At 34.7% G+C, this 72,089-nt stretch overlaps 6 non-coding genes across 6 annotated transcripts; 4 read left to right on the top strand and 2 right to left on the bottom strand.

The window, feature by feature from the left end:
- Window positions 1-5,178: 5,178 nt before the first annotated feature.
- Window positions 5,179-5,297, top strand: LOC149417723 (5S ribosomal RNA). The gene has a single exon (XR_016303223.1). It is a non-coding gene; the product is annotated as a 5S ribosomal RNA (ribosomal RNA).
- A 322-nt stretch (window positions 5,298-5,619) lies between these two features.
- On the top strand, window positions 5,620-5,738 carry LOC149417722 (5S ribosomal RNA). The gene has a single exon (XR_016303222.1). It is a non-coding gene; the product is annotated as a 5S ribosomal RNA (ribosomal RNA).
- Window positions 5,739-19,797: 14,059 nt separating this feature from the next.
- Window positions 19,798-19,916, top strand: LOC149417721 (5S ribosomal RNA). Its single transcript, XR_016303212.1, has one exon. It is a non-coding gene; the product is annotated as a 5S ribosomal RNA (ribosomal RNA).
- A 323-nt stretch (window positions 19,917-20,239) lies between these two features.
- LOC149417720 (5S ribosomal RNA) lies at window positions 20,240-20,358 on the top strand. The gene has a single exon (XR_016303176.1). It is a non-coding gene; the product is annotated as a 5S ribosomal RNA (ribosomal RNA).
- Window positions 20,359-21,087: 729 nt separating this feature from the next.
- Window positions 21,088-21,206, bottom strand: LOC149417719 (5S ribosomal RNA). The gene has a single exon (XR_016303175.1). It is a non-coding gene; the product is annotated as a 5S ribosomal RNA (ribosomal RNA).
- Window positions 21,207-21,529: 323 nt separating this feature from the next.
- LOC149417718 (5S ribosomal RNA) lies at window positions 21,530-21,648 on the bottom strand. The gene has a single exon (XR_016303201.1). It is a non-coding gene; the product is annotated as a 5S ribosomal RNA (ribosomal RNA).
- Window positions 21,649-72,089: the final 50,441 nt, after the last annotated feature.

The following is a 72,089-nucleotide window of genomic DNA, read 5'->3' as shown; positions in this document are numbered from 1 at the left end:
AAACTCGCCAAGCCGTCCTCAAGAAGATTTTACTACCAGAACGTCAGAGATTTAAGGACAAAGCTGAACGAATTTAGGATAAACGCCCCAATTATTTCGCACGATGTCATTGCTCTTACGGAAACCTGGCTAGAACCGTCAATCCACTCAGAGGAGCTTCGTCTTCCCTATCATCAGGTCTACCGGTTTGACAGAAATATCAACACCAGTTCCAGATCAAGATATGGAGGCGTCTTCATAGCAGTCAACAACAAAATATCCTTAAAAGTTTTGAAAACCAAAAATTGTGATGTCGAACAAATTTTCATTACGGTAAACGATAAAAATCTAAATTTTATTATTGGTTGCGTGTACATTCCTCCATCAGCTAATTTATCCATATATAAAAATCATATCGAACTTTTAAAATCAAAAAAGTATCATCATCAAAAAGTCATCCTTCTGACACTCATAATCTAATTATACATAATTGTCTGCTAAATTGTAATTGCCACCCCTTGGAAAGTGTAGATTGTATCATGTATCTAGGTGTAAAGATTGATAAATTTTTAAGATGGAATGACCATATCGATATGTTAACAAAAAATATCAGGAGACTTAGGTAATTTATTTTTAATTAAAGAACTGCGACACATATTGGACAAAAAGAAATTAAAAACTGTCTATTTTGCCTTAGTCCAATCTCGACTTTCTTTTTACGTAGTATGCTGGGGATCATGTCTAAGGTCCAATGTTGAATCACTAAATATTACTCAAAAATTGATCCTTAAAGTAATGTACAAAAAAAATTCTGTTATCCATCCAACCTACTTTATAAGGAATGTAATGTTATGTCTATAAAACAGCTTTATATCACTCAAATACTTTGTCGATTTTTTATCAATATTAAATTTGCTGAAAAAACACAACAAATGCGGACAACTAGAATTGATTTTTATGGACGATAATTTCAGACTTGGGTTCGAACTTTGGAAGTTAATTTTTCAAGCTCTATGGGAACAAACGGGCTGAAATTTCGGAATAGCGATGAAAGTCGTTTTCCATTTATGGACGATAATTTCAGACTTGGGTTCGAACTTTGGAAGTTAATTTTTCAAGCTCTATGGGAACAAACGGGCTGAAATTTCGGAATAGCGATGAAAGTCGTTTTCCAAATCGAATTCAGTCACAAAATCTCCATAAAGTCGTATTTTTAGAAAAATCATATTTTTAAGGACGCTAATTTCAGACTTGGGTTCGGAATTTGTAAGCAGTTGACTCCACACAACAAAATAACAATAATTACGACGAGTAATATGTAACTGACCTTTTACTTGGTAGAAGTAATTATGATTCCGTTTTAATGTTAAAGAATGGTCTTCCAATTTACAGTAATCAATTATCTTTTGTGCAATTCCCTCTTCTGGAGACATATTTGCCATACTATAAGGGCATTTAATTTCAATTATAGAATCCTCACCGATAAGGCCATCCGGACTTGCCGCTAAAAAGTTTTTGGTTTTATCGATAAATAGCCCACAAGCGGATACCTGCAAACTTGTTTTTTTGAAAATTGCTCTATTGCTAGGCTTTCATTTTCTTTTCCATAATTTGTGGCCATAGTTCCTTTGAATTGTGAGTACAGTAAAGAGTTTAATACTCCCGTAACTGAAGTTTTTTGCCGAAGCTTATATATTTTTCCAAAGTTAGACGCCGTTATCCGCTTATGTCTTTCAATTGCCGACAGATTGTTATTGCTTTGGCCTACCGTATTCCGTTCAAGCTCTTCCTTATTCGTTGAAGATAATTCTTTGAGAAATTCCTCTTTTTTCGTTTCAAATATTTCAGGTGGCATATCTGGTTCTAATTCCAATTGACCATAATTTTCATCGGGCCCTGTAACTTTTTTTCTTTTTTCTTTCGTATTTTCACTATACTTTTGTTTTTTTTTTCGACACATTTGTGTATTCTCCTTCGAACGTCGTTTTCTCTCTATAAAATGCTTCGTGTATTTGCCGGGACTGTGGCCTTGGATTTTCTTTTGTATTCTTGAATGGGTTGCCAATTCACTATTCCACGAAGCTACTGCTCCAAAACATCTTGCTTGGTAAGATCCTCTTGTAGTAAAATTTACCCTTTTTCCACCTATAAATTTGGCGATAACGTTGTTGAATTGCTCCACAGTGTTATTTGTCACGTCAATAATAAGACTTTCTGCATTTGCTATTAGAGACAATAAGAATTGTTGGATATCAGTCCATATTCCACAATCTCGAAGATCGCTTACTAAATTTGGATCATCAGTATACTTCTCCGGCTTGCAATAGTACGATGCACAATTTTTATGATCACCAAACACATGATTTGCGGTATTTTTTATGTCCATTTTCAAATTTTTTATTTTATCACTTTGTACTGTGTTTTCTTGCTCTTTCCTGTAATTTACTGCTCCAACTACAGCTCTTCTCATGCGTAAAACGTTTGCTTCAACCTTTTTCCTTATATGAACTGGTACAAAGCCTTTAGCGTTGTCGGTTTTTTTTCCAAGTGCTTTCATTTTGTTGCAAAAATTGCGGAGTAAGTGATTTTTGCACTCTATTTTTTGTACTATAAGGTTAGGACCATATGGCATTTGTTGCATTATTTTTTTCATGATGCTGGAGTCGCCATCACCAACTAGTTTGTTAAATTTCAATCCATGCATTTCCATGCTTCTCGAGAACCCTTCTGCTATAATGTGGGCTTCCATGGCATTAGCACTGTCACGCCAGTTTATGAAGCACCTGTGCTCAGAAGCAACTATGTGTAGTTTAGTAGCTCTAGCACATATGCAGCAGTATGAGTTTCGCACTCCCAGAAATAAAATCTTTTTATTTCGTAGTCCAACTATGCACCCTGCGCCAGATGAGGAGCTAAATCCACTTTTGTACGACCTCTTTGCCCAGGAGCCATCTGCAACCACCGTTATCAAAGGATAGCCACCCTCGTCTACGTCACCGTTTAAAATGGCTAGCCTTTTTTCTTCTTCACCAGCTGCGATCATTTTTTCTAAGGAACATTCTTCAATTGTTGGCGCTAAACATTGTTCTATGTTCGTGTAAGTCTTACAATCCATATTTGGCATATTTAAAACCCCACAAATTTCATTCCATTGTGAATACCCATTTCCTGTACACATCACTCCTTCGACGACAGCAGTATTTATAGACATTTTCCGTTTCGGGTCTTCGGAGTGTACGTATTCTATTTTCTTGCACATTTTGCACTCAAAAACATACTGGCTTAGAAGACCATTTCGTCGTTCCTTCACAAATTTTAGATCGGAAAATGTGCAGTTGGTGTGTTCGTGCTTTATATTTGATATCTCCGAAAACAAATATTTTATATCCACAATTCTGCGACCTTCGAAATTATGGGTTTCATCAATATGGTCTGGTTCTATCACCAAATCATCAAGCGTTGTTGATGATGATGAACTTGCGTTTTCGTCTATATTTGGAGCAAATGATTCATCCATGGAAGTTTCATGCATTAGTGAAGATGTAGTTAAGTTTCCAAAAGTAGTATCGATGACATCCATATCCCTGTAAATGCAAATGATTTATTTATTTAAATTTGTCCATCCCATTTTCCCGTTATACATGCTACATAATACACGGCTCTCATCGCATAAATCTTTAGATTTTTCTCGTAAGTCGCTCACGTAAGAGAGTTATGGCAAAATTATCAATGTAAACGATACCCATTGGTAATTTTGCCATAACTCTCTTATGTGAGCAACTTACGGGAAAAAAAAACTTTACGTACGCAAAGGTAACCTTAAGAAGGTTCAGTAGTAAGAGTAACAGGAAAGCGATATTTCGACTTACCTAGATGTCGAACGTGGTGCAACATGAATCAGTCGTTTGATACTAATAATCGGTTTTTTTCGTCTAGTAGATAAAAACAAACGCGCTCTGTTTCCATTTCTTTTACCCATTATTTATCTGTAAGAAAAAAAAATTTGAGTTGAAGGTAGGTAATATAGTAGTCAATTTTATGTAACTCAATTTCTAAATACACATATATTATGCTACGTATATATTTGCGAATAGTGGCGTGCACAGAATTTGAAAACTGAAATTTCGGAAAAAAAATAATTTTCAGCTACGACAACATCATTAATGTCGTATTTTCAATCTTAGGATTCTAGCCCACTGAAAAATCAGTGCACGCCACTCTTTGCGGACAGAGACGCGAGCCGAACCACGAATTATGGTAAAGGTACGAAGCAACCGCAAGCGGCGCAGCGTTTCGGGCAGTTTGCTTTTGCTTCGTTCCTTTCCCATAATCCGTTGTTCGGCTGGCGTGTGTATACGCAGCCTAAGACGTAGAATAATATTTATTATAGGTTACTAGATATGTTAACAAATGTACCGACTTGCACTAATGCACTTTACGCATACAGTCAAAACTGATGAATTTACGTTATTCAGGGAGAGCCAAAAAACAACAACATTTTTAGCGATATTTATATGTTTAATTAAAAAAGGAAATTGTGTTGTAATATTGAGTTTTCACTATAGCAGGTTTTGACTGTATATAGAAAATACATAGTTTTAAATGTATATACGCAAATACATAGAAAACTTTATAACTGCTTACATACATAGGGTTATTTTATTTTATTTTATTTGGGAAACAAACAGTTATACAAATTTATTTTAATACAAATCATTTTTACCAAGTTGCATGAACCAGTAAAGTTTCCACAGAAGATTTTATATATTGGTAGAAAAACATATGAATATAAATAATAAAATACAATATAAATACTAACTAGTAGAAAAAAAAATGGGTGTGTCAAGCCTACGCAAGACAGAAGTGAAACTTCTAGTATTCTTCTCTCTCTCTCTTTTCATTTCATTCTCTCTTTTTTTCTGTCTATTGACATATTTATAAGTAGCATGTGATAAAAAAAATTAAAAGTTATAAAAAAAGAAAAAAAAAATTAGTTAAAGCGGGGATCGAACCTCGGTTCTTCACGACCACAGTCGTGCGCTCTGCCTGTAGACAGCGAAGATGAGTTAGGAGAGTGAGTTAAACTAGGTATATAATATTTACACCTTGCTAATGTTTTCAGTATTATTAGGGCTTTTTTATACTAATTTTCATATATTTATTGGCAGGTAGAGTAGAAATTAATATTGTTTAGCGTTTGCCAACGACCATACCATGTTGAACACACCGGTTCTCGTCCGATCACCGAAGTTAAGCAACATTGGGCGCGGTCAGTACTTGGATGGGTGACCGCTTGGGAACACCGCGTGCCGTTGGCCTATTTTTTATTTTAATTTCATGTTTTTTTTATTTTTTTATCATTACTATAATTAATAATATCATAAAATTCTTTAACTTTTCAAGTATGCTACAGGCCTAAAATATTACTTAGTGGATTGATATTATGGTCAACCATTGAAAAAAAAAATTCCTACAAACTTATTAATGTAATTACGATCTTTTTCAAGCGCGTATGTAATGATTATTTTTATCAACCTCGCACACACCTTGCTAATTTTTTCAATATTATTAGGGCTTTTTTATACTAATTTTCATATATTTATTGGCAGGTAGAATAGAAATTAATATTGTTTAACTTTTGCCAACGACCATACCATTTTGAACACACCGGTTCTCGTCCGATCACCGAAGTTAAGCAACATTGGGCGCGGTCAGTACTTGGATGGGTGACCGCTTGGGAACACCGCGTGCCGTTGGCCCATTTTTTATTTTAATTTTATGTTTTTTTTCATTTTTTTATCGTTAACATCATAAAAAATTTTATATCATTCTTTAACTTTTCAATTATGCTACAGGCCTAAAATATTACTTAGTGGATTGATATTATGGTCAACCATTAAAAAAAAAAAATTCCTTAAAAACAAAAAAATAATATTCCATGGCCGAGAATCGAACTCGGATCAACTGCTTCGAAAGCAACTATGCTGACCATTACACCACCAACGCCAGTTGTCGAGATGAGCTAAGAAGCATTTATATTTTACTTCAAAACTTTTACTACATCAAATGAACTTTAATCGGTCCCGCATTTTCGTTTCGGTCATGAGTTGGTTTTACTCCTCGAAATTGCATGACGCGCGTAAAGAAGTTTCACTTCAAAAAAATTCCTTAAAAACAAAAAAATAATATTCCATGGCCGAGAATCGAACTCGGATCAACTGCTTCGAAAGCAACTATGCTGACCATTACACCACCAACGCCAGTTGTCGAGATGAGCTAAGAAGCATTTATATTTTACTTCAAAACTTTTACTACATCAAATGAACTTTAATCGGTCCCGCATTTTCGTTTCGGTCATGAGTTGGTTTTACTCCTCGAAATTGCATGACGCGCGTAAAGAAGTTTCACTTCAAAAGAAAATCTCTAAAAAAATAAAAAGATTACAGATTCAACCCATACAAAAACAATACACACACTAACACTACTAAGTTTCCCGCAACGATCGAACGCTACTCTCTTAGGAATGCTATGAATCCTGCGAGGCTCGTGTTAAACACATCGATATTTGTGCATAATCTATTAAAGGTGCTACAGCTTCTTCTTATAAATACATTTTCAAGATAATTAGTATTGCTCTTAGGAATATAAAATGTGTCCGGAGATCGAGTTACTCTTAATGGACATCTGAAATGAATATTTTGTAAAAGGTATGGGCTATCAATAAAATAGTGGATTATCTTATATAGCATTACTAGGTCTCTGATATCTCGGCGTTGATCAAGAGTTTTAAGGTTCATGGACACATAGTTTTCATCATTTCGCATGCGATAAGAGACATATTTGCTAAAATAATTCGTCGGTATGGCGGTAACCCACATTTATTGAAAATTATTTTAGTAGGTTGCGTTTATGAATAGTTTAGTAGGTATCTACTCACCATATGTCCTATATGTGTAAATCGTGAGAAATGACCAAACAGATTTCAATATTCAAGGGGGTTTCAGGGTCAAAATTCGAAGGTCTGTATTTGAGGTAGAATAGTTTCCAGTAAAAAGGCTAGTCAAAAACAGTAGAGTGATGCAGCCAGCGAAAAATAAAAACACTATACAATCACAAAGTACGTGATGTACCTACTGCGCCTATGCTGCCGTTTTATAAAAAAATATGGTATGAATCTCCCGATATTACTAAACCAAAACAGCGTGCATCTTACTTTACTAATAGTAACAAGATGAATGAACTATGAGCGCAGAAGATATCTATTATATAGGAATACGCACGCTCAAGTCACGACGCGTATTGACTTATCTGTTGCAGCAGGCAGCAACCTGTATACACGCACGCACAAGTCTCATTGACTTGTGCGTGTGCAGAAGATGAGCTCGGAGCAGGCAGTCACATGTATATACCTACGCACAAGTTGCGATGTGACTGAGATGATGAGTCAACAGCAGGCGCTCTAGTTGCGAGTTGCGACATGACTTTTTTATGTGTGCAGCAACCTGTATACACGCACCCACAAGTCTCATTTACTTGTGCGTGTGCAAAAGATGAGCTCGGAGCAGGCAGTCACATGTATATAACTACGCACAAGTCGCGATGTGACTGAGGTGATGAGCGAACAGCAGGCGCTCTAGTTGCGAGTTGCGACGTGACTTTTTTATGTGAATACCGCACAAGAGTCCAAACTTCTCCCGTCTGGAGCCAGTGAGACTGTGGATTCCCCGATTGGCGACTTAATTGGACTAGTATTACAAAACCCTGTAAGCTGATAGCTGATTTGGCCGTAACTAAGTCGCCGCGTGTATCATTATTTCTCCAGACAATTATTTTATATTATATTTAATTAATATTCTTTTTAATGAATATTATTTTTAATATTGTGAAACAACATAAATTAATTAAAATCAATTTACTTGCGCACGCCGTGATTTGAATCCGAGACCTCCAGACTCGAGGTCGAGAGCCTTACCCTTCAACCACGGAGGCAAAATAAATGTACCTACGTACATATTTGTAGTAAGTAATAATAATAATAAAGTTAAGTACAATACAATATTAAATAATGTAGACCTCGCTATTTTATTACGAATATGTACCTAGGCACCTACTTAATTTTTGGAATAAATGAATAACAGTAAATGAAATAATAAGAACTGATCGCGATAATATGACGCGAAGTCGCTATCGGGCGCGGCGCGACGATTCGTGCTTGCACCTGCAGCCACGCACACACACGCATTGGGGTTCACCAATACACCGATAGCGCTTTTGCTGTCCCCGCTGAGATGAACGAAATAGAAATAATTTTTACAAATACCTATCGTTAAAATTTCTCGGCGCTCCTGCGCGCCCTTAAGTATACCAATTCCTTAGTTAAATTTAAAAAATTTATTTAGATTTTTGTATTGACAGACAATTGTCTTAATATTTTTTCATCCTTGTCCTTTCTTAAATAATAAGATTTTATAAAAGTCTGATTTACTAAAAACTGAATGTCACCCTATCTGTCTTTATTATCTACTTTGCTTTTTCTTTTGAATAATGATTAGTTATGGTTCAAATATTGTTACAATATACTGTCAAATTACCCATCTGGTAACACATCTAATATTTCTTTTTTTATTTAATTTTGAAATATTTTGTGTTTGTATGTAGAATTAATTTATGTTTGTGATTACTCTTATGTTTGCTTCACTATAATGTAAATTGTTAACCTCGATACAGGCTCAGTCCTAGTGAGGTTGATTTTTATGAGAAAAAAAAGTGTTTTATGTATAGTGAGATGCAATAAATAAATTAATTAAATTAAAACATAAATACATAATTTTTGGAGATTATAATCTTCCAAGTTGTAATTTCAACTGTACTGATTCCCAATCAGTTACAATATGCGAAAGAGAAATCATTGATGTGTCAATATTTCTGAATCTCACCCAATTTAATAATATACATGGGTCATTCCGCCGTTTTGTTCAAATCGCATGTTCTTGCAAAAAAGTCATATGAAAAATAATGTTTTTCAAGAAAGTTTTATTGGAAAATGTAGTTATTTAAAAAAGGAAAAAGTAGTATTTACCGGATTAGGCATTTGTTACTTAATAACTTTATGGTATACAAAAAACATGCTAAAATCTCATTACCTTCCCCGTTTAAATGAGGGACCGGTAAATTGATCAATAAATAAGAACATTTTACACTAGTAAAATCACTACATTCATTAATCGACCTGAATTTACAACTAATTTTGCATATTTATTGGTGTTTAATTTATTTTTAAAGTTACTGTATCATAGAAAGAATTGAGATTTTGTTTTTGTCCAGAAAAAATCGCTGTCGTCTTCCGCCAAAGCGGTAATTAAAATTGTGACCGTGTTTGTCACTGTTCGTCAGCTGTACCCTACCCCGCGCCTCCGTTACTAATCAGTGTACCGCTATATCTGGACGGGGGAGGACGTGCGTCGCTGAATAAAGAAATATTTGCGATCTCCGTGCTCGAAAACGACTTTGTCACCGACCAGGCATCATTACCTTCCAGCATTTTTTTAAGTAAGTACATGTTTTAAAAATTCGAATCATGAACCTATAAACTATAATTAGTCGGACTATTTTTTATTGAAACATAAAGATTTGTAATGTCATTATTAAGCGAGTTATTAAGGAAAGATTGTCAAAACCTCATTACCCTCCGTCTCATTACCTTCCGTATCGTAAAATTTTTTGCCGGATGGTAATTTAGAGGTGTGGAGGGTAATGATAAATTTGTAAGGGTTATTTTTACGTGCATCTGGGACCATGTTTGGGTGTTCATAAAAGTTAATATTATCAATAAAAGCAGTTTCTTGCGTTCTAGCGTCTGACAATTTCAGTTTTGGTGAAATACATATTTTCGTTTTATCTATTTACTGATATGGAAAAACAATCTGTTAAAATTTACCCTGCGAATTTTTATTTGAAAATCGATTTTTTTATTCAATGATATAATTACGGAGAATTTAATAACAGCACAAACATTAACTACTATGAGTGGACAATAGAAAAACAAACCTACAGGGGAAAGGATGGAATCCAGAAAATGAAAACCATAACAACTAAAAAGAAGCTCGAGGACAACCCTCGTAAAATAATCGAAAAGTTAGATGCCACCATGGATGTTTTCTTAAAACACACACGAAACATCGTAATGCAGTACTCCGCTATCAGAGAATTGAAAGATAATCTGACAGACACGGAGGTTCTCATACATGTTGATTTTAGCGAGAACTATTGGTTGAAATATCATGAAGAAATTCAGTCCTTTCATTTTGGTGGCAGCCGAGGACAAGTCTCTCTTCATACAGGAGTACTTTACTATGTAGACAGCCAGACGGGTCTTCCTTCAACCAAATCATTTTGCACGATGAGTCGGTGCCTCAATCATGATGCTTCAGCTATATGGGCACATCTAGTACCTGTTCTGAATATGGCGCAGGATTTGGTTCCATCGCTTGCAACGATTCACTTCTTATCTGATTCGCCATCTAGTCAATATAGGAACCGCTACATTTTCTATATGATAACGAAGTTAATAGATCAAGTTCCTAATATCGAGAGGGTCACATGGAACTACCAAGAGGCGGGACATGGTAAGGGGGCCCCAGATGGCATCGGAGCGGTTGTGAAGAGATCTGCAGACAACTACGTGAAATTTGGCGGAGACATCGGTTCCTTTGAAGAGTTTGCTGAAGTTGTCCGTCAAAATGTTCAAAACGTCGATTTGACTGTCATTGCAGAAGACGAAATATATCGGAATAAATTTCCAGAAAAACTTCCCGGATTTAAAGGAACAATCAAAGTACATCAGGTGATTTGGTCTTCGTCGTTGCCATACAGTGTTGTTTTAAGAAGCCTCAGCTGTTTCAGTTGCCAACACAGCAATCTGTTATGTAAGCACAGCAAACATCTGGGAGTACTGAATGTAGAAAATGACGAAGCCTGTATAGATGTCACAGTTGACATGAATATTGAAGACTTAAGCCTACAAATTGACTCGCCTACTATTTTCAATAATATTGATGACAATATGCTATTGAGCGAATTCGACGGCTCCATGTTTTTGGACGATACTATTGCTTCAACGCCAGAGCCTGCTAAAACTATAGAAAAGAAATGTAAAGTGAAAATACTCTCAAACGTCCCGTTCGACTATCAGCATTATTCCCTTTATAAAAATAGTACGCAAGAATTCAATCCTTTCGATCAATGTGAGTTCGAGAAGTTCATCCGATCCCTAAGAGTAGAATATCCTGATTTCGATGAATCAAAACAGCAGTCCCCCAAAACTGTGGAACTCCCACACATGGACATTGACGAGGAAACCAACAAAGAGGATAAGGAGGCGCCATTCAAATACTACTTAGATGACTGGATAATGGTTCAATATAAAATAACTAACACGACACATCATTTAATTGGGAAAATTATTGGAAAACATGAGTACACACTAGAGTACAAAGTAATTTTTTTGAAAAAAGCTCAAGGGAATTCCAAAAAATTTGTCTGGCCAACAATTAGTGACGACGATTTCATTTTGGAATCACAAATTCTTCAGCGCTTGCAAGATCCAGATGAGAATGAAAGAGGACAATTCACTTTCAAAAATTTGCCGAACTTTGATTTGAAATAGTTTTCCAGCAAAAACTTTCACAAGAATGATCTCAAGTTCCTTAAATATTATGTTCCTATTTAGATGTAAGACCTTTATCTTGTACTTATTAGTTACATATGTTGTGTTTGTTTTAAGTATCTCTGATTTTATTTTAAACTGCATTTCAATTGACTTCTGATTTTTTCTTATTTTTAATTATTATTTTTATTATTTCTATTTTTCAAATATTACAATGTTTGCTTAGGAATGTGAAAATTTTGTATTTCTTGTGTACAAACCTACTTATAAAACGTAATTATAAAGAATTTGACTATTCCTTATAATTTCTGGGTAAGTAGTATAATAGGAAAATTTTAGTTGTGTTGGGTTTGATGTTCCAGCTGCCTTTTCTTAATTTGTATTTTGATATTTTTTTCCATTATTTTTTAACAATTCATACAGATATTGCAAAAGCATAAGTAAGCAGAACTGATTACGTATGAAAAAATGTATTTCTTGTCTCCAATGTTCAAAAGTCTGAATAAAGCATTTAGTTTTTCACTATAATAGGTTTTTCTTCTTTTTCCTAATCCGCTCACCACGTCAAATGATACTTAGCATGATTTGAAATCTATTTTATTATTCAATTTCTATTCAAATTTCATTATTCACAGACATTTTAAGAACCTTAAACATGTTCACTACCATCTATTAATATTTCATTACCAAACTTCATTACCATCCAAATTTTTAAATTACCATCCAACAGTTTTTCATTACCATCCACACCTTCATTACCTTCCATCAATTTTCTTCGAATCCAAGTGTCGCACAAAGGTGCCCTTTTCACTTTTATACATCTGATAGGTACGGGAACCCATTTCTATAAAAATATATAGTAAAAAGGCAAAAAAAAAAAAATCCGCGGAAACAGGCAAATTTGAACGAAACGGCGGAATGACCCACATAATTCGATTAATCGCCTCCTGGATATTGTTTTTATAAATGAAGAGGACATAATATTTAGTAAAGAATTAGAGTCTATCTTCCCCATTCATAATCACCATCCTCCACTGTCAGTAATTATTCCAAACAATGTTAAAAAATATATTAAATTCTCAAGTTCTAATTCTAATTTCAAAAATGCCAATTACAATGATATTAATGACCATCTCAGCAAGGTAGATTGGACTTTTCTCAAGGATAAAAATATGATCTATAATACAAAATCATTTTATTTAAAAATAAATGTCATTATCATAGACTGTTTACCCTTAGTTAAATTCAAAGAATCAAAGCATCCCAAATGGTTTAACAAGGAATTAATTCAATTAATAGCTAAAAAAAAAGTTTCTCATAAAAAGTATAAAGAAGTGAGATCCCTACCAAATTATATTAAGTTCAGTAAAATAAGAAATGATTGCAAAAATATTTCAAAAATTTGTTACAACAATTATATAAATAAGGTCGAAATGTCAATTAATGAAACTAAACGAAACTAAATGAACCGAAACTAATGAAATTAAACTTAAAACAATTTTGGAATTACGCAAAGTCTATGAAAAATGATGATATTAGCGTACCCTCTAATATGTGTTAAGAAAGTAAAAGAGCCAACGACTTCCAAAACGTAGCTCACCTATTTACCGATTTCTTCAAAAGAGTTTATGTCCGTGACTCAATATTAATCAACGATTACTCGCCTAATTTTTCTCAGGTCATTACTTAAATTTAACTAATGTAATAATTGAATATAACGATATACTGACTCAGCTAAAACAATTGGAGAGCGGAGGTCCTGGTAATATTCCACCTATCTTCTTGAAGAATTGCGCCACTGCTCTTGCATATCCACTACATTTTCTTTTCAACCAGTCATTTACAAACAGGACACTTTCTTGAAAAATGGAAATACAGCTTCCCCAATATTTAAAAAAGAGATAAAAATGAGGTGAGCGATTATAGACCGATCTGCCTTTTATCAACTATTCCAAAATTATTTGAGAAACTTCTTTTGAATAAAATAATTCACTGTATCAAGCCAGTAATTTCACCTAACCAACATTGTTTCACTTCAAGAAAATCTACTTTGTCCAATTTTTAAATTTACCAAAACTAAATATTCTAATAGATATCCAATTTCTACAAAAATGAGTAACCGATCTAGATCACGTGGTAACTTAGAAATTCCTAAATGTAATACTAGTGCTTGTCAACACCATTATACATATCAAGGTATAAAATTGTTAAATGCCCTTCCGGATAAAATTTAAACTGAAAAAAATTACAAAACTTTCAAATCACAAATCAAACAACTTTTAGATAAACCCAACGGTAATCACAAGTTTTAATTTCATTGTTTTAATACATTTTTCAAATTATTGTTTATATGAACTCATTTGTAATTTTTATTGATTAAATTTTCCTAAATTCACGTTATGAATGTAGGAAAATTGATAAATGATTAATAAAAAAAAATATATAAAATCAAAATTTAATATTTAAAAAAAAATACATATCCTCTAAAGTTATATTATCCGCTTCCTAATATGTGCTAATATGCGTTTATTGTTGTTGCATTTTATTAAGTACCCATTTCATACAAGATTGCCAGCTCGGTCTTTGAACAATTTACTACCAGTACTGTACCTACCTACTATTATTTCGTACCTAATAAGTACATTTTTATTTTTATATCTTATTTTTTCTAAGTTTAATAAGTATTATATTATTTTAGTTGTATTTTTTATTTCTTAGTTTGTAATTAAATTTCTTATTTTCTTAATTATATAGTGTTATCAAATTTATCATCTAGTTTTATAGCTATTTGTTAATTTTTAGCTTTTTTTAATATTAACTCCACACAGGAGGCCCTGAAGAAAATAATTTACCTCAGGGCCTATGTCATCTTTGGGGATGCTGTGTCGAGGGTCTTTTTGTGGAGAGGAAGGAGTGAACATGGGTCTTGAAGAGTCCCATGTTGTAGGAGGGAGGAAACACAGAGGCCGGCAGTTCGTTCCACAGCCGAGCTGTTGAACTTAAAAACGAATCGTAGAAACGACCCGTTCTCATGTGACAAATGTCAACCGTGTACAAATGTTGGGCGCGCGTTTGGCGTGTATCCCGACTACGCACCGGTGCCAAAGGGATCAATGACGCTAGTTCCTCAGAGCATCTTCCATTGTAACACCGATAGAACAAGGACAGCATACCTACCTGACGCCTGTGCTCTAAAGATTGCAGTCCGTTTGTTAAGATTGGGGAATCTATCAAACGGACCGCCCGTTTTTGCACAGGGTCTTTTTTCTCAAAGGGTTTTTTTCAGGTATTTAGGGGCTCCGGACCACAGATGGCTGCCAAATTCGACAGTAAGGCGCACTTGCGATTTGTACAGGGTCAGCAGTTGTGTGCTATTAAAGTATCTGCGGGCCTTGTACAGTACGCCCAGCTTCTGAGAGGCCAGCTTTACTATGGCTTCGATGGAGCCAGAGTAAAGATTATGAATATATTATAAATATTTATTAAAATATTTAAAGAAAGATTATGTTTGCCAAACAATGTACATGTTTATATGTTTATAAAACTATTAGCACACACGAAGATGTGAGCTCACTTAAGATTAATAAATAAAATAAAACCCCCGTACCTGAGCTGGTAACTTATAGTTACACCAAGCATATCAATGGAAGGCCTGTTCGGAAGATTTTTTCCGTTGAAGGAGACTAGATTATCATTTAGATCCCCTTTAGACGTAATCAGACAGGATTGGGTCTTTGAAACATTAAATTCGACGAGATTATTTTTACCCCAGGAAGAAATACTCTCAAGATAACCGTCCATTCTCTGCTTCAAAGCCCTCCGAGCCGTTGGAGTTTGTGTGGCCTTTGGGGGCCTGTCAAACAAAAAGCTATCATGAACTGTACTGTCATCCGCGTAGCAATGAATCGGTGCACATGTCAAAAGGTCATTGATGTGCAACAAAAACAAAGTCGGAGACAGAACCGTTCCCTGTGGGACGCCAGCATTTAAAGAGTGTGAGGAAGAGGTGAAACCGTCAGCAACTGCCTGAATCGACCTATCCCTTAAAAAGTCAGCAATCCACGTACACAGGGATGCGGGAAGTCCGTAAGAAAGCGATTTGTTGACAAGTCCTCGGTGCCAAACCCGGTCAAAGGCCTTGGATATGTCTAGTGCGACCGTTTGGGTCTCACCGTGACGTTCCAGGCACCGCCCCCAAACATGCGACACATACGCGAGAAGATCACCGCACGAGCGGTTCCGCCGGAATCCGTATTGACGGTAGTTGATAATTTTGTTCTTCTCGAGGTATGTGAGCAGTTTGTCGTTGATCACACGTTCCATCACTTTGGACAGAACTGATGTGATTGCTATGGGGCGGTAGTTGGCAGGGTTGGAGCGGTCACCTTTCTTGGGAATAGGGTGAATGACCGCTTTTTTCCAACCAGAGGGCACAGTGCCACACTTCAGGGACAGACTTTTTGAAGAACTTTGTCAAAACTGGAACTATTTCCGCAGCACACCTCTGCAATACCAGGGCAGGTATTCCATCAGGTCCACTAGCTTTGTTAACATCGAGCCCCCGTATAACGTGGAGTACATCCCGATGCCGGATCCTCATCTTTTTCATATAGAAGCCGCAGTGAGGAACCGACGGCGGAACAGCACCTCCGTCATCGAGGGTCGAGTTTTCCGCAAACATTTTCCCTAATAAGTTAGCCTTTTCAGTGGCGGTGTTTGCTAGTAAGCCGTCAGGTCTGGTAAGAGGTGGCAAATTGGATTTGCAAAAATACCGACCTATTGAGCCCGCAAGCGACCAGAATGCTCTGCTGCCATGCGGGCAGGCAGCCAGCTTTTTGCTGATCTGCAGGTCGTGTTCGAATTTTGACCTAATGATTCTCTTGCATTCCTTTGCCGATTTGTTGTATGCTGATCTGCTTTCGGGCGTTCAAGATGTGTTGTAGGCTCGGTAAGCCGCGTTTTTTTGTCGAACTGATTCGGAGCAAAGAGCTACAAACTGCTTTTGGAGCTACATCAACTAGTGAAATTTTACAACCTATAAACCATAATGACTCACAACACTCCCCAACTCAAACACGAGAAATAATTTCTCAATTGAGTTGGGCAATTTTTTGTTAAAAATTTCTAATTTTTTCGCAATCAGCCTCGAAATATCTACATTTGTAAATTATTGTAATGTGTTTGTGTATTCAATAAAAAAAAAAAACATGTCTAAGAAGTTACAAGTTAATTCAGTCTATATTAATTTTAGCAAAGCATTCGACAAAGTTAATCACGATCTGTTGTTAAAAAAGCTTTATTAATTAGGAATAGCAGGGTATTTATACACGTGGTTTAACAGTTATTTAAGTAACAGGCAATTGGCAGTTAAAATTTATGGCTTTATTTCTAATAAATTTACTGCTACCAGCGTTGTCCCTCAAGGGTCACATTTGGGACCAAATTAATTTTTGATATTTGTGAACAATGTGCTGACTTAATAGCTAAACGATTTCGAAGTTTTAATGTTTGCGGACGATATGAAGATATACAAAGCTATAAAAAATATGATTGACTGTCAAACATTGTCAAATAATTTTTTTAAGCTATTTGTTTGGTGCCAAGAGAACTATCTACAACTAAATATAAAAAAAATGTCTAATTATGAGATTTCATGCAATAAAAAATCCAATTATTTATGATTACTCCATCAATGGTGTAGTTCTAACCGCTATAACCGAGGAGAATGATTTAGGTGTAAACTTTGACCAAAAACTGAATTTTATAAATCATATTGAAAATACATCAAATAAAGCTTTGAAAATGTAGGGGGTTTGTTAAAAGAATTTGCAGCCAATTTAAAAATTTTCAAACTTATAAAAAATTGTATATGTCATTGGTTAGGAGTCAAATTGAGTACAACTCGACAGTGTGGGCACCTAGTTACGCTAGTCATTCACTCACGATAGAAAGAATTTAAAAAAAAATCTTAAGTTTTATTCATTTCAGAATGTTTATTACAAGGGAATGTGTCAACTATGATAATCTACTATGTCAACTCAAATTGTTAAAATTATCTGAACGTAGAATAGTTAATGACCTAAAATGTTTACATAAAATCATAAATTCAATAATTGACAGCCATGAACTATCATACTTGATTTATTAACATATACCTTGCAAACCAACATCGAGGCATTATCTACCGTTCTATTGTGATAACTCCAACACAGAATCTCAATTCTATACCCCCGTTCGCCGTATAAAATTTTTGGGTAGTGACTATAAAGATGTTCTTGATATATTCAACACATCATTCACCAAATATAAACAAGTCATTACCCAAATTATTTAAGAAAGAAGAATAAAAAATATAATATAATTTAACTATAGAAACTACGTAGCTCTGTTTATCTTACCAAAGTTTTGTAATTTTCCTAGAATTATATTTTTCCATCTTGCTTGGTGGAGTGTCTAGTTTCCACTTTACTTCGTTGCGACATTGTTTTTTGTTTAAGAGGTTGTTTATTATTATGGCTTATATTTTCTTTTTGTTTTGTTTTTTAATTTTACTTTGTAAAAAAATAAGAAAATAACATGTAAAAGCCCAGCCGGGGGTGAATTTATAAATAAATAAAATGTCTGATGAAAATTTTTGTATGAAAATTACATTTGTAAAAACACAAGTAAACTAAATTATCACTTTGAAGACGTTTGTTCTTTGAAGAACTTTTTAATTTTAAGAAGGCACTTTGATGAACTCTGTATTTTTCTCGATAGTCTTGATTTTTCTCCTAGTATTGTTATTTCAAAATAAACACGAATGAAATAAGTAATCCCCTATAACCTGCCAGGATATTTAACTATTTCATCTGAATAGTCTAGTTTCTGTCGCCGTGCAGCTCGCATGTCCAGAAATTTCGATAAACTCAGTAACCACAAATCACAGTGATACCCAGTTTAACATATTGTTGTTGCAAAAATAAAGCAGGCTGGCTGCGTTTAGTCGCCAGACAGCCCGCAAAAAAAATAACTCATTATGGACCAAAGTGTCCAATCATTTATTGACTCAATTAAAATTGAAATAGGAAAATGCTCATCTGTCAAAGAGGCAAAATAAAGGAGTAACATAGAACAAGATATACACCAGCTAGAGGAAATATGGTGCAAGGAAAAGCTTCAACTACAAGAGAAAATAATTGAGCTACAAATTAAACTTATATTAAATGAAGAAAAACATTCAGAAAAAATAAAAATTATTTAAAGGAAAAAAGGTATCAATTAATACAACGTACAACAAGTCAACCCCCTCAATACCTATACCAGAGGCCAAATACTCATTAATAATTGCAAGTGAAAATACTAATACAACATCTGATGATATTCGAGACATGATAGTTAAAAAAACTAAAACATCGCATTTGGGGATTGCAGTAAATGGAGTGCAAAAAGCATCAAATAAGAAACTAATCATCTCTTTCCCCAATAAGGATCACGCAAAAAAACTAACAGAACAAATAAATATGGTCTTTAAAAATAATATGATCGCGATAGAATTAGAAAAAAAAAATCCTAAACTATTCATCAGAAACCTACCTATCGACCTATCAGAAGAAGAAAAAAATGGGTGTGTCAAGCCTACGCAAGACAGAAGTGAAACTTCTAATATTCTTCTCTCTCTCTCTTTTCATTTCATTCTCTCTTTTTTTCTGTCTATTGACATATTTATAAGTAGCATGTGATAAAAAAAATTAAAAGTTATAAAAAAAGAAAAAAAAAATTAGTTAAAGCGGGGATCGAACCTCGGTTCTTCACGACCACAGTCGTGCGCTCTGCCTCTAGACCGCGAAGCTGAGTTCGGAGAGTGACCTAAACTAGGTATATAATATTAGCTAGGCTCCTATAGCGAAATGATCCCGTTTTTTCGTCACGGTCATGAGTCGGTTTTACTCCGGTCCTCGAAATTGCATGACGCGCGTAAAGAAGTTTCACTTCAAAAAATTCCTGCAAAGTTATGGATGTAATTACGATCTTTTTCAAGCGCGTATGTAATGATTATTTTTATCAACGTCGCATACACCTTGCTAATGTTTTCAGTATTATTAGGGCTTTTTTATACTAATTTTCATATATTTATTGGCAGGTAGAGTAGAAATTAATATTGTTTAGCGTTTGCCAACGACCATACCATGTTGAACACACCGGTTCTCGTCCGATCACCGAAGTTAAGCAACATTGGGCGCGGTCAGTACTTGGATGGGTGACCGCTTGGGAACACCGCGTGCCGTTGGCCCATTTTTTATGGTAATTTCATGTTTTTTTTTATTTTTTTATCTTTACTATCATTAATAATATCATAAAATTCTTTAACTTTTCAAGTATGCTACAGGCCTAAAATATTACTTAGTGGATTGATATTATGGTCAACCATTGAAAAAAAAAATTCCTTCAAAATTATGGATGTAATTACGATCTTTTTCAAGCGCGTATGTAATGATTATTTTTATCAACGTCGCACACACCTTGCTAATGTTTTCAGTATTATTAGGGCTTTTTTATACTAATTTTCATATATTTATTGGCAGGTAGAATAGAAATTAATATTGTTTAGCGTTTGCCAACGACCATACCATGTTGAACACATCGGTTCTCGTCCGATCACCAAAGTTAAGCAACATTGGGCGCGGTCAGTACTTGGATGGGTGACCGCTTGGGAACACCGCGTGCCGTTGGCCCATTTTTTATGGTAATTTTATGTTTTTTTTGAAGTGAAACTTCTTTAGCCGCGTCATGCAATTTCGAGAACCGGAGTAAAACCAACTCATGACCGAAACGAAAATGCGGGACCGATTAAAGTTCATTTGATCTAGTGAAAGTTTTGAAGTAAGATATAAATGTTTTTTAGGTAATCTCGACAACTGGCGTTGGTGGTGTAATGGTCAGCGTAGTTGCATTCCAAGCAGTTGATCCGAGTTCGATTCTCGGCCATCGCATATTAATTTTTTTTTTTGGTTGAATGTTAATTTTATAACTCATTGTTTGTAGTCATTGTTCTTTGAAATTTTTAAATTTTTAATCCATTGTAATTTTAAACATTATTTATTTTTCATATTATTTTTTTCGTCATTTAAATTATATTTTGTACTGGGGTGACATCTATCGGCAGAATATTTTTTAATTTTAAATTATATAGTTTATGGGGGTGACATCTATCGGCAGAATATAAATATATATTTTTTAATCTATTTAATTATATTGATTACGGGGGTGACATCTATCGGCAGAATCTTTTAATGTTTTTTGTTTTTAACGCCTTTTTTTTTTTCAATGGTTGACCATAATATCAATCCACTAAGTAATATTTTAGGCCTGTAGCATACTTGAAAAGTTAAAGAATGATATAAGATTGTTTATGATGTTAACGATAAAAAAATAAAAAAAACATAAAATTACCATAAAAAATGGGCCAACGGCACGCGGTGTTCCCAAGCGGTCACCCATCCAAGTACTGACCGCGCCCAATGTTGCTTAACTTTGGTGATCGGACGAGAACCGATGTGTTCAACATGGTATGGTCGTTGGCAAACGCTAAACAATATTAATTTCTATTCTACCTGCCAATAAATATATGAAAATTAGTATAAAAAAGCCCTAATAATACTGAAAACATTAGCAAGGTGTGTGCGACGTTGATAAAAATAATCATTACATACGCGCTTGAAAAAGATCGTAATTACATCCATAATTTTGAAGGAATTTTTTTTTTCAATGGTTGACCATAATATCAATCCACTAAGTAATATTTTAGGCCTGTAGCATACTTGAAAAGTTAAAGAATTTTATGATATTATTAATGATAGTAAAGATAAAAAAATAAAAAAAAACATGAAATTACCATAAAAAATGGGCCAACGGCACGCGGTGTTCCCAAGCGGTCACCCATCCAAGTACTGACCGCGCCCAATGTTGCTTAACTTCGGTGATCGGACGAGAACCGGTGTGTTCAACATGGTATGGTCGTTGGCAAACGCTAAACAATATTAATTTCTACTCTACCTGCCAATAAATATATGAAAATTAGTATAAAAAAGCCCTAATAATACTGAAAACATTAGCAAGGTGTATGCGACGTTGATAAAAATAATCATTACATACGCGCTTGAAAAAGATCGTAATTACATCCATAACTTTGCAGGAATTTTTTGAAGTGAAACTTCTTTACGCGCGTCATGCAATTTCGAGGACCGGAGTAAAACCGACTCATGACCGTGACGAAAAAACGGGATCATTTCGCTATAGGAGCCTAGCTAATATTATATACCTAGTTTAGGTCACTCTCCGAACTCAGCTTCGCGGTCTAGAGGCAGAGCGCACGACTGTGGTCGTGAAGAACCGAGGTTCGATCCCCGCTTTAACTAATTTTTTTTTTCTTTTTTTATAACTTTTAATTTTTTTTATCACATGCTACTTATAAATATGTCAATAGACAGAAAAAAAGAGAGAATGAAATGAAAAGAGAGAGAGAGAAGAATATTAGAAGTTTCACTTCTGTCTTGCGTAGGCTTGACACACCCATTTTTTTATTTTTTTATCGTTAACATCATAAACAATCTTATATCATTCTTTAACTTTTCAAGTATGCTACAGGCCTAAAATATTACTTAGTGGATTGATATTATGGTCAACCATTGAAAAAAAAAAAGGCGTTAAAAACAAAAAACATTAAAAGATTCTGCCGATAGATGTCACCCCCGTAATCAATATAATTAAATAGATTAAAAAATATATATTTATATTCTGCCGATAGATGTCACCCCCATAAACTATATAATTTAAAATTAAAAAATATTCTGCCGATAGATGTCACCCCAGTACAAAATATAATTTAAATGACGAAAAAAATAATATGAAAAATAAATAATGTTTAAAATTACAATGGATTAAAAATTTAAAAATTTCAAAGAACAATGACTACAAACAATGAGTTATAAAATTAACATTCAACCAAAAAAAAAAATTAATATGCGATGGCCGAGAATCGAACTCGGATCAACTGCTTGGAATGCAACTACGCTGACCATTACACCACCAACGCCAGTTGTCGAGATTACCTAAAAAACATTTATATCTTACTTCAAAACTTTCACTAGATCAAATGAACTTTAATCGGTCCCGCATTTTCGTTTCGGTCATGAGTTGGTTTTACTCCGGTTCTCGAAATTGCATGACGCGGCTAAAGAAGTTTCACTTCAATAATAAAATCATTAAAAACCCAAAATGATGGAATTAAAATCACCATGGATGAAAATCCAAAAAACTCAGTTAAATGAGTAAAAATGCTTAAACCAAAAGGACAAAATAATCTTACAAACTATATAATCGAAACACGTAGAAAACTTAGGAAATATCTCATATCTAAAGAGAAAATTAATATTGGATACCACAGAGTGCGGGTGGAGAAAGCTAATCCAATAATGCAATGCTTCCATTGCCTGAGATTTGGTCATTCAGCCGTCAACTGCTTAAATAAGGACAAGAATGCTTCGTGCCTGCACTGCGCCATGGATCATCCTTGGAAAGACTGTCCTAATAAAAACAAAAAAGAAAAATGCAAAAATTGTGATTTCCTAAACAACACTTTTAAGTCGACAAACGATACAAATCATAAAGCAAAAATAGCAAAAATTTTACGTATTTAAAAAGATGATGACTATTGCCCAAGGGCGTATAAATTATGATTAGGTATGTACCTACTTTAAAATACTTAATAACTAACTTTAAAATTCTTAACAATACTAAACACTCAATACCAAAATTTTTTTTGTTTTTGTTTCAAAAACGCTTGTTTTTCTGACATTTCCCACAATTTAGCTATAAATATTAAAACTTTAAAACAATTGAGAAACATTTTAATATTATTAATCATATTTGATTAATTTGTGTTATTTCACAATTAATTAATTAAAATAATATATAGTATATTTGCGGCACGTTCCAGAGTGGAAGATACTACCAGTATCGCCCTGGTGTAAGACCACCATTCAGAATTGAAACGTTGCTCCAAATGGCTTTAGCCGTGTTTAGTGACTAGATCTGAATAGCCAGGTACTTCCCCACCTTCCTCTTTCCCTTCCCCACTTACCTTCAGCCTCACAACATCCCCCAATTGGGGATGCCATAGTCTCTCTGGCTCCAGACGGGAGCAGTTGGGACTCTTGTGAGGTATTAACTATAAAAAAAAAAAAATCTGCCATCAAAAAGCTAACGATTTATCAGAAATATCCAAAAAATATATTTAATTATTTCTTTCTGTAAAATTTTATGACAAAAACAAAGCATTGAAATATTAGCCTACTCTCAAAGTGTTAATGTTTGTAAAATATTATTTATACAAAACAAAATTAATATACTACATAGTATGTAAGTAAGTTGTTCAATATTGTCACCAAAACTATTTCAAGTCAACCTTGATATTATCCGGGAACATATTTCATGGAAATTTTGTGACTGAATTCGATATTGACTACATATTTCATCACAAATCCAAAATTTCAGCTCGTTTTTTCCCATAGGGCCTGAAAAAACTGATTCCAAATTCCGAACCCAAGTCTGAAATAAGCGTCCTTAAAAATCATGATTTTTCTAAAAATACGACTTTATGGAGATTTTTTCACTGAATCGATTTGGAAAACGACTTTCATCGCTATTCCAAAATTTCAGCCCGTTTGGTCCCATAGAGCTTGAAAAAACTACTTCCAAAGTTCGAACCCAAGTCTGAAATAAGCGTCCTTAAAAATCATGATTTTTCTAAAAATACGACTTTATGGAAATTTTTTGACTGAATTCGATTTGGAAAACGACTTTCATCGCTATTCCAAAATTTCAGCCCGTTTGGTACCAAAGGGCCTGAAAAAACTGATTCCAAAGTTTGAACCCAAGTCTGAAATTAGCGTCCATAAAAATCATAATTTTTCTAAAAATACAACTTTATTAAGATTTTGTGACTAAATTCGATTTGGACAACGACTTTCATCGCTATTCCAACATTTCAGCCCGTTTGGTCCCATAGAGCTTGAAAAAATAATTCCAAAGATCGAACCCAAGTCTGAAATAAGCGTACATAAAAATCATGATTTTTCTAAAAATACTACTTAATGGAGATTTTTTGACTGAAATCAATTTAGACAACGACTCTTATCACTATTCCATAATTTCAGACCGTTTGGTCCCATAGAGCCTGAAAAAACTTCCTCCATAGTTCGAACCAAAGTCTGAAATTACCGTACATAAAAATCATGATATTTCTAATAATACAACTTTATGGAGATTTTGTAACTAAATTCAATATGGACACCGACTCTCATCACTATTCCATAATTACATCCCGTTTGGTCCAATAGAGCCTGAAAAACTGTTTCCAAAGTTCGAACCCAAGTCTGAAATAAGCGTCCCTAAAAATCATGATTTTTCTAGAAATACAACTTTATGGAGATTTTGTAACTAAATTCAATATGGACACCGACTCTCATCACTATTCCATAATTACATCCCGTTTGGTCCAATAGAGCCTGAAAAACTGTTTCCAAAGTTCGAACCCAAGTCTGAAATAAGCGTCCCTAAAAATCATGATTTTTCTAGAAATACAACTGAATGGAGATTTTGTGACTGAATTCAATATGGACAACGACTTCTATCACTATTCCATAATTTCAGCCCGTTTGGTCCCATAGAGCCTGAAAAAACTACTTCCAAATTTCGAACCCAAGTCCGAAATTAGCGTCCATTAAAATCATGATTTTTCTAAAAATACTACTTTATGGAGCTTTTGTGACTGAATTCTATATGGACAACGACTCTCATTACTATTCCATAATTTCAGACCGTTTGGTCCCATAGGGCCTGAAAAAACTGTTTCCAAATTCCGAACCCAAGTCTGAAATTAGCGTCCTTAAAAATCATGATTTTTCTAAAAATACGACTTTATGGAGATTTCTGACTGAATTCGATTTGGAAAACGACTTTCATCGCTATTCCAAAATTTCAGCCCGTTTGGTTCCATAGAGCTTGAAAAAACTACTTCCAAAGTTCGAACCCAACCCAAGTCTGAAATAAGCGTCCTTTAAAATAATGATTATTCTAAAAATACGACTTTATGGAGATTTTGTGACGGATTTCGATTACGACAACGACTTTCATCGCTATTCCAAAATTTCAGCCCGTTTGGTACCAAAGGGCCTGAAAAAACTGATTCCAAAGTTTGAACCCAAGTCTGAAATTAGCGTCCATAAAAATCATAATTTTTCTAAAAATACAACTTTATTAAGATTTTGTGAATAAATTCGATTTGGACAACGACTTTCATCGCTATTCCAACATTTCAGCCCGTTTGGTCCCATAGAGCTTGAAAAAATAATTCCAAAGATCGAACCCAAGTCTGAAATCAGCGTCCATAAAAATCATGATTTTTCTAAAAATACTACTTAATGGAGATTTTTTGACTGAAATCAATTTGGACAACGACTCTTATCACTATTCCATAATTTCAGACCGTTTGGTCCCATAGAGCCTGAAAAAACTTCCTCCAAAGTTCGAACCTAAGTCTGAAATTACCGTACATAAAAATCATGATATTTCTAAAAATACAACTTTATGGAGATTTTTTGACTGGATTCGATTTGGAAAACTACTTTAATCGCTATTCCAAAATTTCAGCCTGTTTAATCCCATAGAGCTTGAAAAAACTACTTCCAAAGTTCGAACCCAAGTCTGAAATAACCGTTCATAAAAATCATGATATTTCTAAAAATACAACTTTATGGAGATTTTGTAACTAAATTCAATATGGACAGCGACTCTCATCACTTTTCCATAATTACATCCCGTTTGGTCCAATAGAGCCTGAAAAAACTTTTTCCAAAGTTCGAACCCAAGTCTGAAATAAGCGTCCCTAAAAATCATGATTTTTCTAGAAATACAACTGAATGGAGATTTTGTGACTGAATTCAATATGGACAACGACTTCTATCACTATTCCATAATTTCAGCCCGTTTGGTCCCATAGAGCCTGAAAAAACTACTTCCAAATTTCGAACCCAAGTCCGAAATAAGCGTCCATAAAAATCATGATATTTCTAAGAATACAACGTTATTGAGATTTTTGGACTGAATTCTATATGAACAACGACTCTCATCACAATTCCATAATTTCAGCCCGTTTGGTCCCATAGAGCCTGAAAAAACTGCTTCCAAATTCCGAACCCAAGTCTGAAATTAGCGTCCTTAAAAATATGATTTTTCTAAAAATACGACTTTATGGAGATTTTTTGACTGTATTCGATTTGGAAAACGAATTTCATCGCTATTCCAAAATTTCAGCCAGTTTGGTCCCATAGATCTTGAAATAAGCGTCTGAAAAAAGCGTCTTTAAAAATCATGATCCTTCTAAAAATACAACGTTATGGAGATTTTTGGACTGAATTCTATATGAACAACGACTCTCATCACAAATCCAAAAATTCAGCCCGTTTTATCCCATAGGGCCTGAAAAAACTGATTCCGAATTCCGAACCCAAGTCTGAAATTAGCGTCCTTAAAAAACATGATTTTTCTAAAAATACGACTTTATGGAGATTTTGTAACTGAATTCAATATGGACAGCGACTCTCATCACTATTCCATAATTTCATCCCGTTTGGTCCAATAGAGCCTAAAAAAACTGTTTCCAAATTTCGAACCCAAGTCTGAAATTAGCGTCCTTAAAAATCATGATTTTTCTAAAAATACGACTTTATGGAGATTTCGTTACTGAATTAGATTTGGAAAACGACTTTCATCGCTTTTCCGAAATTTCAGCCGGTTTGCTCCCATAGAGCTTGAAAAATTTACTTCCAAAGTTCGAACCCAAGTCTGAAATAAGCGTCCATAAAAATCATGATTTTTCTAAAAATACTACTTAATGGAGATTTTTTGACTGAAATCAATTTGGACAACGACTCTTATCACTATTCCATAATTTCAGACCGTTTGGTCCCATAGAGCCTGAAAAAACTTCCTCCAAAGTTCGAACCTAAGTCTGAAATTACCGTACATAAAAATCATGATATTTCTAATAATACAACTTTATGGAGATTTTTTGACTGAATTCAATTTGGAAAACTACTTTCATCGCTTTTTTTTTTTTTTTTTTTTTTTTTTTTTTTTTTTTTTTTTTTTTTTTTGTTATTTGTTTTTGGGGTATTATGCCGTGTTGCGCTAACTCCTTCTTTAGCCAACGTTTCGGACAGCATTGCAGTGTCCATCATCAGGGCAGATGTGTTATTTGAGGTTGTGTTAAAATGTGAGCTTATGTATGAGGTTGTGATACCGTGTTGCCAGCTCCAACCCTCTGAGCTAATATTAACGTATCATTTTAATTTTTATTTTTTTATTTAAAGTGGTTTTCTTTGTTTAGCTCTGGTGTATCCGTCAATTACCGGATACCAAGAACTATTAAGCTTAGCTCCATCGTCTCTATTAATGTTTACGGGATTTTTATGAATTTCAATGGCCTCCGTAATCAGCCGTGCTCTATAAGTTTTCGGTCTCCCCAGGATTTCAGGAACAAATCCAAAGTAATGCCCGGTGTCAATCAAATGCTCGGCAATTGCCGATTTGTCAGGGTGGCCGAGTTTACAAGCTCTGAAGTGTTCTGAAATCCTTTTGGAGATAGTCCGCTCTGTCTGGCCTACATAGACCTTGTCACATCCGGAACAGCTGAGTTTATACACTCCATCTGTTTCCAGAGGAAACTTAGTCTTTGCAGACCTCAGTAAGTCCTGTATCTTTGTTGTTGTTCCGAAGACAGTCTTGATATTTTCCTTTCTCAATAGCCTGGCAATTTTGTCTGTCACATTGTGCACATAAGGCAGGAAGGCACAGCCTTTCGACTCTTGTTCACTTCTGTCTTCGTTTGGTGCAGATTTGGCTCTTATGATTTGCCTTGTCTGACTTGCTGGGTAGCCGTTACGCTCCAGTGCATCGGTCAGCTTCGTAAGTTCCGCTCCGATTTTATGTTCTTCACATATTCTGGTCGCTCGGGTCACCAATGTATGGATAAGTCCTCTCTTCTGCGCTGGGTGGTGGTGCGAGAAAAGATACCTGTGGAATCCATCGTATGTGGTGTAGAGACTGCACTACATACAATGATGAAAGTACACAAAATGTCAGAGGTGCAAGCAGAGGACATCCGGCAAGAGACTTGCCATATTTTGAAAAGGGCTGAAATACCCCGCCCCAATATCACGAAAGGAGAGTTTGCGGCCCTAAAAGAATTACGCGCCAATGAGGAAATCCTGGTTCTGCCAGCCGATAAAGGAAATGCCACTGTCGTGATTAATACGGCAGACTACACAAAGAAGATGGAAGACCTCTTGTGCGATTCAGGCACCTATAAGAAGATTAAAAACAACCCCACCAACAAGATTGACATAAAGACGAGGGAACTAGTGAAAGCTTCTAGCATCAGGAAAGAGGATTGGTCTAAGCTTTTTGTAAAAGCCTCTAGAACTCCTGCCCTGTACGGTCTCCCAAAAATACATAAAAAGGAAATCCCAATGAGACCGATTGTTAGTGCTATTGGTGCTCCTACATACAAACTTTCCCAATACCTCTCGAGATTACTGCAGATGCAAACTGGAAAAACCGAATCGTGGATTAAGGATTCAACAGATCTGATTAGTAAGCTCAAGAAAGTTAAGACTGAGGAAGGAGATATTCTGGTCAGCTTTGACGTCGTGTCACTTTTCACAAATGTGCCTCTAGAAGACTCCATGACAATGCTAAGGGAGATATATGAGGAAGACATTTGCAAACTTTTTGAACACTGCCTCAAAACGGGTTACTTTGCGTTTCAGGGTGAACTATTTGAGCAATTGGAGGGAGTTGCGATGGGCAGTCCGTTATCGCCAGTACTAGCCAACTTTTTAATGGAGAAGTTTGAAGAAGTGGCACTCGACACAGCTTCGGCTGTCCCTAAAGTATGGTGGCGCTACGTCGACGATGTCTTCGCCATTTGGCCTCATGGAACGGAGAAACTAAACGAATTCCTGGATCATCTTAATTCTCTCCACAGCAAAATTAAATTCACAATGGAACTGGAAAACGAAGATAAAATCCTGCCCTTTTTAGATGTGGAGGTGATGCGGAAACACGATGGTAGCCTAGGGCATACTGTATATAGGAAACCAACCCATACAAATCGGTACTTACACGCTGATTCGCACCACCACCCAGCGCAGAAGAGAGGACTTATCCATACATTGGTGACCCGAGCGACCAGAATATGTGAAGAACATAAAATCGGAGCGGAACTTACGAAGCTGACCGATGCACTGGAGCGTAACGGCTACCCAGCAAGTCAGACAAGGCAAATCATAAGAGCCAAATCTGCACCAAACGAAGACAGAATTGAACAAGAGTCGAAAGGCTGTGCCTTCCTGCCTTATGTGCACAATGTGACAGACAAAATTGCCAGGCTATTGAGAAAGGAAAATATCAAGACTGTCTTCGGAACAACAACAAAGATACAGGACTTACTGAGGTCTGCAAAGACTAAGTTTCCTCTGGAAACAGATGGAGTGTATAAACTCAGCTGTTCCGGATGTGACAAGGTCTATGTAGGCCAGACAGAGCGGACTATCTCCAAAAGGATTTCAGAACACTTCAGAGCTTGTAAACTCGGCCACCCTGACAAATCGGCAATTGCCGAGCATTTGATTGACACCGGGCATTACTTTGGATTTGTTCCTGAAATCCTGGGGAGACCGAAAACTTATAGAGCACGGCTGATTACGGAGGCCATTGAAATTCATAAAAATCCCGTAAACATTAATAGAGACGATGGAGCTAAGCTTAATAGTTCTTGGTATCCGGTAATTGACGGATACACCAGAGCTAAACGAAGAAAACCACTTTAAATAAAAAAATAAAAATTAAAATGATACGTTAATATTAGCTCAGAGGGTTGGAGCTGGCAACACGGTATCACAACCTCATACATAAGCTCACATTTTAACACAACCTCAAATAACACATCTGCCCTGATGATGGACACTGCAATGCTGTCCGAAACGTTGGCTAAAGAAGGAGTTAGCGCAACACGGCATAATACCCCAAAAACAAATAACAAAAATACTTTTGGCCGTGAAAATCTTAAATCATACTTTCATCGCTATTCCAAAATTTCAGCCCGTTTGATCCCATAGAGCTTGAAAAATTTACTTCCAAAGTTCGAACCCAAGTCTGAAATAAGCGTCCATAAAAATCATGATTTTTCTAAAAATACTACTTAATGGAGATTTTTTGACTGAAATCAATTTGGACAACGACTCTTATCACTATTCCATAATTTCAGACCGTTTGGTCCCATAGAGCCTGAAATAACTTCCTCCAAAGTTCGAACCTAAGTCTGAAATTACCGTTCATAAAAATCATGATATTTCTTATAATACAACTTTATGGAGATTTTGTAACTAAATTCAATATGGACACCGACTCTCATCACTATTCCATAATTACATCCCGTTTGGTCCAATAGAGCCTGAAAAAACTGTTTCCAAAGTTCGAACCCAAGTCTGAAATAAGCGTCCCTAAAAATCATGATTTTTCTAGAAATACAACTGAATGGAGATTTTGTGACTGAATTCAATATGGACAACGACTTCTATCACTATTCCATAATTTCAGCCCGTTTGGTCCCATAGAGCCTGAAAAAACTACTTCCAAATTTCGAACCCAAGTCCGAAATTAGCGTCCATTAAAATCATGATTTTTCTAAAAATACTACTTTATGGTGCTTTTGTGACTGAATTCTATATGGACAACGACTCTCATAACTATTCCATAATTTCAGCCCGTTTGGTCGCGTAGATCCTGAAAAAACTGCTTCCAAAGTCCGAAGCCAAGTCTGAAATTAGCGTCCATAAAAATCATGATATTTCTAAAAATACATTTTTATGGAGATTTGTTGACTGAAATCAATTTCCGCAACGACTCTCATTACTATTCCATAATTTCAGACCGTTTGGTCCCAAAGGGCCTGAAAAAACTGTTTCCAAATTCTGAACCCAAGTCTGAAATTAGCGTCCTTAAAAATCATGATTTTTCTAAAAATACGACTTTATGGAGATTTCTGACTGAATTCGATTTGGCAAACGACTTTCATCGCTATTCCAAAATTTCAGCCCGTTTGGTTCCATAGAGCTTGAAAAAACTACTTCCAAAGTTCGAACCCAATTCTGAAATAACCGTTCATAAAAATCATGATATTTCTAAAAATACAACTTTATGGAAATTTTGTAACTAAATTCAATATGGACACCGACTCTCATCACTATTCGATAATTACATCCCGTTTGGTCCAATAGAGCCTGAAAAAACTGTTTCCAAAGTTCGAACCCAAGTCTGAAATTAGCGTCCATAAAAATCATGATTTTTCTAGAAATACATTTTTATGGAGATTTGTTGACTAAAATCAATTTGCGCAACGACTCTCATTACTATTCCATAATTTCAGACCGTTTGGTCCCATAGCGCCTGAAAAATCTGTTTCCAAATTCCGAACCCAAGTCTGAAATTAGCGTCCTTAAAAATCATGATTTTTCTAAAAATACGACTTTATGGAGATTTCTGACTGAATTCGATTTGGAAAACGACTTTCATTGCTATTCCAAAATTTCAGCCCGTTTGGTTCCATAGAGCTTGAAAAAACTACTTCCAAAGTTCGAACCCAAGTCTGAAATAAGCGTCCTTAAAAATAATGATTTTTCTTAAAATACGACTATATGGAGATTTTGTGACTGATTTCGATTACGACAACGACTTTCATCGCTATTTCCAAATTTCAGCCCGTTTGGTACCAAAGGGCCTGAAAAAACTGATTCCAAAGTTTGAACCCAATTCTGAAATTAGCGTCCATAAAAATCATAATTTTTCTAAAAATACAACTTTATTAAGATTTTTTGACTGAAATCAATTTGGACAACGACTCTTATCACTATTCCATAATTTCAGACCGTTTGGTCCCATAGAGCCTGAAAAAACTTGCTCCAAAGTTCGAACCTAAGTCTGAAATTACCGTACATAAAAATCATGATATTTCTAATAATACAACTTTATGGAGATTTTTTGACTGAAATCAATTTCCGCAACGACTCTCATTACTATTCCATAATTTCAGACCGTTTGGTCCCATAGGGCTTGAAAAAACTGATTCCGAATTCCGAACCCAAGTCTGAAATTAGCGTCCTTAAAAAACATGATTTTTCTAAAAATACGACTTTATGGAGATTTTGAAACTGAATTCAATATGGACAGCGACTCTCATCACTATTCCATAATTTCATCCCGTTTGATCCCATAGAGCTTGAAAAAACTTCTTCCAAAGTTCGAACCCAAGTCTGAAATAACCGTTCATAAAAATCATGATATTTCTTAAAATACAACTTTATGGAGATTTTGTAACTAAATTCAATATGGACACCGACTCTCATCACTATTCCATAATTACATCCCGTTTGGTCCAATAGAGCCTGAAAAAACTGTTTCCAAAGTTCGAACCCAAGTCTGAAATAAGCGTCCCTAAAAATCATGATTTTTCTAGAAATACAACTGAATGGAGATTTTGTGACTGAATTCAATATGGACAACGACTTCTATCACTATTCCATAATTTCAGCCCGTTTGGTCCGATAGAGCCTGAAAAAACTACTTCCAAATTTCGAACCCAAGTCCGAAATTAGCGTCCATTAAAATCATGATTTTTCTAAAAATACTACTTTATGGTGCTTTTGTGACTGAATTCTATATGGACAACGACTCTCAAAACTATTCCATAATTTCAGCCCGTTTGGTCCCGTAGATCCTGAAAAAACTGCTTCCAAAGTCCGAAGCCAAGTCTGAAATTAGCGTCCATAAAAATCATGATATTTCTAAAAATACATTTTTATGGAGATTTGTTGACTGAAATCAATTTCCGCAACGACTCTCATTACTATTCCATAATTTCAGACCGTTTGGTCCCATAGGGCTTGAAAAAACTGATTCCGAATTCCGAACCCAAGTCTGAAATTAGCGTCCTTAAAAAACATGATTTTTCTAAAAATACGACTTTATGGAGATTTTGTAACTGAATTCAATATGGACAGCGACTCTCATCACTATTCCATAATTTCATCCCGTTTGGTCCAATAGAGCCTGAAAAAACTGTTTCCAAATTTCGAACCCAAGTCTGAAATTAGCGTCCTTAAAAATCATGATTTTTCTAAAAATACGACTTTATGGAGATTTCGTTACTGAATTCGATTTGGAAAACGACTTTCATCGCTTTTCCGAAATTTCAGCCGGTTTGCTCCCATAGAGCTTGAAAAATTTACTTCCAAAGTTCGAACCCAAGTCTGAAATAAGCGTCCATAAAAATCATGATTTTTCTAAAAATACTACTTTATGGAGATTTTTTGACTGAAATCAATTCGGACAACGACTCTTATCACTATTCCATAATTTCAGACCGTTTGGTCCCATAGAGCCTGAAAAAACATCCTCCAAAGTTTTAACCTAAGTCTGAAATTACCGTACATAAAAATCAGGATATTTCTAATAATACAACTTTATGGAGATTTTTTGACTGAATTCGATTTGGAAAACTACTTTCATCGCTATTCCAACATTTCAGCCCGTTTGGTCCCATAGAGCCTGAAAAAACTTCCTCCAATGTTCGAACCTAAGTCTGAAATTACCGTACATAAAAATCATGATATTTCTAAAAATACAACTTTATGGAGATTTTTTGACTGGATTCGATTTGGAAAACTACTTTCATCGCTATTCCAAAATTTCAGCCTGTTTGATCCCATAGAGCTTGAAAAAACTACTTCCAAAGTTCGAACCCAAGTCTGAAATAACCGTTCATAAAAATCAAGATATTTCTAAAAATACAACTTTATGGAGATTTTGTAACTAAATTCAATATGGACAGCGACTCTCATCACTATTCCATAATAACATCCCGTTTGTTTCAATAGAGCCTGAAAAAACTTTTTACAAATTTCGAACCCAAGTCTGAAATAAGCGTCCTTAAAAATCATGATTTTTCTAAAAATACGACTTTATGGAGATTTTGTGACTGAATTCGATTTGGAAAACGACTTTCATCGCTATTCCGAAATTTCAGCCCGTTTGTTCCCATAGAGCTTGAAAAATTTACTTCCAAAGTTCGAACCCAAGTCTGAAATTATCGTCCATAAAAATCATGATATTTCTAAAAATACAACTTTATGGAGATTTTGTGACTGAATTCTATATGGACAACGACTCTCATCACTATTCCATAATTTAAGCCGGTTTGGTCCCATAGAGCCATAAATAACTGTGTCCAAAGTAAGAACCCAAGTCTGAAATAAGCGTCCTTAAAAATCATGATTTTTCTAAAAATACAACTTTATGGAGATTTTGTGACTGATTTTGATTTGGACAACGACTTTCATCGCTATTCTATAATTTCAGACCGTTTGGTACCATCGAGCCTGAAAAAACTTCCTCCAAAGTTCGAACCTAAGTCTGAATTTACCGTATATAAAAATCATGATATTTCTATAAATACAACTTTATGGAGATTTTTTGACTGAATTCGATCTGGAAAACGACTTTCATCGCTATTCCAAAATTTCAGCCCGTTTGATCCCATAGAGCTTGAAAAAACTACTTCCAAATTCCGAACCCAAGTCTGAAATTAGCGTCCTTAAAAATATGATTTTTCTAAAAAAAAGACTTTATGGAGATTTTTTGACTGTATTCGATTTGGAAAACGAATTTCATCGCTATTCCAAAATTTCAGCCAATTTGGTCCCATAGAGCTTGAAATAAGCGTCTGAAATAAGCGTCTTTAAAAATCATGATCCTTCTAAAAATACAACGTTATGGAGATTTTTGGACTGAATTCTATATGAACAACGACTCTCATCACAAATCCAAAAATTCAGCCCGTTTTATCCCATAGGGCCTGAAAAAACTGATTCCGAATTCCAAACCCAAGTCTGAAATAAGCGTCCCTAAAAATCATGATTTTTCTAGAAATACATTTTTATGGAGATTTGTTGACTGAAATCAATTTGCGCAACGACTCTCATTACTATTCCATAATTTCAGACCGTTTGGTCCCATAGGGCCTGAAAAAACTGTTTCCAAATTCCGAACCCAAGTCTGAAATAAGCGTCCTTAAAAATCATGATTTTTCTAAAAATACGACTTTATGGAGATTTCTGACTGAATTCGATTTGGAAAACGACTTTCATTGCTATTCCAAAATTTCAGCCCGTTTGGTTCCATAGAGCTTGAAAAAACTACTTCCAAAGTTCGAACCCAAGTCTGAAATAAGCGTCCTTAAAAATAATGATTTTTCTAAAAATACGACTATATGGAGATTTTGTGACTGATTTCGATTACGACAACGACTTTCATCGCTATTCCCAAATTTCAGCCCGTTTGGTACCAAAGGGCCTGAAAAATTTGATTCCAAAGTTTGAACCCAGGTCTGAAATTAGCGTCCATAAAAATCATAATTTTTCTAAAAATACAACTTTATTAAGATTTTGTGACTAAATTCGATTTGGACAACGACTTTCATCGCTATTCCAACATTTCAGCCCGTTTGGTCCCATAGAGCTTGAAAAAATAATTCCAAAGATCGAACCCAAGTCTGAAATAAGCGTCCATAAAAATCATGATTTTTCTAAAAATACTACTTAATGGAGATTTTTTGACTGAAATCAATTTGGACAACGACTCTTATCACTATTCCATAATTTCAGACCGTTTGGTCCCATAGAGCCTGAAAAAACTCCCTCCAAAGTTCGAACCTAAGTCTGAAATAACCGTACATAAAAATCATGATATTTCTAAAAATACAACTTTATTGAGATTTTGTAACTAAATTCAATATGGACAGCGACTCTCATCACTTTTCCATAATAACATCCCGTTTGTTTCAATAGAGCCTGAAAAAACTGTTTCCAAAATTCGAACCCAAATCTGAAATAAGCGTCCTTAAAAATCATGATTTTTCTAAAAATACGACCTTATGGAAATTTTGTGACTGAATTCAATTTGGAAAACGACTTTCATCGCTATTCCGAAATTTCAGCCCGTTTGTTCCCATAGAGCTTGAAAAAACTACTTCCAAAGTTCGAACCCAAGTCTGAAATAAGCGTCCTTAAAAATCATGATCCTTCAAAAATACAACGTTATGGAGATTTTTGGACTGAAATCTGTATGAACAACGACTCTCATCACAATTCCCCAATTCCAGCCCGTTTGGTCCCATAGAGCCTGAAAAAACTGCTCACAAATTCCGAACCCAAGTCTGAAATAAGCGTCCTTAAAAAACATGATTTTTCTAAAAATACGACTTTATGGAGATTTTGTAACTGAATTCAATATGGACAGCGACTCTCATCACAATTCCATAATTTCAGCCCGTTTGGTCACATAGAGCCTGAAAAAACTGCTTCCAAATTCCGAACCCAAGTCTGAAATCAGCGTCCTTAAAAATATGATTTTTCTAAAAATATTTCTTCATGGAAATTTTGTGACTGAATTCGATATTGACTACATATTTCATCACAAATCCAAAATTTCAGCCCATTTTTTCCCATAGGGCCTGAAAAAACTGATTCCAAATTCCGAACCCAAGTCTGAAATTAGCGTCCTTAATGATTTTTCTAAAAATATTTCTTCATGGAAATTTTGTGACTGAATTCAATATTGACTACATATTTCATCACAAATCCAGAATTTCAGCCCGTTTTTTCCCATAGGGCCTGAAAAAACTGATTCCAAATTCCGAACCCAAGTCTGAAATTAGCGTCCTTAAAAATCATGATTTTTCTAAAAATACGACTTTATGGAGATTTTTTGACTGAATTCGATTTGGAAAACGACTTTCATCGCTATTCCAAAAGTTCAGCCCGTTTGGTCCCATAGAGCTTGAAAAAACTACTTCCAAAGTTCGAACCCAAGTCTGAAATAAGCGTCCTTAAAAATCATGATTTTTCTCAAAATACGACTTTATGGAGATTTTTTGACTGAATTCGATTTGGAAAACAACTTTCATCGCTATTTCAAAATTTCAGCCCGCTTGGTTCCATAGAGCTTGAAAAAACTACTTCCAAAGTTCGAACCCAAGTCTGAAAAAAGCGTCCATAATAATCATGATTTTTCTAAAGATAAAACTTTATGGAGATTTTGTAACTGAATTCAATATGGACAGTGACTCTCATCACTATTCCATAATTTCAGACCGTTTGGTCCCATAGAGCCTGAAAAAACTTCCTCCAATGTTCGAACCTAAGTCTGAAATTACCGTACATTAATCATGATATTTCTAAAAATACAACTTTTTGGAGATTTTTTGACTGGATTCGATTTGGAAAACTACTTTCATCGCTATTCCAAAATTTCAGCCTGTTTAATCCCATAGAGCTTGAAAAAACTACTTCCAAAGTTCGAACCCAAGTCTGAAATAACCGTTCATAAAAATCATGATATTTCTAAAAATACAACTTTATGGAGATTTTGTAACTAAATTCAATATGGACAGCGACTCTCATCACTATTCCATAATAACATCCCGTTTGTTTCAATAGAGCCTGAAAAAACTTTTTACAAATTTCGAACCCAAGTCTGAAATTAGCGTCCTTAAAAATCATGATTTTTCTAAAAATACGAATTTATGGAGATTTTGTGACTGAATTCGATTTGGAAAACGACTTTCATCGCTATTCCAAAATTTCAGCCCGTTTGTTCCCATAGAGCTTGAAAAATTTACTTCCAAAGTTCGAACCCAAGTCTGAAATTATCGTCCATAAAAATCATGATATTTCTAAGAATACAACGTTATGGAGATTTTTGGACTGAATTCTATATGAACAACGACTCTCATCACAATCCCATAATTTCAGCCCGTTTGGTCCCATAGAGCCTGAAAAAACTGCTTCCAAATTCCAAACCCAAGTCTGAAATTAGCGTCCTTAAAAATATGATTTTTCTAAAAATACGACTTTATGGAGATTTTTTGACTGTATTCGATTTGGAAAAACGAATGTCATCGCTATTCCAAAATTTCAGCCAGTTTGGTCCCATAGAGCTTGAAATAAGCGTCTGAAATAAGCGTCCGTAAAAATCATGATCCTTCTAAAAATACAACGTTATGGAGATTCTTGGACTGAATTCTATATGAACAACGACTCTCATCACAAATCCAAAAATTCAGCCCGTTTTATCCCAAAGGGCCTGAAAAAACTGATTCCGAATTCCGAACCCAAGTCTGAAATTAGCGTCCTTAAAAAACATGATTTTTCTAAAAATACGACTTAATGGAGATTTTGTAACTGAATTCAATATGGACAGCGACTCTCATCACTATTCCATAATTTCATCCCGTTTGGTCCAATAGAGCCTGAAAAAACTGTTTCCAAATTTCGAACCCAAGTCTGAAATTAGCGTCCTTAAAAATCATGATTTTTCTAAAAATACTACTTAATGGAGATTTTTTGACTAAATTCAATATGGACAGCGACTCTCATCACTTTTCCATAATAACATCCCGTTTGTTTCAATAGAGCCTGAAAAAACTGTTTCCAAATTTCGAACCCAAATCTGAAATTAGCGTCCTTAAAAATCATGATTTTTCTAAAAATACGACCTTATGGAAATTTTGTGACTGAATTCAATTTGGAAAACGACTTTCATCGCAATTCCGAAATTTCAGCCCGGTTGTTCCCATAGAGCTTGAAAAAACTACTTCCAAAGTTCGAACCCAAGTCTGAAATAAGCGTCCTTAAAAATCATGATCCTTCAAAAATACAACGTTATGGAGATTTTTGGACTGAATTCTATATGAACAACGACTCTCATCACAATTCCACAATTTCAGCCCGTTTGGTCCCAAAGAGCCTGAAAAAACTGCTCACAAATTCCGAACCCAAGTCTGAAATTAGCGTCCTTAAAAATATGATTTTTCTAAAAATACGACTTTATGGAGATTTTGTGACTGAATTCGATTTGGAAAACGACTTTCATCGCTATTCTGAAATTTCAGCTCGTTTGTTCCCATAGAGCTTGAAAAAACTACTTCCAAAGTTCGAACCCAAGTCTGAAAAAAGCGTCCATAATAATCATGATTCTTCTAAAGATAAAACTTTATGGAGATTTTGTAACTGAATTCAATATGGACAGCGACTCTCATCACTATTCCATAATTTCATCCCATTTGGTTTAGAGCCTGAAAAAACTGTTTCCAAATTTCGAACCCAAGTCTGAAATTATCGTCCATAAAAATCATGATTTTTCTAAAAATACGACTTTATGGAGATTTTGTTACTGAATTCGATTTGGAAAACGACTTTCATCGCTTTTCCGAAATTTCAGCCGGTTTGTTCCCATGGAGCTTGAAAAATTTACTTCCAAAGTTCGAACCCAAGTCTGAAATAAGCGTCCATAAAAATCATGATTTTTCTAAAAATACTACTAAATGGAGATTTTTTGACTGAAATCAATTTGGACAACGACTCTTATCACTATTCCATAATTTCAGACCGTTTGGTCCCATAGAGCCTGAAAAAACTTCCTCCAAAGTTCGAACCTAAGTCTGAAATTACCGTACATAAAAATCATGATATTTCTAATAATAGAACTTTATGGAGATTTTTTGACTGATTTCGATTTGGAAAACTACTTTAATCGCTATTCCAAAATTTCAGCCCGTTTGATCCCATAGAGCTTGAAAAAACTACTTCCAAAGTTCGAACCCAAGTCTGTAATAACCGTTCATAAAAATCATGATATTTCTAAAAATACAACATTTTGGAGATTTTGTAACTAAATTCAATATGGACACCGACTCTCATCACTATTCCATAATAACATCCCGTTTGGTCCAATAGAGCCTGAAAAAACTGTTTCCAAATTTCGAACCCAAGTCTGAAATTAGCGTCCTTAAAAATCATGATTTTTCTAAAAAAATTTCTTCATGGAAATTTTTTGACTGAATTCGATATTGACTACATATTTCATCACAAATCCAAAATTTCAGCCCGTTTTTTCCCATAGGGCCTGAAAAAACTTATTCCAAATTCCGAACCCAAGTCTGAAATTAGCGTCCTTAAAAATCATGATTTTTCTAAAAATACGACTTTATGGAGATTTTTTGACTGAATTCGATTTGGAAAACGACTTTCATCGCTATTCCAAAATTTCAGCCCGCTTGGTTCCATAGAGCTTGAAAAAACTACTTCCAAAGTTCGAACCCAAGTCTGAAAAAAGCGTCCCTAAAAATCATGATTTTTCTAAAAATACAACTTTATGGAGATTTTGTGACTGACTTCTATATGGACAACGACTCTCATCACTATTCCATAATTTAAGCCCGTTTGGTCCCATAGAGCCTGAAATAACTGTGTCCAAAGTTAGAACCCAAGTCTGAAATAAGCGTCCTTAAAAATCAATTTTTTCTAAAAATACAACTTTATGGAGATTTTGTGACTGATTTCGATTTGGACAACGACTTTCATCGCTATTCTATAATTTCAGACCGTTTGGTACCATCGAGCCTGAAAAAACTTCCTCCAAAGTTCGAACCTAAGTCTGAAATTACCGTACATAAAAATCATGATATTTCTATAAATACAACTTTATGGAGATTTTTTGACTGAATTCGATCTGGAAAACGACTTTCATCGCTATTCCAAAATTTCAGCCCGTTTGATCCCATAGAGCTTGAAAAAACTACTTCCAAAGTTCGAACCCAAGTCTGAAATAACCGTACATTAAAATCATGATATTTCTAAAAATACAACTTTATGGAGATTTTTGGATTGAAATCAATTTCGACAACGACTTTCATCGCTATTCCAAGATTTCAGCCCGTTTGGTCCTATAAGTCCTGAAAAAACTGCTTCCAAAGTTCGAACCCAAGTCTGAAAAAAGCGTTCATAATAATCATGATTTTTCTAAAGATAAAACTTTATGGAGATTTTGTAACTGAATTCAATATGGACAGCGACTCTCATCACTATTCCATAATAACATCCCGTTTGTTTCAATAGAGCCTGAAAAAACTTTTTGAAAATTTCGAACCCAAGTCTGAAATAAGCGTCCTTAAAAATCATGATTTTTCTAAAAATACGACTTTATGGAGATTTTGTGACTGAATTCGATTTGGAAAACTACTTTCATCGCAATTCCGAAATTTCAGCCCGTTTGTTCCCATAGAGCTTGAAAAATTTACTTCCAAAGTTCGAACCCAAGTCTGAAATTATCGGCCATAAAAATCATGATATTTCTAAGAATACAACGTTATGGAGATTTTTGGACTGAATTCTATATGAACAACGACTCTCATCACAATTCCATAATTTCAGCCCGTTTGGTCCCATAGAGCCTGAAAAAACTGCTTCCAAATTCCAAACCCAAGTCTGAAATTAGCGTCCTTAAAAATATGATTTTTCTAAAAATACGACTTAATGGAGATTTTTTGACTGTATTCGATTTGGAAAACGAATTTCATCGCTATTCCAAAATTTCAGCCAGTTTGGTCCCATAGAGCTTGAAATAAGCGTCTGAAATAAGCGTCCTTAAAAATCATGATCCTTCTAAAAATACAACGTTATGGAGATTTTTGGACTGAATTCTATATGAACAACGACTCTCATCACAAATCCAAAAATTCAGCCCGTTTTATCCCATAGGGCCTGAAAAAATTGATTCCGAATTCCGAACCCAAGTCTGAAATTAGCGTCCTTAAAGAACATGATTTTTCTAAAAATACGACTTTATGGAGATTTTGTAACTGAATTCAATATGGACAGCGACTCTCATCACTATTCCATAATTTCATCCCGTTTGGTCCAATTGAGCCTGAAAAAACTGTTTCCAAATTTCGAACCCAAGTCTGAAATTAGCGTCCTTAAAAATCATGATTTTTCTAAAAATGCGACTTTATGGAGATTTCGTTACTGAATTCGATTTGGAAAACGACTTTCATCGCTTTTCCGAAATTTCAGCCGGTTTGCTCCCATAGAGCTTGAAAAATTTACTTCCAAAGTTCGAACCCAAGTCTGAAATAAGCGTCCTTAAAAATCATGATCCTTCAAAAATACAACGTTATGGAGATTTTTGGACTGAATTCTATATGAACAACGACTCTCATCACAATTCCACAATTTCAGCCCGTTTGGTCCCAAAGAGCCTGAAAAAACTGCTCACAAATTCCGAACCCAAGTCTGAAATTAGCGTCCTTAAAAATATGATTTTTCTAAAAATACGACTTTATGGAGATTTTGTGACTGAATTCGATTTGGAAAACGACTTTCATCGCTATTCTGAAATTTCAGCTCGTTTGTTCCCATTGAGCTTGAAAAAACTACTTCCAAAGTTCGAACACAAGTCTGAAAAAAGCGTCCATAATAATCATGATTCTTCTAAAGATAAAACTTTATGGAGATTTTGTAACTGAATTCAATATGGACAGCGACTCTCATCACTATTCCATAATTTCATCCCATTTGGTTTAGAGCCTGAAAAAACTGTTTCCAAATTTCGAACCCAAGTCTGAAATTAGCGTCCTTAAAAATCATGATTTTTCTAAAAATATTTCTTCATGGAAATTTTTTGACTGAATTCGATATTGACTACATATTTCATCACAAATCCAAAATTTCAGCCCGTTTTTTCCCATAGGGCCTGAAAAAACTTATTCCAAATTCCGAACCCAAGTCTGAAATTAGCGTCCTTAAAAATCATGATTTTTCTAAAAATACGACTTTATGGAGATTTTTTGACTGAATTCGATTTGGAAAAAGACTTTCATCGCTATTCCAAAATTTCAGCCCGCTTGGTTCCATAGAGCTTGAAAAAACTACTTCCAAAGTTCGAACCCAAGTCTGAAAAAAGCGTCCCTAAAAATCATGATTTTTCTAAAAATACAACTTTATGGAGATTTTGTGACTGACTTCTATATGGACAACGACTCTCATCACTATTCCATAATTTAAGCCCGTTTGGTCCCATAGAGCCTGAAATAACTGTGTCCAAAGATAGAACCCAAGTCTGAAATAAGCGTCCTTAAAAATCAATTTTTTCTAAAAATACAACTTTATGGAGATTTTGTGACTGATTTCGATTTGGACAACGACTTTCATCGCTATTCTATAATTTCAGACCGTTTGGTACCATCGAGCCTGAAAAAACTTCCTCCAAAGTTCGAACCTAAGTCTGAAATTACCGTACATAAAAATCATGATATTTCTATAAATACAACTTTATGGAGATTTTTTGACTGAATTCGATCTGGAAAACGACTTTCATCGCTATTCCAAAATTTCAGCCCGTTTGATCCCATAGAGCTTGAAAAAACTACTTCCAAAGTTCGAACCCAAGTCTGAAATAACCGTACATTAAAATCATGATATTTCTAAAAATACAACTTTATGGAGATTTTTGGATTGAAATCAATTTCGACAACGACTTTCATCGCTATTCCAAGATTTCAGCCCGTTTGGTCCTATAAGTCCTGAAAAAACTGCTTCCAAAGTTCGAACCCAAGTCTGAAATTATCGGCCATAAAAATCATGATATTTCTAAGAATACAACGTTATGGAGATTTTTGGACTGAATTCTATATGAACAACGACTCTCATCACAATTCCATAATTTCAGCCCGTTTGGTCCCATAGAGCCTGAAAAAACTGCTTCCAAATTCCAAACCCAAGTCTGAAATTAGCGTCCTTAAAAATATGATTTTTCTAAAAATACGACTTAATGGAGATTTTTTGACTGTATTCGATTTGGAAAACGAATTTCATCGCTATTCCAAAATTTCAGCCAGTTTGGTCCCATAGAGCTTGAAATAAGCGTCTGAAATAAGCGTCCTTAAAAATCATGATCCTTCTAAAAATACAACGTTATGGAGATTTTTGGACTGAATTCTATATGAACAACGACTCTCATCACAAATCCAAAAATTCAGCCCGTTTTATCCCATAGGGCCTGAAAAAATTGATTCCGAATTCCGAACCCAAGTCTGAAATTAGCGTCCTTAAAGAACATGATTTTTCTAAAAATACGACTTTATGGAGATTTTGTAACTGAATTCAATATGGACAGCGACTCTCTTCACTATTCCATAATTTCATCCCGTTTGGTCCAATTGAGCCTGAAAAAACTGTTTCCAAATTTCGAACCCAAGTCTGAAATTAGCGTCCTTAAAAATCATGATTTTTCTAAAAATGCGACTTTATGGAGATTTCGTTACTGAATTCGATTTGGAAAACGACTTTCATCGCTTTTCCGAAATTTCAGCCGGTTTGCTCCCATAGAGCTTGAAAAATTTACTTCCAAAGTTCGAACCCAAGTCTGAAATAAGCGTCCATAAAAATCATGATTTTTCTAAAAATACTACTTAATGGAGATTTTTTGATTGAAATCAATTCGGACAACGACTCTTATCACAATTCCATAATTTCAGCTTGTTTGGTCCCATAGAGTCTGAAAAAAACTGCTTACAAATTCCGAACACAAGTCTGAAATTAGCGTCCTTAAAAATCATGATTTTTCTAAAAATACGACTTTATGGAGATTTTTTGACTGAATTCGATTTGGAAAACGACTTTCATCGCTATTCCAAAATTTCAGCCCGCTTGGTTCCATAGAGCTTGAAAAAACTACTTCCAAAGTTCGAACCCAAGTCTGAAAAAAGCGTCCCTAAAAATCATGATTTTTCTAAAAATACAACTTTATGGAGATTTTGTGACTGAATTCTATATGGACAACGACTCTCATCACTATTCCATAATTTAAGCCGGTTTGGTCCCATAGAGCCATAAATAACTGTGTCCAAAGTAAGAACCCATGTCTGAAATAAGCGTCCTTAAAAATCATGATTTTTCTAAAAATACAACTTTATGGAGATTTTGTGACTGATTTTGATTTGGACAACGACTTTCATCGCTATTCTATAATTTCAGACCGTTTGGTACCATCGAGCCTGAAAAAACTTCCTCCAAAGTTCGAACCTAAGTCTGAATTTACCGTATATAAAAATCATGATATTTCTATAAATACAACTTTATGGAGATTTTTTGACTGAATTCGATCTGGAAAACGACTTTCATCGCTATTCCAAAATTTCAGCCCGTTTGATCCCATAGAGCTTGAAAAAACTACTTCCAAAGTTCGAACCCAAGTCTGAAATAACCGTACATTAAAATCATGATATTTCTAAGAATACAACGTTATGGAGATTTTTGGACTGAATTCTATATGAACAACGACTCTCATCACAAATCCAAAAATTCAGCCCGTTTTATCCCATAGGGCCTGAAAAAACTGATTCCGAATTCCGAACCCAAGTCTGAAATTATCGTCCTTAAAAAACATGATTTTTCTAAAAATACGACTCAATGGAGATTTTGTAACTGAATTCAATATGGACATCGACTCTCATCACTATTCCATAATTTCATCCCGTTTGGTCCAATAGAGCCTGAAAAAACTGTTTCCAAATTTCGAACCCAAGTCTGAAATTAGCGTCCTTAAAAATCATGATTTTTCTAAAAATACGACTTTATGGAGATTTCGTTACTGAATTCGATTTGGAAAACGACTTTCATCGCTTTTCCGAAATTTCAGCCGGTTTGCTCCCATTGAGCTTGAAAAATTTACTTCCAAAGTTCGAACCCAAGTCTGAAATAAGCATCCATAAAAATCATGATTTTTCTAAAAATACTACTTAATGGAGATTTTTTGACTGAAATCAATTTGGACAACGACTCTCATCACAATTCCATAATTTCAGCTTGTTTGGTCCCATAGAGTCTGAAAAAAACTGCTTACAAATTCCGAACACAAGTCTGAAATTAGCGTCCTTAAAAATCATGATTTTTCTAAAAATACGACTTTATGGAGATTTTTTGACTGAATTCGATTTGGAAAACGACTTTCATCGCTATTCCAAAATTTCAGCCCGCTTGGTTCCATAGAGCTTGAAAAAACTACTTCCAAAGTTCGAACCCAAGTCTGAAAAAAGCGTCCCTAAAAATCATGATTTTTCTAAAAATACAACTTTATGGAGATTTTGTGACTGAATTCTATATGGACAACGACTCTCATCACTATTCCATAATTTAAGCCGGTTTGGTCCCATAGAGCCTGAAATAACTGTGTCCAAAGTTAGAACCCAAGTCTGAAATAAGCGTCCTTAAAAATCATGATTTTTCTAAAAATACAACTTTATGGAGATTTTGTGACTGATTTCGATTTGGACAACGACTTTCATCGCTATTCTATAATTTCAGACCGTTTGGTACCATCGAGCCTGAAAAAACTTCCTCCAAAGTTCGAACCTAAGTCTGAAATTACCGTATATAAAAATCATGATATTTCTATAAATACAACTTTATGGAGATTTTTTGACTGAATTCGATTTGGAAAACTACTTTCATCGCTATTCCAAAATTTCAGCCCGTTTGATCCCATAGAGCTTGAAAAAACTACTTCCAAAGTTCGAACCCAAGTCTGAAATAACCGTACATAAAAATCATGATATTTCTAAGAATACAACGTTATGGAGATTTTTGGACTGAATTCTATATGAACAACGACTCTCATCACAAATCCAAAAATTCAGCCCGTTTTATCCCATAGGGCCTGAAAAAACTGATTCCGAATTCCGAACCCAAGTCTGAAATTATCGTCCTTAAAAAACATGATTTTTCTAAAAATACGACTCAATGGAGATTTTGTAACTGAATTCAATATGGACATCGACTCTCATCACTATTCCATAATTTCATCCCGTTTGGTCCAATAGAGCCTGAAAAAACTGTTTCCAAATTTCGAACCCAAGTCTGAAATTAGCGTCCTTAAAAATCATGATTTTTCTAAAAATACGACTTTATGGAGATTTCGTTACCGAATTCGATTTGGAAAACGAATTTCATCGCTTTTCCGAAATTTCAGCCGGTTTGCTCCCATAGAGCTTGAAAAATTTACTTCCAAAGTTCGAACCCAAGTCTGAAATAAGCGTCCATAAAAATCATGATTTTTCTAAAAATACTACTTAATGGAGATTTTTTGATTGAAATCAATTCGGACAACGACTCTTATCACTATTCCATAATTTCAGACCGTTTGGTCCCATAGAGCCTGAAAAAACATCCTCCAAAGTTCGAACCTAAGTCTGAAATTACCGGACATAAAAATCATGATATTTCTAATAATACAACTTTATGGAGATTTTTTGACTGAATTCGATTTGGAAAACTACTTTCATCGCTATTCCAAAATTTCAGCCCGTTTGATCCCATAGAGCTTGAAAAAACTACTTCCAAAGTTCGAACCCAAGTCTGAAATAACCGTTCATAAAAATCATGATATTTCTAAAAATACAACTTTATGGAGATTTTGTAACTAAATTCAATATGGACACCGACTCTCATCACTATTCCATAATTACATCCCGTTTGGTCCAATAGAGCCTGAAAAAACTTTTTCCAAAGTTCGAACCCAAGTCTGAAATAAGCGTCCCTAAAAATCATGATTTTTCTAGAAATACAACTGAATGGAGATTTTGTGACTGAATTCAATATGGACAACGACTTCTATCACTATTCCATAATTTCAGCCCGTTTGGTCCCATAGAGCCTGAAAAAACTACTTCCAAATTTCGAACCCAAGTCTGAAATTAGCGTCCTTAAAAATCATGATTTTTCTAAAAATACGACTTTATGGAGATTTCGTTACTGAATTCGATTTGGAAAACGAATTTCATCGCTTTTTCGAAATTTCAGCCGGTTTGCTCCCATAGAGCTTGAAAAATTTACTTCCAAAGTTCGAACCCAAGTCTGAAATAAGCGTCCATAAAAATCATGATTTTTCTAAAAATACTACTAAATGGAGATTTTTTGACTGAAATCAATTCGGACAACGACTCTTATCACTATTCCATAATTTCAGACCGTTTGGTCCCATAGAGCCTGAAAAAACATCCTCCAAAGTTCGAACCTAAGTCTGAAATTACCGTACATAAAAATCATGATATTTCTAATAATAGAACTTTATGGAGATTTTGTATCTAAATTCAATATGGACATCGACTCTCATCACTATTCCATAATTACATCCCGTTTGGTCCAATAGAGCCTGAAAAAACTGTTTCCAAATTTCGAACCCAAGTCTGAAATTAGCGTCCTTAAAAATCATGATTTTTCTAAAAATATTTCTTCATGGAAATTTTTTGACTGAATTCGATATTGACTACATATTTCATCACAAATCCAAAATTTCAGCCCGTTTTTTCCCATAGGGCCTGAAAAAACTGAATCCAAATTCCGAACCCAAGTCTGAAATTAGCGTCCTTAAAAATCATGATTTTTCTAAAAATACGACTTTATGGAAATTTTTTGACTGAATTCGATTTGGAAAACGACTTTCATCGCTATTCCAAAATTTCAGCCCGTTTGATCCCATAGAGCTTGAAAAAACTACTTCCAAAGTTCGAACCCAACCCAAGTCTGAAATAAGCGTCCTTAAAAATAATGATTTTTCTAAAAATACAACTTTATGGAGATTTTGTGACTGAATTCTATATGGACAACGACTCTCATCACTATTCCATAATTTAAGCCCGTTTGGTCCCATAGAGCCTGAAATAACTGTGTCCAAAGTTCGAACCCAAGTCTGAAATAAGCGTCCTTAAAAATCATGATTTTTCTAAAAATACAACTTTATGGAGATTTTGTGACTGATTTCGATTTGGACAACGACTTTCATCGCTATTCTATAATTTCAGACCGTTTGGTACCATAGAGCCTGAAAAAACTTCCTCCAAAGTTCGAACCTAAGTCTGAAATTACCGTACGTAAAAATCATGATATTTCTATAAATACAACTTTATGGAGATTTTCTGATTGAAATCAATTTCGACAACGACTTTCATCGCTATTCCAAGATTTCAGCCCGTTTGGTCCTATAAGTCCTGAAAAAACTGCTTCCAATGTTCGAACCCAAGTCTGAAAAAAGCGTCCATAATAATCATGATTTTTCTAAAGATAAAACTTTATGGAGATTTTGTAACTGAATTCAATATGGACAGCGACTCTCATCACTATTCCATAATTTCATCCCGTTTGGTCCAATAGAGCCTGAAACAACTGTTTCCAAATTTCGAACCCAAGTCTGAAATTATCGTCCATAAAAATCATGATTTTTCTAAAAATACGACTTTATGGAGATTTCGTTACTGAATTCGATTTGGAAAACGAATTTCATCGCTTTTCCGAAATTTCAGCCGGTTTGCTCCCATAGAGCTTGAAAAATTTACTTCCAAAGTTCGAACCCAAGTCTGAAATAAGCGTCCATAAAAATCATGATTTTTCTAAAAATACTACTTAATGGAGATTTTTTGACTGAAATCAATTCGGACAACGACTCTTATCACTATTCCATAATTTCAGACCGTTTGGTCCCATAGAGCCTGGAAAAACATCCTCCAAAGTTCGAACCTAAGTCTGAAATTACCGTACATAAAAATCATGATATTTCTAATAATACAACTTTATGGAAATTTTTTGACTGAATTCGATTTGGAAAACTACTTTCATCGCTATTCCAAAATTTCAGCCCGTTTGATCCCATAGAGCTTGAAAAAACTACTTCCAAAGTTCGAACCCAACCCAAGTCTGAAATAAGCGTCCTTAAAAATAATGATTATTCTAAATATACGACTTTATGGAGATTTTGTGACTGATTTCGATTTCGACAACGACTTTCATCGCTATTCCGAAATTTCAGCCCGTTTGTTCCCATAGAGCTTGAAAAATTTACTTCCAAAGTTCGAACCCAAGTCTGAAATTATCGGCCATAAAAATCATGATATTTCTAAGAATACAACGTTATGGAGATTTTTGGACTGAATTCTATATGAACAACGACTCTCATCACAATTCCATAATTTCAGCCCGTTTGGTCCCATAGAGCCTGAAAAAACTGCTTCCAAATTCCAAACCCAAGTCTGAAATTAGCGTCCTTAAAAATATGATTTTTCTAAAAATACGACTTAATGGAGATTTTTTGACTGTATTCGATTTGGAAAACGAATTTCATCGCTATTCCAAAATTTCAGCCAGTTTGGTCCCATAGAGCTTGAAATAAGCGTCTGAAATAAGCGTCCTTAAAAATCATGATCCTTCTAAAAATACAACGTTATGGAGATTTTTGGACTGAATTCTATATGAACAACGACTCTCATCACAAATCCAAAAATTCAGCCCGTTTTATCCCATAGGGCCTGAAAAAATTGATTCCGAATTCCGAACCCAAGTCTGAAATTAGCGTCCTTAAAGAACATGATTTTTCTAAAAATACGACTTTATGGAGATTTTGTAACTGAATTCAATATGGACAGCGACTCTCATCACTATTCCATAATTTCATCCCGTTTGGTCCAATTGAGCCTGAAAAAACTGTTTCCAAATTTCGAACCCAAGTCTGAAATTAGCGTCCTTAAAAATCATGATTTTTCTAAAAATGTGACTTTATGGAGATTTCGTTACTGAATTCGATTTGGAAAACGACTTTCATCGCTTTTCCGAAATTTCAGCCGGTTTGCTCCCATAGAGCTTGAAAAATTTACTTCCAAAGTTCGAACCCAAGTCTGAAATAAGCATCCATAAAAATCATGATTTTTCTAAAAATACTACTTAATGGAGATTTTTTGACTGAAATCAATTTGGACTACGACTCTCATCACAATTCCATAATTTCAGCTTGTTTGGTCCCATAGAGTCTAAAAAAAACTGCTTACAAATTCCGAACACAAGTCTGAAATTAGCGTCCTTAAAAATCATGATTTTTCTAAAAATACAACTTTATGGAGATTTTGTGACTGATTTTGATTTGGACAACGACTTTCATCGCTTTTCTATAATTTCAGACCGTTTGGTACCATCGAGCCTGAAAAAACTTCCTCCAAAGTTCGAACCTAAGTCTGAATTTACCGTATATAAAAATCATGATATTTCTATAAATACAACTTTATGGAGATTTTTTGACTGAATTCGATCTGGAAAACGACTTTCATCGCTATTCCAAAATTTCAGCCCGTTTGATCCCATAGAGCTTGAAAAAACTACTTCCAAAGTTCGAACCCAAGTCTGAAATAACCGTACATTAAAATCATGATATTTCTAAGAATACAACGTTATGGAGATTTTTGGACTGAATTCTATATGAACAACGACTCTCATCACAAATCCAAAAATTCAGCCCGTTTTATCCCATAGGGCCTGAAGAAACTGATTCCGAATTCCGAACCCAAGTCTGAAATTATCGTCCTTAAAAAACATGATTTTTCTAAAAATACGACTCAATGGAGATTTTGTAACTGAATTCAATATGGACATCGACTCTCATCACTATTCCATAATTTCATCCCGTTTGGTCCAATAGAGCCTGAAAAAACTGTTTCCAAATTTCGAACCCAAGTCTGAAATTAGCGTCCTTAAAAATCATGATTTTTCTAAAAATACGACTTTATGGAGATTTCGTTACTGAATTCGATTTGGAAAACGACTTTCATCGCTTTTCCGAAATTTCAGCCGGTTTGCTCCCATAGAGCTTGAAAAATTTACTTCCAAAGTTCGAACCCAAGTCTGAAATAAGCATCCATAAAAATCATGATTTTTCTAAAAATACTACTTAATGGAGATTTTTTGACTGAAATCAATTTGGACAACGACTCTCATCACAATTCCATAATTTCAGCTTGTTTGGTCCCATAGAGTCTGAAAAAAACTGCTTACAAATTCCGAACACAAGTCTGAAATTAGCGTCCTTAAAAATCATGATTTTTCTAAAAATACGACTTTATGGAGATTTTTTGACTGAATTCGATTTGGAAAACGACTTTCATCGCTATTCCAAAATTTCAGCCCGCTTGGTTCCATAGAGCTTGAAAAAACTACTTCCAAAGTTCGAACCCAAGTCTGAAAAAAGCGTCCCTAAAAATCATGATTTTTCTAAAAATACAACTTTATGGAGATTTTGTGACTGAATTCTATATGGACAACGACTCTCATCACTATTCCATAATTTAAGCCGGTTTGGTCCCATAGAGCCTGAAATAACTGTGTCCAAAGTTAGAACCCAAGTCTGAAATAAGCGTCCTTAAAAATCATGATTTTTCTAAAAATACAACTTTATGGAGATTTTGTGACTGATTTCGATTTGGACAACGACTTTCATCGCTATTCTATAATTTCAGACCGTTTGGTACCATCGAGCCTGAAAAAACTTCCTCCAAAGTTCGAACCTAAGTCTGAAATTACCGTATATAAAAATCATGATATTTCTATAAATACAACTTTATGGAGATTTTTTGACTGAATTCGATCTGGAAAACGACTTTCATCGCTATTCCAAAATTTCAGCCCGTTTGATCCCATAGAGCTTGAAAAAACTAGTTCCAAAGTTCGAACCCAAGTCTGAAATAACCGTACATTAAAATCATGATATTTCTAAGAATACAACGTTATGGAGATTTTTGGACTGAATTCTATATGAACAACGACTCTCATCACAAATCCAAAAATTCAGCCCGTTTTATCCCATAGGGCCTGAAAAAACTGATTCCGAATTCCGAACCCAAGTCTGAAATTATCGTCCTTAAAAAACATGATTTTTCTAAAAATACGACTCAATGGAGATTTTGTAACTGAATTCAATATGGACATCGACTCTCATCACTATTCCATAATTTCATCCCGTTTGGTCCAATAGAGCCTGAAAAAACTGTTTCCAAATTTCGAACCCAAGTCTGAAATTAGCGTCCTTAAAAATCATGATTTTTCTAAAAATACGACTTTATGGAGATTTCGTTACCGAATTCGATTTGGAAAACGAATTTCATCGCTTTTCCGAAATTTCAGCCGGTTTGCTCCCATAGAGCTTGAAAAATTTACTTCCAAAGTTCGAACCCAAGTCTGAAATAAGCGTCCATAAAAATCATGATTTTTCTAAAAATACTACTTAATGGAGATTTTTTGATTGAAATCAATTCGGACAACGACTCTTATCACTATTCCATAATTTCAGACCGTTTGGTCCCATAGAGCCTGAAAAAACATCCTCCAAAGTTCGAACCTAAGTCTGAAATTACCGGACATAAAAATCATGATATTTCTAATAATACAACTTTATGGAGATTTTTTGACTGAATTCGATTTGGAAAACTACTTTCATCGCTATTCCAAAATTTCAGCCCGTTTGATCCCATAGAGCTTGAAAAAACTACTTCCAAAGTTCGAACCCAAGTCTGAAATAAGCGTCCCTAAAAATCATGATTTTTCTAGAAATACAACTGAATGGAGATTTTGTGACTGAATTCAATATGGACAACGACTTCTATCACTATTCCATAATTTCAGCCCGTTTGGTCCCATAGAGCCTGAAAAAACTACTTCCAAATTTCGAACCCAAGTCCGAAATTAGCGTCCATTAAAATCATGATTTTTCTAAAAATACTACTTTATGGAGCTTTTGTGACTGAATTCTATATGGACAACGACTCTCATCACTATTCCATAATTTCATCCCGTTTGGTCCAATAGAGCCTGAAAAAACTGTTTCCAAATTTCGAACCCAAGTCTGAAATTAGCGTCCTTAAAAATCATGATTTTTCTAAAAATACGACTTTATGGAGATTTCGTTACTGAATTCGATTTGGAAAACGAATTTCATCGCTTTTCCGAAATTTCAGCCGGTTTGCTCCCATAGAGCTTGAAAAATTTACTTCCAAAGTTCGAACCCAAGTCTGAAATAAGCGTCCATAAAAATCATGATTTTTCTAAAAATACTACTTAATGGAGATTTTTTGACTGAAATCAATTCGGACAACGACTCTTATCACTATTCCATAATTTCAGACCGTTTGGTCCCATAGAGCCTGAAAAAACATCCTCCAATGTTCGAACCTAAGTCTGAAATTACCGTACATAAAAATCATGATATTTCTAATAATAGAACTTTATGGAGATTTTGTATCTAAATTCAATATGGACACCGACTCTCATCACTATTCCATAATTACATCCCGTTTGGTCCAATAGAGCCTGAAAAAACTGTTTCCAAATTTCGAACCCAAGTCTGAAATTAGCGTCCTTAAAAATCATGATTTTTCTAAAAATATTTCTTCATGGAAATTTTTTGACTGAATTCGATATTGACTACATATTTCATCACAAATCCAAAATTTCAGCCCGTTTTTTCCCATAGGGCCTGAAAAAACTGAATCCAAATTCCGAACCCAAGTCTGAAATTCGCGTCCTTAAAAATCATGATTTTTCTAAAAATACGACTTTATGGAAATTTTTTGACTGAATTCGATTTGGAAAACGACTTCCATCGCTATTCCAAAATTTCAGCCCGCTTGGTTCCATAGAGCTTGAAAAAACTACTTCCAAAGTTCGAACCCAAGTCTGAAATAAGCGTCCATAAAAATCATGATTTTTCTAAAAATACTACTTAATGGAGATTTTTTGACTGAAATCAATTCGGACAACGACTCTTATCACTATTCCATAATTTCAGACCGTTTGGTCCCATAGAGCCTGAAAAAACATCCTCCAATGTTCGAACCTAAGTCTGAAATTACCGTACATAAAAATCATGATATTTCTAATAATAGAACTTTATGGAGATTTTGTATCTAAATTCAATATGGACACCGACTCTCATCACTATTCCATAATTACATCCCGTTTGGTCCAATAGAGCCTGAAAAAACTGTTTCCAAATTTCGAACCCAAGTCTGAAATTAGCGTCCTTAAAAATCATGATTTTTCTAAAAATATTTCTTCATGGAAATTTTTTGACTGAATTCGATATTGACTACATATTTCATCACAAATCCAAAATTTCAGCCCGTTTTTTCCCATAGGGCCTGAAAAAACTGAATCCAAATTCCGAACCCAAGTCTGAAATTCGCGTCCTTAAAAATCATGATTTTTCTAAAAATACGACTTTATGGAAATTTTTTGACTGAATTCGATTTGGAAAACGACTTCCATCGCTATTCCAAAATTTCAGCCCGCTTGGTTCCATAGAGCTTGAAAAAACTACTTCCAAAGTTCGAACCCAAGTCTGAAAGAAGCGTCCCTAAAAATCATGATTTTTCTAAAAATACAACTTTATGGAGATTTTGTGACTGAATTCTATATGGACAACGACTCTCATCACTATTCCATAATTTAAGCCCGTTTGGTCCCATAGAGCCTGAAATAACTGTGTCCAAAGTTCGAACCCAAGTCTGAAATAAGCGTCCTTAAAAATCATGATCCTTCTAAAAATACAACGTTATGGAGATTTTTGGACTGAATTCTATATGAACAACGACTCTCATCACAAATCCAAAAATTCAGCCCGTTTTATCCCATAGGGCCTGAAAAAACTGATTCCGAATTCCAAACCCAAGTCTGAAATAAGCGTCCCTAAAAATCATGATTTTTCTAGAAATACATTTTTATGGAGATTTGTTGACTGAAATCAATTTGCGCAACGACTCTCATTACTATTCCATAATTTCAGACCGTTTGGTCCCATAGGGCCTGAAAAAACTGTTTCCAAATTCCGAACCCAAGTCTGAAATTAGCGTCCTTAAAAATCATGATTTTTCTAAAAATACGACTTTATGGAGATTTCTGACTGAATTCGATTTGGAAAACGACTTTCATTGCTATTCCAAAATTTCAGCCCGTTTGGTTCCATAGAGCTTGAAAGAACTTCTTCCAAAGTTCGAACCCAAGTCTGAAATAAGCGTCCTTAAAAATAATGATTTTTCTAAAAATACGACTATATGGAGATTTTGTGACTGATTTCGATTACGACAACGACTTTCATCGCTATTCCCAAATTTCAGCCCGTTTGGTACCAAAGGGCCTGAAAAATTTAAATCCAAAGTTTGAACCCAGGTCTGAAATTAGCGTCCATAAAAATCATAATTTTTCTAAAAATACAACTTTATTAAGATTTTGTGACTAAATTCGATTTGGACAACGACTTTCATCGCTATTCCAACATTTCAGCCCGTTTGGTCCCATAGAGCTTGAAAAAATAATTCCAAAGATCGAACCCAAGTCTGAAATAAGCGTCCATAAAAATCATGATTTTTCTAAAAATACTACTTAATGGAGATTTTTTGACTGAAATCAATTTGGACAACGACTCTTATCACTATTCCATAATTTCAGACCGTTTGGTCCCATAGAGCCTGAAAAAACTCCCTCCAAAGTTCGAACCTAAGTCTGAAATAACCGTACATAAAAATCATGATATTTCTAAAAATACAACTTTATTGAGATTTTGTAACTAAATTCAATATGGACAGCGACTCTCATCACTTTTCCATAATAACATCCCGTTTGTTTCAATAGAGCCTGAAAAAACTGTTTCCAAAATTCGAACCCAAATCTGAAATAAGCGTCCTTAAAAATCATGATTTTTCTAAAAATACGACCTTATGGAAATTTTGTGACTGAATTCAATTTGGAAAACGACTTTCATCGCTATTCCGAAATTTCAGCCCGTTTGTTCCCATAGAGCTTGAAAAAACTACTTCCAAAGTTCGAACCCAAGTCTGAAATAAGCGTCCTTAAAAATCATGATCCTTCAAAAATACAACGTTATGGAGATTTTTGGACTGAATTCTGTATGAACAACGACTCTCATCACAATTCCCCAATTCCAGCCCGTTTGGTCCCATAGAGCCTGAAAAAACTGCTCACAAATTCCGAACCCAAGTCTGAAATAAGCGTCCTTAAAAAACATGATTTTTCTAAAAATACGACTTTATGGAGATTTTGTAACTGAATTCAATATGGACAGCGACTCTCATCACAATTCCATAATTTCAGCCCGTTTGGTCACATAGAGCCTGAAAAAACTTCCTCCAATGTTCGAACCTAAGTCTGAAATTACCGTACATTAATCATGATATTTCTAAAAATACAACTTTTTGGAGATTTTTTGACTGGATTCGATTTGGAAAACTACTTTCATCGCTATTCCAAAATTTCAGCCTGTTTAATCCCATAGAGCTTGAAAAAACTACTTCCAAAGTTCGAACCCAAGTCTGAAATAACCGTTCATAAAAATCATGATATTTCTAAAAATACAACTTTATGGAGATTTTGTAACTAAATTCAATATGGACAGCGACTCTCATCACTATTCCATAATAACATCCCGTTTGTTTCAATAGAGCCTGAAAAAACTTTTTACAAATTTCGAACCCAAGTCTGAAATTAGCGTCCTTAAAAATCATGATTTTTCTAAAAATACGACTTTATGGAGATTTTGTGACTGAATTCGATTTGGAAAACGACTTTCATCGCTATTCCGAAATTTCAGCCCGTTTGTTCCCATAGAGCTTGAAAAATTTACTTCCAAAGTTCGAACCCAAGTCTGAAATTATCGTCCATAAAAATCATGATATTTCTAAGAATACAACGTTATGGAGATTTTTGGACTGAATTCTATATGAACAACGACTCTCATCACAATTCCATAATTTCAGCCCGTTTGGTCCCATAGAGCCTGAAAAAACTGCTTCCAAATTCCAAACCCAAGTCTGAAATTAGCGTCCTTAAAAATATGATTTTTCTAAAAATACGACTTTATGGAGATTTTTTGACTGTATTCGATTTGGAAAAACGAATGTCATCGCTATTCCAAAATTTCAGCCAGTTTGGTCCCATAGAGCTTGAAATAAGCGTCTGAAATAAGCGTCCTTAAAAATCATGATCCTTCTAAAAATACAACGTTATGGAGATTCTTGGACTGAATTCTATATGAACAACGACTCTCATCACAAATCCAAAAATTCAGCCCGTTTTATCCCATAGGGCCTGAAAAAACTGATTCCGAATTCCGAACCCAAGTCTGAAATTAGCGTCCTTAAAAAACATGATTTTTCTAAAAATACGACTTAATGGAGATTTTGTAACTGAATTCAATATGGACAGCGACTCTCATCACTATTCCATAATTTCATCCCGTTTGGTCCAATAGAGCCTGAAAAAACTGTTTCCAAATTTCGAACCCAAGTCTGAAATTAGCGTCCTTAAAAATCATGATTTTTCTAAAAATACTACTTAATGGAGATTTTTTGACTAAATTCAATATGGACAGCGACTCTCATCACTTTTCCATAATAACATCCCGTTTGTTTCAATAGAGCCTGAAAAAACTGTTTCCAAATTTCGAACCCAAATCTGAAATTAGCGTCCTTAAAAATCATGATTTTTCTAAAAATACGACCTTATGGAAATTTTGTGACTGAATTCAATTTGGAAAACGACTTTCATCGCAATTCCGAAATTTCAGCCCGGTTGTTCCCATAGAGCTTGAAAAAACTACTTCCAAAGTTCGAACCCAAGTCTGAAATAAGCGTCCTTAAAAATCATGATCCTTCAAAAATACAACGTTATGGAGATTTTTGGACTGAATTCTATATGAACAACGACTCTCATCACAATTCCACAATTTCAGCCCGTTTGGTCCCAAAGAACCTGAAAAAACTGCTCACAAATTCCGAACCCAAGTCTGAAATTAGCGTCCTTAAAAATATGATTTTTCTAAAAATACGACTTTATGGAGATTTTGTGACTGAATTCGATTTGGAAAACGACTTTCATCGCTATTCTGAAATTTCAGCTCGTTTGTTCCCATAGAGCTTGAAAAAACTACTTCCAAAGTTCGAACCCAAATCTGAAAAAAGCGTCCATAATAATCCTGATTCTTCTAAAGATAAAACTTTATGGAGATTTTGTAACTGAATTCAATATGGACAGCGACTCTCATCACTATTCCATAATTTCATCCCATTTGGTTTAGAGCCTGAAAAAACTGTTTCCAAATTTCGAACCCAAGTCTGAAATTATCGTCCATAAAAATCATGATTTTTCTAAAAATACGACTTTATGGAGATTTTGTTACTGAATTCGATTTGGAAAACGACTTTCATCGCTTTTCCGAAATTTCAGCCGGTTTGTTCCCATGGAGCTTGAAAAATTTACTTCCAAAGTTCGAACCCAAGTCTGAAATTAGCGTCCATAAAAATCATGATTTTTCTAAAAATACTTCTAAATGGAGATTTTTTGACTGAAATCAATTTGGACAACGACTCTTATCACTATTCCATAATTTCAGACCGTTTGGTCCCATAGAGCCTGAAAAAACTTCCTCCAAAGTTCGAACCTAAGTCTGAAATTACCGTACATAAAAATCATGATATTTCTAATAATAGAACTTTATGGAGATTTTTTGACTGATTTCGATTTGGAAAACTACTTTAATCGCTATTCCAAAATTTCAGCCCGTTTGATCCCATAGAGCTTGAAAAAACTACTTCCAAAGTTCGAACCCAAGTCTGTAATAACCGTTCATAAAAATCATGATATTTCTAAAAATACAACATTTTGGAGATTTTGTAACTAAATTCAATATGGACACCGACTCTCATCACTATTCCATAATTACATCCCGTTTGGTCCAATAGAGCCTGAAAAAACTGTTTCCAAATTTCGAACCCAAGTCTGAAATTAGCGTCCTTAAAAATCATGATTTTTCTAAAAATATTTCTTCATGGAAATTTTTTGACTGAATTCGATATTGACTACATATTTCATCACAAATCCAAATTTCAGCCCGTTTTTTCCCATAGGGCCTGAAAAAACTTATTCCAAATTCCGAACCCAAGTCTGAAATTAGCGTCCTTAAAAATCATGATTTTTCTAAAAATACGACTTTATGGAGATTTTTTGACTGAATTCGGATTTGGAAAACGACTTTCATCGCTATTCCAAAATTTCAGCCCGCTTGGTTCCATAGAGCTTGAAAAAACTACTTCCAAAGTTCGAACCCAAGTCTGAAAAAAGCGTCCCTAAAAATCATGATTTTTCTAAAAATACAACTTTATGGAGATTTTGTGACTGACTTCTATATGGACAACGACTCTCATCACTATTCCATAATTTAAGCCCGTTTGGTCCCATAGAGCCTGAAATAACTGTGTCCAAAGTTAGAACCCAAGTCTGAAATAAGCGTCCTTAAAAATCAATTTTTTCTAAAAATACAACTTTATGGAGATTTTGTGACTGATTTCGATTTGGACAACGACTTTCATCGCTATTCTATAATTTCAGACCGTTTGGTACCATCGAGCCTGAAAAAACTTCCTCCAAAGTTCGAACCTAAGTCTGAAATTACCGTACATAAAAATCATGATATTTCTATAAATACAACTTTATGGAGATTTTTTGACTGAATTCGATCTGGAAAACGACTTTCATCGCTATTCCAAAATTTCAGCCCGTTTGATCCCATAGAGCTTGAAAAAACTACTTCCAAAGTTCGAACCCAAGTCTGAAATAACCGTACATTAAAATCATGATATTTCTAAAAATACAACTTTATGGAGATTTTTGGATTGAAATCAATTTCGACAACGACTTTCATCGCTATTCCAAGATTTCAGCCCGTTTGGTCCTATAAGTCCTGAAAAAACTGCTTCCAAAGTTCGAACCCAAGTCTGAAAAAAGCGTCCATAATAATCATGATTTTTCTAAAGATAAAACTTTATGGAGATTTCGTAACTGAATTCAATATGGACAGCGACTCTCATCACTATTCCATAATAACATCCCGTTTGTTTCAATAGAGCCTGAAAAAACTTTTTACAAATTTCGAATCCAAGTCTGAAATAAGCGTCCTTAAAAATCATGATTTTTCTAAAAATACGACTTTATGGAGATTTTGTGACTGAATTCGATTTGGAAAACTACTTTCATCGCAATTCCGAAATTTCAGCCCGTTTGTTCCCATAGAGCTTGAAAAATTTACTTCCAAAGTTCGAACCCAAGTCTGAAATTATCGGCCATAAAAATCATGATATTTCTAAGAATACAACGTTATGGAGATTTTTGGACTGAATTCTATATGAACAACGACTCTCATCACAATTCCATAATTTCAGCCCGTTTGGTCCCATAGAGCCTGAAAAAACTGCTTCCAAATTCCAAACCCAAGTCTGAAATTAGCGTCCTTAAAAATATGATTTTTCTAAAAATACGACTTAATGGAGATTTTTTGACTGTATTCGATTTGGAAAACGAATTTCATCGCTATTCCAAAATTTCAGCCAGTTTGGTCCCATAGAGCTTGAAATAAGCGTCTGAAATAAGCGTCCTTAAAAATCATGATCCTTCTAAAAATACAACGTTATGGAGATTTTTGGACTGAATTCTATATGAACAACGACTCTCATCACAAATCCAAAAATTCAGCCCGTTTTATCCCATAGGGCCTGAAAAAATTGATTCCGAATTCCGAACCCAAGTCTGAAATTAGCGTCCTTAAAGAACATGATTTTTCTAAAAATACGACTTTATGGAGATTTTGTAACTGAATTCAATATGGACAGCGACTCTCATCACTATTCCATAATTTCATCCCGTTTGGTCCAATTGAGCCTGAAAAAACTGTTTCCAAATTTCGAACCCAAGTCTGAAATTAGCGTCCTTAAAAATCATGATTTTTCTAAAAATGCGACTTTATGGAGATTTCGTTACTGAATTCGATTTGGAAAACGACTTTCATCGCTTTTCCGAAATTTCAGCCGGTTTGCTCCCATAGAGCTTGAAAAATTTACTTCCAAAGTTCGAACCCAAGTCTGAAATAAGCATCCATAAAAATCATGATTTTTCTAAAAATACTACTTAATGGAGATTTTTTGACTGAAATCAATTTGGACTACGACTCTCATCACAATTCCATAATTTCAGCTTGTTTGGTCCCATAGAGTCTGAAAAAAACTGCTTACAAATTCCGAACACAAGTCTGAAATTAGCGTCCTTAAAAATCATGATTTTTCTAAAAATACGACTTTATGGAGATTTTTTGACTGAATTCGATTTGGAAAACGACTTTCATCGCTATTCCAAAATTTCAGCCCGCTTGGTTCCGTAGAGCTTGAAAAAACTACTTCCAAAGTTCGAACCCAAGTCTGAAAAAAGCGTCCCTAAAAATCATGATTTTTCTAAAAATACAACTTTATGGAGATTTTGTGACTGAATTCTATATGGACAACGACTCTCATCACTATTCCATAATTTAAGCCGGTTTGGTCCCATAGAGCCATAAATAACTGTGTCCAAAGTAAGAACCCAAGTCTGAAATAAGCGTCCTTAAAAATCATGATTTTTCTAAAAATACAACTTTATGGAGATTTTGTGACTGATTTTGATTTGGACAACGACTTTCATCGCTATTCTATAATTTCAGACCGTTTGGTACCATCGAGCCTGAAAAAACTTCCTCCAAAGTTCGAACCTAAGTCTGAATTTACCGTATATAAAAATCATGATATTTCTATAAATACAACTTTATGGAGATTTTTTGACTGAATTCGATCTGGAAAACGACTTTCATCGCTATTCCAAAATTTCAGCCCGTTTGATCCCATAGAGCTTGAAAAAACTAGTTCCAAAGTTCGAACCCAAGTCTGAAATAACCGTACATAAAAATCATGATATTTCTAAGAATACAACGTTATGGAGATTTTTGGACTGAATTCTATATGAACAACGACTCTCATCACAAATCCAAAAATTCAGCCCGTTTTATCCCATAGGGCCTGAAAAAACTGATTCCGAATTCCGAACCCAAGTCTGAAATTATCGTCCTTAAAAAACATGATTTTTCTAAAAATACGACTCAATGGAGATTTTGTAACTGAATTCAATATGGACATCGACGCTCATCACTATTCCATAATTTCATCCCGTTTGGTCCAATAGAGCCTGAAAAAACTGTTTCCAAATTTCGAACCCAAGTCTGAAATTAGCGTCCTTAAAAATCATGATTTTTCTAAAAACACGACTTTATGGAGATTTCGTTACCGAATTCGATTTGGAAAACGAATTTCATCGCTTTTCCGAAATTTCAGCCGGTTTGCTCCCATAGAGCTTGAAAAATTTACTTCCAAAGTTCGAACCCAAGTCTGAAATAAGCGTCCATAAAAATCATGATTTTTCTAAAAATACTACTTAATGGAGATTTTTTGATTGAAATCAATTCGGACAACGACTTCTATCACTATTCCATAATTTCAGCCCGTTTGGTCCCATAGAGCCTGAAAAAACTACTTCCAAATTTCGAACCCAAGTCCGAAATTAGCGTCCATTAAAATCATGATTTTTCTAAAAATACTACTTTATGGAGCTTTTGTGACTGAATTCTATATGGACAACGACTCTCATCACTATTCCATAATTTCATCCCGTTTGGTCCAATAGAGCCTGAAAAAACTGTTTCCAAATTTCGAACCCAAGTCTGAAATTAGCGTCCTTAAAAATCATGATTTTTCTAAAAATACGACTTTATGGAGATTTCGTTACTGAATTCGATTTGGAAAACGAATTTCATCGCTTTTCCGAAATTTCAGCCGGTTTGCTCCCATAGAGCTTGAAAAATTTACTTCCAAAGTTCGAACCCAAGTCTGAAATAAGCGTCCATAAAAATCATGATTTTTCTAAAAATACTACTTAATGGAGATTTTTTGACTGAAATCAATTCGGACAACGACTCTTATCACTATTCCATAATTTCAGACCGTTTGGTCCCATAGAGCCTGAAAAAACATCCTCCAAAGTTCGAACCTAAGTCTGAAATTACCGTACATAAAAATCATGATATTTCTAATAATAGAACTTTATGGAGATTTTGTATCTAAATTCAATATGGACACCGACTCTCATCACTATTCCATAATTACATCCCGTTTGGTCCAATAGAGCCTGAAAAAACTGTTTCCAAATTTCGAACCCAAGTCTGAAATTAGCGTCCTTAAAAATCATGATTTTTCTAAAAATATTTCTTCATGGAAATTTTTTGACTGAATTCGATATTGACTACATATTTCATCACAAATCCAAAATTTCAGCCCGTTTTTTCCCATAGGGCCTGAAAAAACTGAATCCAAATTCCGAACCCAAGTCTGAAATTAGCGTCCTTAAAAATCATGATTTTTCTAAAAATACGACTTTATGGAAATTTTTTGACTGAATTCGATTTGGAAAACGACTTCCATCGCTATTCCAAAATTTCAGCCCGCTTGGTTCAATAGAGCTTGAAAAAACTACTTCCAAAGTTCGAACCCAAGTCTGAAAGAAGCGTCCCTAAAAATCATGATTTTTCTAAAAATACAACTTTATGGAGATTTTGTGACTGAATTCTATATGGACAACGACTCTCATCACTATTCCATAATTTAAGCCCGTTTGGTCCCATAGAGCCTGAAATAACTGTGTCCAAAGTTCGAACCCAAGTCTGAAATAAGCGTCCTTAAAAATCATGATTTTTCTAAAAATACAACTTTATGGAGATTTTGTGACTGATTTCGATTTGGACAACGACTTTCATCGCTATTCTATAATTTCAGACCGTTTGGTACCATAGAGCCTGAAAAAACTTCCTCCAAAGTTCGAACCTAAGTCTGAAATTACCGTACGTAAAAATCATGATATTTCTATAAATACAACTTTATGGAGATTTTCTGATTGAAATCAATTTCGACAACGACTTTCATCGCTATTCCAAGATTTCAGCCCGTTTGGTCCTATAAGTCCTGAAAAAACTGCTTCCATTGTTCGAACCCAAGTCTGAAAAAAGCGTCCATAATAATCATGATTTTTCTAAAGATAAAACTTTATGGAGATTTTGTAAATGAATTCAATATGGACAGCGACTCTCATCACTATTCCATAATTTCATCCCGTTTGGTCCAATAGAGCCTGAAACAACTGTTTCCAAATTTCGAACCCAAGTCTGAAATTATCGTCCATAAAAATCATGATTTTTCTAAAAATACGACTTTATGGAGATTTCGTTACTGAATTCGATTTGGAAAACGAATTTCATCGCTTTTCCGAAATTTCAGCCGGTTTGCTCCCATAAAGCTTGAAATATTTACTTCCAAAGTTCGAACCCAAGTCTGAAATAAGCGTCCATAAAAATCATGATTTTTCTAAAAATACTACTTAATGGAGATTTTTTGACTGAAATCAATTCGGACAACGACTCTTATCACTATTCCATAATTTCAGACCGTTTGGTCCCATAGAGCCTGAAAAAACATCCTCCAAAGTTCGAACCTAAGTCTGAAATTACCGTACATAAAAATCATGATATTTCTAATAATACAACTTTATGGAAATTTTTTGACTGAATTCGATTTGGAAAACTACTTTCATCGCTATTCCAAAATTTCAGCCCGTTTGATCCCATAGAGCTTGAAAAAACTACTTCCAAAGTTCGAACCCAACCCAAGTCTGAAATAAGCGTCCTTAAAAATAATGATTATTCTAAATATACGACTTTATGGAGATTTTGTGACTGATTTCGATTTCGACAACGACTTTCATCGCTATTCCGAAATTTCAGCCCGTTTGTTCCCATAGAGCTTGAAAAATTTACTTCCAAAGTTCGAACCCAAGTCTGAAATTATCGGCCATAAAAATCATGATATTTCTAAGAATACAACGTTATGGAGATTTTTGGACTGAATTCTATATGAACAACGACTCTCATCACAATTCCATAATTTCAGCCCGTTTGGTCCCATAGAGCCTGAAAAAACTGCTTCCAAATTCCAAACCCAAGTCTGAAATTAGCGTCCTTAAAAATATGATTTTTCTAAAAATACGACTTAATGGAGATTTTTTGACTGTATTCGATTTGGAAAACGAATTTCATCGCTATTTCAAAATTTCAGCCAGTTTGGTCCCATAGAGCTTGAAATAAGCGTCTGAAATAAGCGTCCTTAAAAATCATGATCCTTCTAAAAATACAACGTTATGGAGATTTTTGGACTGAATTCTATATGAACAACGACTCTCATCACAAATCCAAAAATTCAGCCCGTTTTATCCCATAGGGCCTGAAAAAATTGATTCCGAATTCCGAACCCAAGTCTGAAATTAGCGTCCTTAAAGAACATGATTTTTCTAAAAATACGACTTTATGGAGATTTTGTAACTGAATTCAATATGGACAGCGACTCTCATCACTATTCCATAATTTCATCCCGTTTGGTCCAATTGAGCCTGAAAAAACTGTTTCCAAATTTCGAACCCAAGTCTGAAATTAGCGTCCTTAAAAATCATGATTTTTCTAAAAATGCGACTTTATGGAGATTTCGTTACTGAATTCGATTTGGAAAACGACTTTCATCGCTTTTCCGAAATTTCAGCCGGTTTGCTCCCATAGAGCTTGAAAAATTTACTTCCAAAGTTCGAACCCAAGTCTGAAATAAGCATCCATAAAAATCATGATTTTTCTAAAAATACTACTTAATGGAGATTTTTTGACTGAAATCAATTTGGACTACGACTCTCATCACAATTCCATAATTTCAGCTTGTTTGGTCCCATAGAGTCTGAAAAAAACTGCTTACAAATTCCGAACCCAAGTCTGAAATTAGCGTCCTTAAAGAACATGATTTTTCTAAAAATACGACTTTATGGAGATTTTGTAACTGAATTCAATATGGACAGCGACTCTCATCACTATTCCATAATTTCATCCCGTTTGGTCCAATTGAGCCTGAAAAAACTGTTTCCAAATTTCGAACCCAAGTCTGAAATTAGCGTCCTTAAAAATCATGATTTTTCTAAAAATGCGACTTTATGGAGATTTCGTTACTGAATTCGATTTGGAAAACGACTTTCATCGCTTTTCCGAAATTTCAGCCGGTTTGCTCCCATAGAGCTTGAAAAATTTACTTCCAAAGTTCGAACCCAAGTCTGAAATAAGCATCCATAAAAATCATGATTTTTCTAAAAATACTACTTAATGGAGATTTTTTGACTGAAATCAATTTGGACTACGACTCTCATCACAATTCCATAATTTCAGCTTGTTTGGTCCCATAGAGTCTGAAAAAAACTGCTTACAAATTCCGAACACAAGTCTGAAATTAGCGTCCTTAAAAATCATGATTTTTCTAAAAATACGACTTTATGGAGATTTTTTGACTGAATTCGATTTGGAAAACGACTTTCATCGCTATTCCAAAATTTCAGCCCGCTTGGTTCCATAGAGCTTGAAAAAACTACTTCCAAAGTTCGAACCCAAGTCTGAAAAAAGCGTCCCTAAAAATCATGATTTTTCTAAAAATACAACTTTATGGAGATTTTGTGACTGAATTCTATATGGACAACGACTCTCATCACTATTCCATAATTTAAGCCGGTTTGGTCCCATAGAGCCATAAATAACTGTGTCCAAAGTTAGAACCCAAGTCTGAAATAAGCGTCCTTAAAAATCATGATTTTTCTAAAAATACAACTTTATGGAGATTTTGTGACTGATTTTGATTTGGACAACGACTTTCATCGCTATTCTATAATTTCAGACCGTTTGGTACCATCGAGCCTGAAAAAACTTCCTCCAAAGTTCGAACCTAAGTCTGAATTTACCGTATATAAAAATCATGATATTTCTATAAATACAACTTTATGGAGATTTTTTGACTGAATTCGATCTGGAAAACGACTTTCATCGCTATTCCAAAATTTCAGCCCGTTTGATCCCATAGAGCTTGAAAAAACTACTTCCAAAGTTCGAACCCAAGTCTGAAATAACCGTACATTAAAATCATGATATTTCTAAGAATACAACGTGATGGAGATTTTTGGACTGAATTCTATATGAACAACGACTCTCATCACAAATCCAAAAATTCAGCCCGTTTTATCCCATAGGGCCTGAAGAAACTGATTCCGAATTCCGAACCCAAGTCTGAAATTATCGTCCTTAAAAAACATGATTTTTCTAAAAATACGACTCAATGGAGATTTTGTAACTGAATTCAATATGGACATCGACTCTCATCACTATTCCATAATTTCATCCCGTTTGGTCCAATAGAGCCTGAAAAAACTGTTTCCAAATTTCGAACCCAAGTCTGAAATTAGCGTCCTTAAAAATCATGATTTTTCTAAAAATACGACTTTATGGAGATTTCGTTACTGAATTCGATTTGGAAAACGACTTTCATCGCTTTTCCGAAATTTCAGCCGGTTTGCTCCCATAGAGCTTGAAAAATTTACTTCCAAAGTTCGAACCCAAGTCTGAAATAAGCGTCCATAAAAATCATGATTTTTCTAAAAATACTACTTAATGGAGATTTTTTGACTGAAATCAATTTGGACAACGACTCTCATCACAATTCCATAATTTCAGCTTGTTTGGTCCCATAGAGTCTGAAAAAAACTGCTTACTAATTCCGAACACAAGTCTGAAATTAGCGTCCTTAAAAATCATGATTTTTCTAAAAATACGACTTTATGGAGATTTTTTGACTGAATTCGATTTGGAAAACGACTTTCATCGCTATTCCAAAATTTCAGCCCGCTTGGTTCCATAGAGCTTGAAAAAACTGATTCCAAAGTTCGAACCCAAGTCTGAAAAAAGCGTCCCTAAAAATCATGATTTTTCTAAAAATACAACTTTATGGAGATTTTGTGACTGAATTCTATATGGACAACGACTCTCATCACTATTCCATAATTTAAGCCGGTTTGGTCCCATAGAGCCTGAAATAACTGTGTCCAAAGTTAGAACCCAAGTCTGAAATAAGCGTCCTTAAAAATCATGATTTTTCTAAAAATACAACTTTATGGAGATTTTGTGACTGATTTCGATTTGGACAACGACTTTCATCGCTATTCTATAATTTCAGACCGTTTGGTACCATCGAGCCTGAAAAAACTTCCTCCAAAGTTCGAACCTAAGTCTGAAATTACCGTATATAAAAATCATGATATTTCTATAAATACAACTTTATGGAGATTTTTTGACTGAATTCGATCTGGAAAACGACTTTCATCGCTATTCCAAAATTTCAGCCCGTTTGATCCCATAGAGCTTGAAAAAACTAGTTCCAAAGTTCGAACCCAAGTCTGAAATAACCGTACATTAAAATCATGATATTTCTAAGAATACAACGTTATGGAGATTTTTGGACTGAATTCTATATGAACAACGACTCTCATCACAAATCCAAAAATTCAGCCCGTTTTATCCCATAGGGCCTGAAAAAACTGATTCCGAATTCCGAACCCAAGTCTGAAATTATCGTCCTTAAAAAACATGATTTTTCTAAAAATACGACTCAATGGAGATTTTGTAACTGAATTCAATATGGACATCGACTCTCATCACTATTCCATAATTTCATCCCGTTTGGTCCAATAGAGCCTGAAAAAACTGTTTCCAAATTTCGAACCCAAGTCTGAAATTAGCGTCCTTAAAAATCATGATTTTTCTAAAAATACGACTTTATGGAGATTTCGTTACCGAATTCGATTTGGAAAACGAATTTCATCGCTTTTCCGAAATTTCAGCCGGTTTGCTCCCATAGAGCTTGAAAAATTTACTTCCAAAGTTCGAACCCAAGTCTGAAATAAGCGTCCATAAAAATCATGATTTTTCTAAAAATACTACTTAATGGAGATTTTTTGATTGAAATCAATTCGGACAACGACTCTTATCACTATTCCATAATTTCAGACCGTTTGGTCCCATAGAGCCTGAAAAAACATCCTCCAAAGTTCGAACCTAAGTCTGAAATTACCGGACATAAAAATCATGATATTTCTAATAATACAACTTTATGGAGATTTTTTGACTGAATTCGATTTGGAAAACTACTTTCATCGCTATTCCAAAATTTCAGCCCGTTTGATCCCATAGAGCTTGAAAAAACTACTTCCAAAGTTCGAACCCAAGTCTGAAATAACCGTTCATAAAAATCATGATATTTCTAAAAATACAACTTTATGGAGATTTTGTAACTAAATTCAATATGGACACCGACTCTCATCACTATTCCATAATTACATCCCGTTTGGTCCAATAGAGCCTGAAAAAACTTTTTCCAAAGTTCGAACCCAAGTCTGAAATAAGCGTCCCTAAAAATCATGATTTTTCTAGAAATACAACTGAATGGAGATTTTGTGACTGAATTCAATATGGACAACGACTTCTATCACTATTCCATAATTTCAGCCCGTTTGGTCCCATAGAGCCTGAAAAAACTACTTCCAAATTTCGAACCCAAGTCCGAAATTAGCGTCCATTAAAATCATGATTTTTCTAAAAATACTACTTTATGGAGCTTTTGTGACTGAATTCTATATGGACAACGACTCTCATCACTATTCCATAATTTCATCCCGTTTGGTCCAATAGAGCCTGAAAAAACTGTTTCCAAATTTCGAACCCAAGTCTGAAATTAGCGTCCTTAAAAATCATGATTTTTCTAAAAATACGACTTTATGGAGATTTCGTTACTGAATTCGATTTGGAAAACGAATTTCATCGCTTTTCCGAAATTTCAGCCGGTTTGCTCCCATAGAGCTTGAAAAATTTACTTCCAAAGTTCGAACCCAAGTCTGAAATAAGCGTCCATAAAAATCATGATTTTTCTAAAAATACTACTTAATGGAGATTTTTTGACTGAAATCAATTCGGACAACGACTCTTATCACTATTCCATAATTTCAGACCGTTTGGTCCCATAGAGCCTGAAAAAACATCCTCCAAAGTTCGAACCTAAGTCTGAAATTACCGTACATAAAAATCATGATATTTCTAATAATAGAACTTTATGGAGATTTTGTATCTAAATTCAATATGGACACCGACTCTCATCACTATTCCATAATTACATCCCGTTTGGTCCAATAGAGCCTGAAAAAACTGTTTCCAAATTTCGAACCCAAGTCTGAAATTAGCGTCCTTAAAAATCATGATTTTTCTAAAAATATTTCTTCATGGAAATTTTTTGACTGAATTCGATATTGACTACATATTTCATCACAAATCCAAAATTTCAGCCCGTTTTTTCCCATAGGGCCTGAAAAAACTGAATCCAAATTCCGAACCCAAGTCTGAAATTAGCGTCCTTAAAAAGCATGATTTTTCTAAAAATACGACTTTATGGAAATTTTTTGACTGAATTCGATTTGGAAAACGACTTCCATCGCTATTCCAAAATTTCAGCCCGCTTGGTTCCATAGAGCTTGAAAAAACTACTTCCAAAGTTCGAACCCAAGTCTGAAAGAAGCGTCCCTAAAAATCATGATTTTTCTAAAAATACAACTTTATGGAGATTTTGTGACTGAATTCTATATGGACAACGACTCTCATCACTATTCCATAATTTAAGCCCGTTTGGTCCCATAGAGCCTGAAATAACTGTGTCCAAAGTTCCAACCCAAGTCTGAAATAAGCGTCCTTAAAAATCATGATTTTTCTAAAAATA

This window comes from Hesperophylax consimilis, chromosome 14 (genome assembly GCF_061612785.1).
Source record: "Hesperophylax consimilis isolate HC1 chromosome 14, BYU_Hcon_1.0, whole genome shotgun sequence".
Taxonomy (NCBI): domain Eukaryota; kingdom Metazoa; phylum Arthropoda; class Insecta; order Trichoptera; family Limnephilidae; genus Hesperophylax; species Hesperophylax consimilis.
This window is presented reverse-complemented; position numbering and strand designations above follow the sequence as displayed.